This window comes from Calonectris borealis, chromosome 2 (genome assembly GCF_964195595.1).
Source record: "Calonectris borealis chromosome 2, bCalBor7.hap1.2, whole genome shotgun sequence".
In the NCBI taxonomy this organism is placed as follows: Eukaryota; Metazoa; Chordata; class Aves; order Procellariiformes; family Procellariidae; genus Calonectris; species Calonectris borealis.
The window spans coordinates 114,539,895-114,600,792 of record NC_134313.1 but is presented as its reverse complement, the minus strand read 5'-3'; the positions used below and the strand labels follow the sequence as shown (position 1 = coordinate 114,600,792).

Here is a 60,898-nt window from a genome sequence, read left to right as displayed (position 1 = left end):
ATAATTGACAAAAATACTTAATTGTAGGGATGCCTTGAGGAACATACTATTAGCTGACAGTTTTTAAAACTTTTCCTTGAATTAGTGATAATATTTTTAAATTATTGTCATGCCAATTCTTACCAGCATAGGAAACTGCACAGCTTGATACATCAACCTTCTCATTTTCAATAACTAACTACCTTCTTTCACAAAAATAAAGAGGGAATCATGCAGAGGATTCATGAAAAAGTAGATATATGGGAGGAAGAATTCACACAGGCAGGGGTATACACTTTGAGGTTCCGTATCATAATGTATTAAGTTTGCGCGCTTATTTCTATGAAGACATTGCAAAAATTAGAATTTCAAGGAGAAATGTCAACAATTTAAAAGAACTACGAATACTGTTTTACAAGCAGCTTGAAAAAGAGTTTTAAATAATGCAGCAAACTATAACCTTAAAAATCTTTATAAGAAAACCATGCCCATAGTTTCACACAGTTGCTGCCTTCAGACAAAGAAGCTGAAATACTGATATCAAAATGCATTAAAAACACCTGTAACCTGGAAATGTAAGTTCCAGATTCCTACAAAACCAAAGGAGGAATTCCATGAAGCGATCTCTGATGATGAAGTGACAGTTGTACATGCGGGATTCTTCTTTCAGGAAGGAAAAATATAACATTTAGCTGAATTCAGCTGTGTCCCACCCATGATACTGAGGGATAACCACCTCCTTTGTTTGAGGATTATTTTGGGTGACCCTGCATTCTGAGCAAACAGAACCAGGGGAATTTTATGCCATTGTCTGCTTGCACCAAAGGTGTTTCTAGGCATTTCAGTGAAGACTTATGTAGATGAGCTAGGCAGAGTTGCTCAGCAGTTATGTTGGAAGAATATTTGATATTTTGTCCTCACTTATTTGTGCAAAAAACTCTAGGAATAGAACTGGAGTAGATCCTACGAGCACCTTAACCAAGATCTCTATAATTTAATTGATGGTTTCCAGTAAGTTTCCATTTTTTTCTCCAGGGAAACAGATGTTGCTGAAGCATTTATTTTATGGGCTCCAAGAACAAATCATTATGAAATATAATTGAACTATTCACTTGGAGATTAGTCATTTTCGTTGTCATCATTCTGTATCTTCTGTTTAACGTTGTTTTGTACGTGCAGAATCATTTTTTTTCCCTTGTCAATGAATCTGTTTTACTAGTAGCTGGTCAGTAGATGACAGGTCAATGTTATAGCTCAAACACTGCAAGATCCTTTAGGCAACTTGCTCCCTAAAATTTGGCACCCAAGTGCCTTTGAGGATCTTGATTGTGTACACTAATTACTTGTCCTAGTGATTATTTCTAAGCAATCTCTGAAAACAGCTGGTATCTACTCTGTAGAGACACTAATAGGGAAATCAGAGAATTACTACTTGCTCAGAGGGTGGGAGAGAAAGGAATAGAGCAAGAACCCAGTTCCTTCCTGCTCTCCGTTTCACCAGATTTTTTTTCCGGTGTAATACAGTTGATTTTAATTCCACGGTAATGAAATTACTTTTCTACCCATGTCACAGAGCTCAGAGTCCTGCCCTACAAACTGTATGAAACCCGTGTAACCTATGAGGCTCTGTTGTTGAAAACTCAGATATTTGTATTTCTTCTGTTCATGGCTTTAGCTGTTCTGACCAACTGTCACAAAAGTGAAGGTGTGTGTTAGCTGTTACTTTGGTTTTTAAAAAGAAAGAAATTCTCTATGCTTAAAAATGTTAGTATCTAAGTGGTACAAATTACAAGCCTTGCCATTCACACCTTACTGAGGTAATGAAGTGGAACAGGGGTAAGTTGCCATCTGCTGCTGTTTGGCTGTAGACAGTTTTCTGCAAGACTAAGTTAACTGGTCAGCAGCACATCTGTTTCTCTTGTGATCTGTGATGCCTGTAATTGCCCACTGCAAAAATATAAAAGCATTATTTTAAGATGAAAATTGAGAATTTGCAGCAGATTGTTGGAGGCAGCGAAAGCCGGCAGGGTGTCTCTGAGATGGCAATTTCCAGAGCTTTCTCATGTTCCACCTCTGGCTGGTATCTTGGAGGAACTGAGTGTCCGTGTTTCAATATGACATTGTGGTCTCTGCCTTGCAGGCTGGAGAAAGAAAATTTGTAGTGATTCTACAGGTTCACAGTTTTAGTAGATTGCTAACAGTAACTCATTATCATAAAACACTTCCAGAAAGTAGTCAGAAGTATTACTAAGATTTAGAAATCTAAGCAGAGTCAGAAGTAATTTTTCATCTGCTTTTAACGCTTTTTTAAAGAAAATGCTCTACCTTATTAATAAGGCATGTTTTCATGTAATGGTTCAAAAGCCATCCTTGCTGTAGATCTGTCAAAAATCCTGTGGTTATAATAGGGAATCCAATTTGATTTGGGATTGAGTTTGGGGGTGTGTTTGCTTCTGTTTGTTTTGCCAATATGGATCCCGGGGAAAAAAAAAAGATATAAAATGAGATTTTTAAAGTAGTGAATTTGCAGGGTTTTATGAGATCCTCCTGGAGGGGAGGTATTACTTTTCACACTTACGGAGTTTTTGTTCTAAAGATAAGAAATGAGCTTTCTTTTTAAAGACAAAAAATATTTCCAAGAATCTCGGGCAATGGCCTGGTCTGAGCAGCTGAAGCTGAATCCATGAGAAAATTCATCCACATTAACAACACAACTTTGCCCTTGTAATCTACATACGTTATGCATCCACCTTCAGCAACAAAAAAGCTGGACAAAAGCTGAGAATGAATTATTCCAGTATGACTGTGTTCTTAAAGAAAACATCATACAATAAATAAAATACTTGGTCTTAGTCACTGCAAAAGGTATCTGCTATATCATACAGCTGTCTGTGACTAACTTACCCCTCTCAGACAAAGATATAGGAAATATTTGTCTTATTCACTATAACAACTGAGAACCAAGTAAGTTTAAAAACAGAAATAACTATAACCATTCCCCTAGATGTGTTTCTTGTAGGAAAGAAACATGGGTAGCATATAGATTTGACTTTTATATGTATGCATGAAAATTGCTAAGGGAAGTTAAACAGAAGAGATTAAACCATAGTCATTTTTATGTCTACTTTAGAGCAGTTTTCACAGGATAGGTCCAGCTGAGGTGTAAATTTCATCTTTCATACTTATAACTGGTGGAAATCACATGTGACAGATCATTGTCAGTCTGGGAAGCAGTGGATCTGCGAGGCGGCCTTGCTTGGGACACTGGGTTGAATAAGGAGGTAAAGCATGTGCTAAATAACAATTGTCTCAGTCAAATAAATCATTTAAGAAGCTAGTAAAACCCTTTAAAGGGCTTTAAATGAAAATTCCAGTGAAAAGACATTTTTTTAAAAATAGGTTTTCTTTTGGCTTTTTAGAACAATAGCATGACTTTGGAAGGAGGTCATCTGGTCCTGCCACCCTGCACACCCTCAAAGCAGGGACAGCTTCAAACTCTAAGAAGCAAAGTATACAGCTGGTCAGTGAAATTTTTAAAAGTACATACATTTTGGGGAATCATTTTTGTCTGTAATTTATTATTACACTGTCTTGTACTCTTTTTGTCTCCATCCTCCTGACTTCAGTAGTAAAAAAAAAAGAATAAAGTGGAAAAGGAAAATCTCAGGCTGTTCTCATTATGGTAATTGTGAAATGACACTTTTATGATTCTAGCACATATTTTCTATATCATAACCATATCTAGTTTTGTTTGTTTTTCTCTGACTTTCTCTATCCCAATGTTTCCTGGATAACTGAGCTAGTGGTGGTTTCAGCTGTTACAATGCATGGGCTGTGTGTCCAATTATATTGACTATATTGTCACTCCTTGTATTTCCCTCGCCACATTCATTCTCTCACCCCCAAAAATGAAAACAAACAAGTAGTTAAAAATAAATTTCTAACCTTTTGGGAATATAAGCATGCAGTCTGTTAATTGCAGTGAAGTTATTTCAGAACAGAAGGCTGGAAGCTCTCAGAAGTTCTGCTTGTGAATACATCCAGGGAGAGATGAGACCAGTGGCAAAGCCTTCAGGGATACTTGTGACAGATAAGAGAGGGATGTACCAGACAGTGAGGGAGACCTTACAAATATGGTGGAAATAGCTAGAGGAAAATCAAGAGAGGCCAGAAAGGAAACAGATTATGAAAGGGGAGAGACCAGTACTGCCAAAAGCAGCCAGAAGATTAAAGAAGAAAAAATAGACAAGAAGTTCTGGGATTTGCCCAGGAGGAAGACTTCGGTGACCTTTAGTAGCAAGAGCAAACTCCTATCGACTGCTGGGTTCACAATTAAAAAGACATAGATCAGATGGAAAGCAGGAAAAATATCAAGGAGTTAAGTGACTGGCTAAAGAGGAAGGGTTGTCTGAACAAGGCTCGCAAAAGCATTGTATATACTTAGGAAGGTAAAAACATGCATTTCTGAGATAGTTGCTAGCCTAGAGTTGCTAGCTGTCTTATTTTCTAGCTCTAGCTTCTATGGCTCAGTGAAAGTATAGCTAGCAGGACAGGAATTGAATAGGAACCACTAGTTAAAGGCAGATGCTAAATGACAAGGGAACAAAAAACTTCTGAGGATCATTTAAAATATATATGTAGAACATACACTGTATCATACATTTTGCAAATGAGCTTGCATGAATGCCACAGCTGAATTTGTGTTTGGCCATGAAAAGGAGAAATAGCACACCTAATTTCCAAGCAGACACTGGTAGCGTTAGAAGCCATACAGAGTACATCATCTCGTTACAACATAAATCTTTGCCCCCCACCCACTGATGCTCCTTGTTCCAGTAATCATTTGTAGTGAAATTCCGGGGAGAACAACTAATAGAGTCACAGCAGTACACCTGCATTATAACAGGAGGGGACTGTGATTACCAGAGGAGAATTTAAACAACTCAGGATTAAGTGATGCCCTAGCTGTTCTAGTCCACACAAAGACCTCAATGGACTTAGGCAATTCTGGTTTCAAAAACATCTACCGCCCACAGAATTTTTGCTGTGTAGTTCGCTGTGTAGAATAATGCACTATTGGCTTATGAAAAAAAGGTACTGTCTCAATTAGAGGGTCTCGCTGTCAGTTTTGCTATCCACTGATATCCAGTATGACAAGAATACCAACATGACCTGAATTGAACTATCATACCGTATATCTGGGCAGATTAAGCAGTAATAAGCACCATATTGGATAGCATCAGGTAGGGCTTGTTCTGCCTGTGCTTTAGAGTTTTGGAAGGTGGCACCTGTTGAATCAAACCTTGTTGTTTGCAGAATCTGTTGATGGGGAAATTTGCAGCGGTCATTTTTAAGAATTTAATACGTGGGGGTAGAAGGGTCTATGCTTGCTACTCTCAATGCCCTGTTACCTATAGTTAAAGTTGGACTACTATCACTGCATATAAATGGATGTTTCCACCTCTTCTCATGAATGTAAACATAGGCTATCTCAGTTGGCTACAACTAAAAATTCCCTTTTTCACTTCTCACAAAAAAAGACCTCATTGGAATAGAAGATGAATAGACTAATGTACCGACATGAACATAAATATTAATAAGTAACATTCTTACACACTTCTCACAAGATGTTGTAAAATTTTTGTGAAAAACAGAAAAATAGAACTATATTGCAGATATCCTTTTGAACTAAAACCCTATCACTGTTAATGTGAAGTAAAATTGTCATATTTATACTCTTGGCTGATTCTATACTTCACCTTTATCCTTGAGTTCTTGAGTGTATATTCATGGAAAGATCATGACCTAATGCTGATCAATATATATAAAAATTGATTAATGTCTAATGTAACTCTAGTGCAGTTGATGGGCTACGTCCATTTGTGGTGTAACTACAATGACGTCAGTACAGATATTTCCAGGATAAGTCTCGCATTGTTTCAGTACAAAGTCTGGGAGAATGTAGAAGAGTGTTATTAGAAGAATTCATCACTTATCAATGTTTCCTGGGCACATCACAGAAGTTAGCACTTTCACATTTTAATTTCTTTAGACAATCAACAAGTTCAGCTACCATGTAAGTGTTCTAAAACTCAAAGCTGGAGGGCAAAGAGGTTTGTTTTAGGGGTAGCATGCAGAAGTTTAAATTTGTTGTAGATACAGCAGAGTTGTTTGAAAATGCATCAATAAAGCAATGTGGGCAGAACAATGGCAATCAGAGGTAGAATTCAGAACAGTAAGACAATACAAGCATACCTTTATTTTCCTTTTTAATTTGATATTTAAATGAATGTCCAGCATAATATGTAAATTCTCATCCTGTCTAACAAGATATACAGCTGTGTCATGCAAATTTTCTTACCAAGTTCTTATGCGTAAGGCAGAGCTGGATTTCTCATTGCTCATTTGGTAGCTATGAAAGGCCTTGACAGATTCCAGTTCCTTCCGATGCAGTTTTCTATCAGTACAAAGGAAACTGACAAAGAAAAAAAAAAAGGCAACTGATCCTTGGCCAAGCCTGATAATTTGTCCATACATGGAAGAGTTTCCAACTCAATGGCTTTACAGTTTCTACCATGTCAAGAGAAAAGACATATCAGAACTCTGTCTATACCCTGGCAATTTCTTCCTCCCCTGTAGCCTATCAAGAGCTACTGAAAGATCATGAAGCACTTCTGTATCGAGCTAGGAATGAAACACGTATATAGAGGTGCCATGGCTTTCCAAATTCTCCGATCTTTGTGTCAGGCTGTCAGATAAAAGAGGATTTGAAAGCATGCCCATTTAAACCGTTTTCAAAAAATATTTACTATTATTACTGAACTCTTCGAGATTTCCTGTTATTCCCACAACTGAACATTGTAGTTCCTTAAGCAATACTGACTGTCTTCAGCAGAGATTTGGACCCAAAGATGATCAGAAACTAAAATAATACCAATGGTTTTTCCAGGTCAGTCTCCTCCCAGCTGATCAAAGGAAATTATTATGTGGTAAACATAGCAGGCAAGCCACCATGCAAGAAGAGACTATTTGGCAGCTCAAGACTGAACTGTATGTTTATGGTTTAAAATGGAGGTTGACAAAAACCATCCTGGAGCTGGTCCCTAGCCATTTTTCTACCCTTTCTCCTCTACTGTTTCTGTTTATAAAGTTACATGATAGCAATACACATCTTAAATGTGCTTTCGTCTGCCTTCAACACGATGACAACTGTCAAAAAGATGTCAGAGCTGTATTAGAGAGCCTAGATGTTCACTGCAGATGTTCACACAAGTAGACTGAGAGCTCTTCTCTGATTAGCAAGCTGGGTTGAGAGTGCACTCACGTGGCTGCTCCGTGCTGAAAGTCATAATCTCATCTGGCAGGATCTATTTCTGAGCTGCTGCTTACTTCATTTTTCCAAACCCTTATTCTATGTGCATCTTGCAGGTTAGAGGCAATTCTCCCTCCATAATTCTGCATTTCAAGGAAATTTGTACTTTCTCATTTATCTATCAGAGCTATGTTAGTGATACCTTTAGCTTTATTGTGATCTACATGTACATCTCTTCCAGGTATATTACTTCTATCATACTGGATTTAAGTTTTCTTTAGTTTAGTTCTGGTTCTTTCCATAGTTGCTCTGTGCCTCCAGCCATGCTCAGCTAGTGTTTTTTCCCAGATCAAAATGTCATTCTATTAAACCTTCATGCCTTCCATCCCATCAAAATATTGATGAGTTTCCCCATAAAACATCCTGGGAGCTGAATACATGCCAGTTCCACTTGCTCTTTTTGCCAGACTGAAACTTTGAGCTCTGCATCACTTACTGTCTCAGGTGGCTCATAGTGGTTTGGATTTTCTTATGTCTTCAAGTTCAGAGCACTGACCATCCTCCATAGTATTACTGTGGAGTGGTTGATTTTCTTTGCCTGGTGAACTCAAAATGTTTCATGAGGGGTTAATACTGATTTTTTCTGCAGTAGCCCTCAGAATTTTTCAATTCTGCTCACAGACACATCTCCTGCTGGGAACATACCTATCCCTTAAAAATTGCTCTTCAGCCTCAGTTCTGTCACAGACTGTTCTCTGGTTTCACCTTCAGTTTATAAACTGTTTGCAGTTGTGTGGTGCCATACTTTTCAAATTTCCTTATAACAGTCGTAGCGTTACTTTCCTTTTCCTGAGTTACATGGAAATTATCAGGCACATAAAGCACTTTAAAGACAGCTATTCTAGAAATAGGGCAAACTGCTAAACAATTTCCTCTGTTGCTGGCATCCTAATACAGATGCTTGCAAGCACAGCGTGACATGCTATTTAAAACTTCCTGTGAGTTTTCCAAATCTCCAGAGAGTTTTGGCTCCAATGGAGCTTTTAGTTGCTCCATTCTTTCACTCCAGCTCTTTTCCTGTTCCATTTTACAAAGACCAGAAGGTGATCAGCAATCATTCAGAGCTTACCACTCCCACTGGAGTTCTGCTTTATTTGATTGCTTTTGCCACCTGCTTTGTGCAGTCAGAGGGAGAAAAGCAGCAAGGACTCTTGCCATGTGCCAGAAAGGAATGCACAACTGCTGGCATGAAGGAAGAGGTGACAAAAGTCACTGGGAGCTCTGAAAGGAAGCAAGTAGGGAACGGCAGCTCCCGGTGGGTGATGGAGAGTGTAGGTGATCAGCCCCTGGCTCTGCCACATGCCCTCAAATCTTTAAAGCATGCAGCCCTTGGTGCCTGTATTTCATGTACATCAGCTCATTTCTTAGCTGAAGAACACATGCTTTGCAGCTCAAGCTCTTGTCAATCACAAAAGAGCCAGGCATTCAGCTGCTACCATCAGGGCCCTGTGGGCTCTAATAGCCCTGACCAGCCTCACCTGGAGCCTCCCCACACCCTCTGACCATTGGCCCAGGAGCCCTATTTCAGCTCAGCCCAGCACACCTGCTTCTTGCCTAGATTGAGTCACAGGAGTGACTGTCTCCATTCTTGAGTCTGGCCTTGTTTCCTGGATGGAGCTGGGATGTGTGTTGTAGGTAGCTGGTCTCCAGCCCTGCCTCCTGGGTGGACCTGGGACCTGCAGTGCAGTCTTGTTTCCAGCCCTGTTTCTGGCCAGACCCTAGATATGGCTTATTTCCTCACCGTGTCAGAGGCTGTTGATGGACCCTGTTTCAAACCTCCAGCTCTGCTCGCCCAGCTTGGGCCCTGTGGGATGGTACCCTGTCAGTAAGGGGCTGGCCTGCTCTGGGGTCACCTGTGGCTCCTGGCTTGGCCCCTGTCATGGTGCAGCCCTGCTCGCGCTGCTCCCTGACAGCTACAACCTCTTCTCTCCCTGCAGAGAAGAGCAACCTTACACCAATGGCAGCTCCTGATAAAAGACAGACATAAGTTGTACAGGTAAGTCAATGCAAGGAGTTTGATCTCCTGTTATGTGACCTTTACTTACTTTGGATCTATGCAGGGGCCATAAAATACAAATTTTTGTCTGTGCTTTTTCAATGAAAAGATTTATACTTGCCACCTTAGATGACCCAGAGTCAGATTTGCTGGTCTGTACTTTCTTACGCTTATATCAAAGGGGAATATGGCCTAAACATGTTCAGCTCAAGCACTTCCCAGCTGTCATGTGTTGAGCTGAGATATAACAAGATTAAAACTAGCGGAGGGTATAGCCAAGGGAATCAGGAGGGCAGGAGAAGTTCTGTGACAACTTTCTCAAATGCAAAACTTTAGTTTGAGGTCCCTAGGGAAGACTGTCAAATCTCACTCCACAAGCACAGAAAAGAAGGGAAGAAAGCAAGCTGCTGTTCTTAATGTAACAGCACCCAGAGAAGCCATGCTAACAACTGAGAATAGTTGAGAGGAAAGGCACATAACATGCAACAGGTTTTTCTAAATGTGTTTGGGAATGATGTTGCAGTATACAGACTTCACATAAAACACAGTCTGAAATGAGGCTCCTGCTGGGATGGGTGTTTGCCCAGCAGGGAGAAGTCACAAGCAGTTAAACAGCTATCTGAGACAGGAAGAAAATCGTACTTCTCATTTCAAATATTACATCTGAACATTCAGTTACAGAGCTACCAGAAATAACAGCACACATAGTAGCAGTGGAATCCTGCATTTAAACACATAATTTTCTGCTAATAGGGGTCTACAAGTAAGTTTCCTCTGACATGTAATTAAAAGCAGTCAGCCAGATAGGCTGCTATACCACTTAAGAAATTTTTACATGAGGTTTACTTTGAAGCCATGTGAAACACTTCAATGAACGCCAAAGGAATTCATAAATATTTTCCAGTTTGTTTCTAATGTAGGAATGTATTTGACTGATTCTCTATAATATTGTTGCTTCAAAATAGGACACAGGCATTTCCATCTGATGATAAAACCTGTTAATATTTCTCTAAAGCATTTGTTGATTCAGTCTTTCATTATAAGCAATAAAACTTGTGAGGAAAGGGCGATATTGGTAGATTTTATTTGTGGGATTTCCCTGTGTGTCTGTTCTCAAATTGAAAAGTGTATGAAATTCAAACTTTTCTGTTTCCTCTCTAAATTAAGTTTCATCTGGAAGAAATTTTTAATTCTGAGTTTCTAAAATTGACATTTAAATTTCTTGAGTGATTTTGTTTAAGAACAGAATTCTAAACACTTCTGTCCTTGAGCAAAAACAGTGAAAAAGTCACTGTACTTCTCTCTGTGTCCAAAAAGTCTAACGAAACAAAAAAAAAAAACAAATCCCTGTAAATTACTTCTCCTGAAGTCTACAGGTATTAAAATAACTGTCATCTATTAACATTGGGTCTGTGTTTTATAGTTCTGCCCCAGAGGAAAATGAATGGAAAATAAAGCAGTATAACTGTTGAACTAACTGAATGCATGAATATTTATGAGTTATTAAACTTAAACCCAAGTTTTCATGCCTTTCCTTGTCACTTCCTATGTCGAGTTTGCAATAGGATCTATTGGGTACTAATAATCCAAAACAGGAAAACTAAATTGACTTATTTATTATGTTACAATGAAATGGCATTAGCAGATTGGGGCATTCCACCCTGCCCCCCCTTGTCTTTGTAAAGACTCTCATCCTAATGTTTCGAAGGTAAATACAAAATTTTTGGTATATAAAGCTATTTTTATGCATGTCTACATGGCATTAGATCTTTGATAGCAGTTACTGAAACCTGCACTACTTCTTCCTGAGCTTTTTCTACACTGTAGTCCACAGAAACAATCTGTGCAAAAGACACAAGCCTCTTAAAATGTAACACAACATCATTATTCCACCCCATGGAAAGGTTGAGGGCCAGCTTCATTCCATGGGAACTTGGTGAGAAGCTTGGCATAGACTCCTCTGAGGAGCTAGTTAAAACTTGCTTTTTAATGTGGTGGCACAAATTAAAAATCAAACTTTTTCATTGTTTTGTGAAACTGAGTGTAAAACTGTATTTTGTATTACACTGGGGATCAGGTGCCTGAAGGGACAGCAAATAAGCACTGTGCAAGTGTTGAAACTGAAAAATTTTTGATGGTGGATTTGTTATTCTCCTGTCTACCATGGATATAAAAAGAAAGAGAATGTAAGAGTTAGGGCAGGGGAGGTGGAAATCAAAATCCCCATTTATTTTCCACTGGAGTTCAAGGCAAGAATCCTGTACTTCTTGTTCACTTCTTTATCTTTCCATTTCCTGAGCAGAGTTCAGTGATGATTTTTTTTTTTTTTGGCAGGCAAAAAGTCACCCTGAGACTGAAGTTCCTACCAGCCCTAGAATATCTCCCAGATGAAGTTTTAACAGAAGCCCAAAAGCAGGGAACGAAGGGGACTTCTCTCAACTGGGCTGACCCTGTTACAAGATTTTTCCAGGATATTAAGTAGCCACATAAATTACTGGTATAAAAGGACTTAATATTTATTTTTGTTTCTGAGTGCAGCCGTCTTCGTCATGGTATCTGCATAATCTCTAATAATAGACCTCTCTGACACATGTAAGAGGAAAAGCTCAGCATGTTTTCCACACTCTTCAGTGACAACTATAGGGAGCCGGAGTCAGGAGAGTGCTTAATTGCAAGTCTTACAGCACCACCTGCTGTTCACTGCTATACTTTTCTTTAATTTTTAAATATATCTGTACAGGAACTAGTTAAAAATACGTAAATCAAAAAGATAAATTCTGTTTCGGTAGAGGGAGGAAAAAAGTCCATACCCAAGACCTGTGTGAACAGGAGCCTGCATTACTGAGAGGCTGGAGTGCAGAAAGTATTACACTTGTGATAACCCAGGGTTTTGTTCCCTAGGCCAGCCTTCCAGCTATGGCTTTGGAAAGGGTAATGCACTATGTAAACAAAAAATCTTCTCCCCTGAGCTGAAGGAACCGAGGCACCTGCTTAGCTCTCTGCCTCCTCCACTGTGCTATTGCGAGGCAAGTTCAATCTGGGATCTTTCTGTCCATAAAGAAGTATTCAGTGGGACAAGCGCTAGCCTAAGTGAAAGTCTTGAGGTGGGTTCTACTTGCTGTGGCTGACTCTCTTCATGACCTAGTCAAAAATCTTTGTTTCTCTTTGTCTTAATTCTCTCCTCTGTAAAATGTAAACTAGGCAGTGCCCAATGGATGTCGCACTGGGCCAGGACTCGGAAGATCCGCAGTTCCTAGCTCTGTCATTCACTAGCTGGTTAATTTTGGGCACTGACTGGTTCCCCAGTTTCCCCACCTGTAAGACATAACCAACAGTTCCTAGTTTGCTAAGAATAATGCAGCTATGTATTGGTCCTTTGCTAACTCTCTGGAAGATATGAGAATATATGTCAAAAAGACTGGGATGCTCAGGTAGCCAGGTTCTGGAGAAATCTACCTGCATTTGATAGAATAATCTATACAGTTGGACACATTTCAGCTTTGTCACTGCAGAGAGCCCTCCCTATACCCAGGATACATGAAAGGCCTCAGACCCCATTATGTTCAGTGGCCGTCAAGGACAATAAAACCATGAGATGGGTGAGAAAGATCTGACCTAATGAACACGGTTGTATGTCACTATAGAGATTCTGCAAAAAATGTTAAATGTTTTAATAATATAATGAATTCATGTATGTACTTCAGTGAATTTTCTGTTTTTAAAAGAGAAATGCAGGATAGATTTAGACAAATAAGAAATCTTATTCTTCTGCTTACAAATGCTTTCTTTGCACCATGTTATATGAATACTTCTATTTCATTAGCTTTCATTTCTTCATGGCATACCATCAATGAGATCTTCCTATTAGTATCCCCTGCTCAGGGTTTTATATAAAGAAAATATGAGTCTTTGCATTTTCTGCTGCTGTTATGCCACTAACTAACTAGTGGTTAAACTACAAAATGAAATATTCTTGCTGGATCCTGCAAGTTAGTATCAAAAAACCTTAATGTTTTCAGTCTGTAGGTGCTACCTGATGTCAGTAGTCTATAGTCAACAACCTTGAACACTAAATATTTTATACCGAATCAAAGTGATGATGTGATCCATTTTCTTATGATGTCAGCAGCCTCGCTATTAACTGGAGTAAAAGCTGCTGGAAGGATCTTTATGTAAGAAAAACTGTGAGGTCACCGTCAATATACTGCATACTTTCATGCTATGACCATGATGAAGGTCAGGTAAAGGGTGGCAGAGCAATACGCTGCATTACCTATTTGAGGAAGTGGGACCAAGACGCAGTTACCTAAGCAACCAAACATCAGGCTTCTGTGGGGTGTTAGTAGGAGGAAGAGAAACCAAGCATCTTAATCAAGCATCTTAGCTATCTTGGCAATCTTCTGAATTGAATTTCTGAAGAAGTGTTCTGCTTCCCAAGCACTGAAGGAATTGAACAAGACTATATTTCTTTAGTCATGGCTTCTTTAGTCAAAGGGGATTCACCTGAAAAGCTTCCTCACATTGCTTTTTCCGAGGGCCAGCTTACCAGATCCTATTACTGGGTTGTTTTTTTTTTGCTGATGCCTTAAATTCTCACCTTAATACTGCAGTTGCAATGACCCAAATACAGTTATGCAAATCTTTTCTTGGGTCTCTAAGTCTTGTACAGTACACTTGCATTGTCAAATAGCTTAGTTCTCTATCATTTTCACGAGTTCTTGTTTCTTTATCCTTAGCGCATTTGCATTACGTTGTTACAACATAGTGCTGTCATTACTTCAGGTATTTTGAATGGATGGGGAAAAAAGGAAAAACTTTTTTTTTTATTATCTTATGGCTGTTATATTGGGGCTTAGGTCAAATACTCTGTATTGTGGCTGTTCTGCTGCAAAAAGGGACAAGCCCCTTGAACAATGTGGATTCAGGCCACTCTCCTCTGCAAGGCTGATGGACCAGGGATAGCCCCCTGAGGCCAGTGCCCTGGGCAACGTAAAGCTGCAGAGTTGGATGCCCCTCTAGGCTACACAGATGAGCCCCATTTAGATCCTGTGGGGTGGTAGAACTCCTGTCACTTTGGTGACCTGCAGGCAATTAATATTGCTTCAATATTAATCTAAGTCCATTTTAGTGAGATTTAACCTGAACCATAAAAGCACACTTCATTTCTTTCAGCTTCACAGGCTCCTCAGCACGTGTCTATGTACCTATTACTATTTTGTAAGTCATTAAGATGATCTTTGTTTCCTAAATCACAGCAGAAGACTTTTGATTCTCTCTTTCCAACTCTGCACATAAGAGGACACAAAAGAGGCATGATTCTCCTCCTCCACTGAAAATCACTCTCTACAGAGAATCACTCACTCTTCAGTCATTTCCCCACTCTTAATACAGTACTTGTCTTTATACAATTCGGCTCCTGATCCCCAGCAGTACAGGATGCAATTTCATATTCCACACAGCTCTCTTCCACTCTACAAGTACATATGCAGCACATACACATGGCTCACTGATGTTATCACATGAGGAATCTTCTCTCCTTTCAGCAGTAATGGGTCCAACCAAATTCCCAGATCCAAACAACACAAGGTACTCCTTTTCTTTTCATGAATTTCATCTAGTCTGTTGTTGCTTTGAACTTGAATAAACCAGTATGAAAAACAGAGTCATACACAACCATGCTTAAAAAAGGTGTGTCTTTTTGCACCTAAAGCAACAGAACTTTATTAGGAAGCTGTCAGATATAGACAGACAGATTCAGGAGATTACAGCTGCATAGGTCAGCAGGAGAGAGCAGCAGTAATAAAGAAGACAGATGATCTGGGTACTCATGATTGTTGCTGCTATACCAACAGAGGTGCAAGTGCTTCTACCACATCTGAGAGGCTGATACCTTTGTCCTGGAGGTATTGCCTGAACGTGGAGTTACACTGCCCTAGTCAATGCACTGTGGGGTCTAGATGGGGACAAATGTGCCCCCTTAAGTCTCTCTAACACACAGTGCTTCCTCATCCTTTGTGGTGCAGCAGAGACCTTCTTGCTGCTATAACCCTACATGTAAAAAAAGTGTTATAGAAAACATTATGCAGTCACTCACTGCTAAGATTGGCCTCTTTTATGCTCGGTTAGAACATTTTTGCTATCCCAAGAGTTCTGAGAGACGCACTGTAATCAAAGACTATTGCAGGAAACTTCTCCTTTAATGATCATCTTTCTTTTTTTCTGTTCTCCTAACATGAGAAAAGTGACATTTTTCCTTAATAAGAAGGATTGGAAGGGCTGAACCAAACCAGTCCCCAGCACCATAGCATGCTACTCCTGCTGTTTCAGTGGAAGATTTGTCTCATTGACAGTTGCTGTCACTAGCATCAATAATTTAAAACCACAGACTGTGAAGTTGTAAATAATTTAAAAAATATAATTCATGTCCATTCTTATTGCTGCAGTGCAGTCAGGATCCAAAATTTTTTATACCTGTATTTATACTAAGTACACACAACAGCCAGCCTGCAGCAGTTCCTTAAAAACAGCTCTTATTATTTTTATTTAGTTAACATTTCAACATTATGTTCTTGAGAGCAGAGACTTTAGCATACTGTAGCACATTGGAACATCAGGTTCTGAAATTCTTTCTGTTAAAAGGTTCCGTAGAAGAATGGGAGCATCATTAAGTCACAGAAAACCCTTAAATAAATAATAATTTGACAAAAAAAAAGAGTTGTCGCTGCTTGCCAGAATGTATACAAAAATACATTGAATCAAAGTATGATTGAGATGTGCTGCACCTAACAATTCTTCCTCCAAGAAACATTAGAACAAACAAAAACTACAAAAACCCCACCCCTCGTTCTAAAGTTACCTGGGACCTAAAAGAGCTCTACAGGATATTTTTTCCCCCTCTTCATAGAACAAGAAATAACGCTAATTGCAAAGAAACCTTGTAAAGTTTTCCTTAAGGACAACTTTCTGACAAGGATCCTTTCCAATAACCTCAGATTTCTTACCTGATATGAAGCATTCACAAATCAGATGTTCATTTGTTATCTGAGTTTAAAAGCTATGGGGCTAGGCAAGTCTCCCAAGTGACAAGTGCCTTTGAACCACAGACATTCCAGTATTATTGAGATACATTCAGGGATTACTTCTTGTTTTATAAAAGGAAATATCAAGAATCAGTGCAGTTGTTGCTCATGAGCATATTCCTGTCACCAATGTAATTTACATGCATTAATATTTTTTGCCTATACGGGTGAGGTTGCTTTACTGAGTAAGGCTGTTGAACTCGGTTACTGATACGCTGTTTTTTCTGACGAAGATCATGCAAGTCTTCTGATATGGGCCTCATGTATTGTTCAGGAAAGGTTTTTCTTATTTACTTTTTTGTTTATTTTTTTCCTTTTATAAAAGGAAGAAAAAGTTGAGAATTTTTCTAAACATTGATGCTATTGCTTTAATAGGCTATCCTGTGGGGGGAAGAAAACCTTGTCTTTGTCAGGAAGTCTTTGTTGCATCTCTTTTCAGTTGCAACAGTAAGTTTCAGAGCCTGCAAAAGAAAAAGTGGCTTATGTGCTGACTAACTATAAAAAAGGTAAGCTAAAATAGTTGCAAGGGCACAAGAAATCCCTAGACACAGAAAGGAAGGAAAAAAAAAAATTCAAGGCTTCTAAAGAAGATTCAGTCTTTATCTTCTCTAAACTTTTTCCAAACTCTTTTCATTCCACTTGTTCTCCCAGCAGCCTATATAGAAAACTTTCCCTTTTCACCAGTAACACCTTGATCCTAAAGAAGGGTTGGCCTAGGCCCTACCTAGTGGGATCAGATTAGATGATGGGCCATATTTATTCATCTTGATATAATTGATTGGTTTTGTTCATTTTTTAAACAATCCATGTTCTTGGTTGCCCTTACTGCAATTTAATCCATTGTGTGGCCTACTCTAACTAGGCTGTTGTAACTCATGCAGAATTCAGCTATACTTTTAGGTACAGAAATGTCCAATAAGATTCGCATCACCCAACCTTCCAGCTTATTTTTTTATGCATTCAGACTTCCCTGAAGTAACTGGAAGTCTTCCTAGTTATTTCATTGTATGGGATCAGGCTTTTTTGTTTGGTTTATGTGAGCAAATGCAGGTTTACCTCTGAGCTAATAGTCTTGAGCACCTTTAAAGTCAATGGAGGAAAAATGGACACTTCTAGGCACCAATCAGCTGTGTCAAAAATCATGCCTTTAAATTGTCTATTTCTACCCAATAGCTATAAGGGGAGCTATAAGGATGACTTCTTCACATGTGTAAATATCCATATAGAAGGAACAAAGTTGTGTGAAGTGAGTCATATCACGTCCTTGTCATTCTGAAACACATGGAGATCTTCCAAGGGACAGACCAAAAAACATGCTTTGGACTCATCCTTCAAACCTAGGCAGAGCACAGTATGATTCCTAGTGTCACTTACACTTCTAGTTTACCCAGAGCGAAACTGCATGACAAAGTCAAACACACTTCTACAGCAGATGGACAGGCAGGACCTCTTCATTCAGCCAGTACTAGTCTGAGTAATATGAAAAATAAAACTCTCTACAAATCTCAGCTTTCTGTATATGAGAATGGTTGGACAATTTTGTGGGTGCACCTAGAAATGACCCCAGATCTTCAAAACTTAAACTAATTTGCCTTCTATTGGAAATCCTGGATAGTGTCCTTATGTCTTGCCCTTTTAGAATTAAAGAGCTGATTCTGAGCACCTTTACTCCATTTGTCTTCAGCAGCAATTCAGGCATGGTGCCACCTGCAAGACACAGTACATTTCAGGCACCACTTTCATACCAGACTACGCACCAACAGATTGAAATAAGAGACCACAAGGATAACCCTCCCCAGTTTATTCTAATAGCACATAATGTCTGCCAGACATATGCTAATATCTGAGAAGGGTGTGTCTTAGAAAATGGACAAAACTATCATCATCTCCTAGCACATGACACTCTCTGTGTTACACCTGACTAAGGGTTAACAGTCAAAAGTGTTTCACCATGTAATGTGATCAGCAATAAGATATTGTTATAGAGCATGAACTTCAAAGCTCCATTTAGACTACTTTAAGAAGGTTTTAAAATATTTGGATCAGAACAGAAATATCCAGGTATTGAAACTGGATTTTAAAATCTACTGTAAACATCCATTAGGGCTTCCAAATGCAACTTTTAGCTCCTTTAGCTAGGGAAATGCTAAATCCTCTGTTCCAAGTAGTTAGGGGTAAATAATAATGTTGAGATACAGGTGCCATACAGCTCCAAGAACAACTGAGTGATCTCCAGTTGCATCCTAAAATTCTTGCACAAGATTGTATCATTACCTGGAAATACATAAGTAAATTAATATATAGATCCACATGTCACAGAAATGTCAAGGTCTAGGGTCCTCAGTATACATCTGATAGGTCTTTTTATTCAGAATTACTAAAGCCTGGTTTCAAACTGCAATAATTAGAAATCCTTAAATTAGATCTTTCTATAAATGAATGTCTATAGCAATAAGAACGGAAATCTTTTTCTGAGCTATATAGTAAACCAGAAGAGGGGTTCATGGTTCTAACCAAGGATTCCATTTTTACCACCTTAGGTCCTACATCACAAGTCAGATATTTTTCAAATTACATCAAAGAATTGTTTACCATTTCTCCCTGCCTTTGAGGAGAAAAGAAGGCTCAAGACAGGAAGGTACCAATTTTAATTAATCACATTGTTAAATCTTCTTTAAATTATAATCCTTCTTTGTACTGCACATTTACACATAGGATATAGAACTTTCTTTTTCTAGTTCCATTTTTCAGGTAGTTATTAAAGGGAAAGCTTTAAACTGACATTCCCCAAACTGTTCCTAAGTGTTCACTCTTTTACATATCTTACAAATGTCCGAGGCTTCAACACCTCTGTCCTTGATGAACTAGAATTCCCACTGAAACTTCCGCTGGAGGAAATTATGCTCTTTCTACAAATTGTAATAGCTGAGCACTGGCCAAGCAGAATAGCTGTTGTACTCTATTTACAAAGTTGTTTGCATAGCAGTGGTAGATTAAATAAAATTTATGTAAGCAGCCTATCAACATGTTATCAGATCCTAGTATATCTCATCGTTAATGTGAAACTGGCCTAGTTTTACTGCATGTGACTTTGTATATTTACCTTGGATGTCATGTTTGGAGTTCATTGTTAGCTTCCACTGCAGCTGGAGACAACTTGACATCTTATGTAGACCAGTGTTCTCCTGGCGATGCTTGAACATTGCATCAATTATACAGTGTGACAAGGTTTTTAATTTAGGTATTCAGGAAAGGGCTTGAAGTTAGCCTGGGTAAATCTAAGCTTTGGTGTCCTTAACTACTTAGTAGTCAACAGAGTATGAGAATTGGTATTTGATACCACTAGTTCCTTAGATGTTTCCCTAGCATTCACTGCAGCTTCATCCTGTGGCCTTAGCACACCTACAGCCCACCACTCTACTCCCTCAGCGGGCGGCGGAACAGGAAGATGCTGCTCTTTCAATCTTTTCAGTCACTTCTTTGAGTCTTATCTGAGTTAGAGAAATATTAAAAAGAAGCAAGAGTGAGAGGGAGAATGGACAAAGAGTGGGATCAAGACAGGCAAGTTCAGATTTGGAGGTCTCGGGATAAGACTTGAGAAAAATAGTTTTTAGCTGAGAAACCTGAGAAACTTCACCTTTGGAGGTAGAGAATGTGCAATGAAATCCTTCATATTGTATGGTTGCCTATACACTAGAGTAGTTTCTCCACTTCCAAAGCTTCAATAAATAACAATACTTACTTACCAACAGCATCACTTTTCAGAAAGTTATTTCATGTAAGTAGACTAATATTTATCTATTTCATCCATATTCTGACTATGACACCTACAGGCCAGAGGAGAGTTGTGCAAAAGACTGAAGATTATTTTTAGGGGAAAAAAAAAATTTCTTTTCCACTCCACCACAAGAAAAGATATTTATGATGAGGCATATACCACTTGCATTACTGAGCTAATAACAGTACTGAATTCACATGCTTTTCTTTTTTTTCTTTTAATTTAAAGTGGAGCAAACAACTGCTTTCCTAAATCTCCCCAAGGATATCTTTAAAGGCATAGCTGTAGATTAGTGAGGAAGAACTTTACAAAAGGATTGTGTAATTCCTGAAAAGTCTATTCACTCTGAATAGCTACATTGTTCCATATAAGAATGCACAGATATTAAAATATAGGGCTTTTCACCAATGGCTATTGAAAAATTACTGCCTGAAGAGAATTGTGACAGTTTTTATCTTCCTCAAATTGAAAGAGGTCAAGAAAAAAGGAGTGTTTGCAACAGGGCAAGGGATGCTGTAATTTCTGTTTGCCACTGGGTCCCACAAAAACAATGAACTTGAGTTGCCTTGGGCTGGTGAGACATGGTGCCCAACCCAGCTGTGATTACAGCTTCAGTAGTGACTCTACGAAATGAAAACTTGTTCAGGAGAACTTGAACACATGGGGAGGGAGGAAAGGTGTCAATACAGAATCAAGAAATAGAAAATGCATGGTAAAATTTTTATCTGCTGATGGCCAGATATATCTTTTCAGAAATGTCACCAGTCTTTTTTTCCTGTGAGCTCCTTAAATTTGTGTCACATTACTGGGGAAACTACCTGGATAAAACAGTACATGTAAAAGCTAGAATAGAAAAGATCAGCTTGGATTAACGCCAACCACTATCTGCTTTTCAGCTCTTAATAATGTACAGTATAGACATACCACAATCTTAATCAGTCATCAGAGCTGCTGTCCGTATTTCGGATACACCAACACTTTTGCTCTTTTTGTTATTGTTGTGCGTGGCAAAATATCTGGTGTCTGTTTTCGGGGTTTCCAAATCTCCCAATCTTTGCTTGCTTTGTCCCGCCTTCTTCCTTTCATAGAACGGTTTCTGATACTTTCTAAGTACCCCTGAGTATTCCCAATGGGAAGAACCATATCCTGGTGAGAAAATAGGAAGTTTATTTTAACCTACTCTGTGAAAGAAGTGGAGACTCCAGCCAAAGCTCTATTTATTTTAGTGAAAGACTTCTAACCACGATTGCCATTAATATTGCCATTACCACGCGGCTTAAGGAGATTTAGAGGTTTTTGAGTATCTTTAACTACCAATTCCATCTACCATCTCCTCTGGTCGCTCTGGATTTAACTCAGTTTACCTCTCATAGTCTATACCAAGCAATTGGTATCACTGCCTCCTATTTTCACTGTTAAACTTCAACAAAGTGCTGTAATGTAACTAATTCTTGTTTGCATTGTTTCTTTTTGAGACAATGGTCTATGGTTCCAAACCCAACTTATTTCAGCTTTCCTTCAGCATCATGTCTCAAGACTTACTGATTCACAGTTGAAGGAAAATAATTCAGTTAGCTTCATGACAGAAACAGAAGGACTTCTGGAATTAGTATTTTTGCCTCCTGGGTTTATCTAAGCCTATTCTTTGTTTTTATTCTCCCTATATATTTTTATGGAGCTGTATTAATTATATTTTCAGTTGACTTTTCATGAAGACAATATCTGATTATTAGCTGAATTTTGCAAGATTAACAGACCCAGGAGTTTTTCATGCCAGTTTCTACGTCTGTACATGGAAGGATTATCAGGGTATCTTATAGCAAGATATCTTTTTGCTGGAAATTTGTCAAAAGCTTTTCTGGTATCTACTGTGGGAAAACTCTTCCTTGAGGATGAATGACTTAACTCCTGTTCATAAAGCTTCAGCCATTAAAGACTGAAAAGACAATTCTGTTCTCTGAAATGATGAAAGATTTCTCATGGGCTCCAAAATCTTTGTGTGCCTTTCCTATTCCAGGAAGGGATTCAAGAAGGGGGGAGGCAAGATCAATACTGCCCAAACAAACAGTACCATAATGTCACTGTCCCTCCCTGGAAACCAGGGGCCAAGATTTGTTTCTTATACAAGAAGCCAACTAGTAACACTGATCTCTGCAACACTCAGCAGTGAGGGCTGAACCTCAGCCCAGAGGATCTAACACGAACCAGTCTACTATTCTGAGGAGAAGAGATTGAAACAGTTAGGCAGGTATTGCTTCTTTTACTGCTCCTATATTATGCTTATAAAAGGATGTTAGGTACTCTGGGCTTCTCCACTTCAATGTCTCGGGCAATGAGATTTTAATGGTTTGTTTAGAAGAAAAGAAGTCTTGCTACCAAAAAAGTTTTCTTAGAAACTGACCTACTTTGGCTTTTTTCCTAACTTTCAATCCCCAAATTCAAGACTAGGAACACAGCAAGAGAAGCATTTTGGTTGGAGATCTTATCCTTAGAACTAAAACCCAGATCAGATCAGTTCAGGCTTTTCTCTTAAACTATTATCTGTAATCATAATCTGCTTTCTTTACCCTTAGCAATCACTTGTCTTCTGTAATGTTTAATATTGCTCAATTTCTTATTTCACTTATAAGAGCATCTTCATCATGCAGACACTCTGAGATAAAAAAAATTTCCTAAGAAATACTATGACAAATAAAGACCGTCTGGTAGGCATAAACATAAATGAGATGTGAACCAAAAATCTCAATAAACACTGAATCACCATCAATCTAGTATACAAGCAAAGTCCCAAAACAACAGAATTATTTTGCAGTGAGTAATGTCTTGCCAGTGGAGTACTATGCACAGCGTGATTAATTTTCACAGTCTAATGAGTTCCCCCCACCAAAAAAAAGTGAGTCCAAATTTATTTTGCAGTACCACTCTTAAATTTCATTCATTCATTTACTCTAAAGTACATTTGTTGTGATTTTTATCTATGGCACTGTACTGGGAAATGTGTTTCATATGCATACACAAATTCTTGTTATTTTAGCTTCAGAATCTGTAAAGTTCCTTACTGTCTGTTACAGAGGGGGAAAATGTATACAGCAGGAGAACAGTGACATGGTTAACATGGTTAAGGTCAGACCACTACTTCTGATCCAGCAAAGGAGGAGTAACACATCAATTACCCATAAAGATTTGACTGAAGGTTCTTTTTGTCGCAAATGCAAAATGCTGGTGAACAACCCACACCTTATAATTAAACATTGAGGGCTAGCCTGTGCCTTGCACTTGACTGGGGCACATGGGTTGAAATCCTGCCTACTGAGTCAAAGAATTGTTGAATTAATGACAGCAAAGCCAAAGTTTCACCCAAGGCCCACACCTTGCTATCACACTCTGCTGCCCAAAAACAGATCATAAGAGCTACTGAATGGATGACCTGGACTTCTTGCAAATCTGCTCACAGCTAGCTGCAGGGAAAGACATAATATCCAGTTACCTCCTGTGTACTCTCCTCTCAGGAAGAGGATTTAGAAGCCAGCAGCTAATCTGCCAAAGAAAGCATTTATTCTCACTTCAAGAAATCTTTTTTTTTTTCTATTCCTGATAGTAATCTCAAATAAATAATGATTTATCCACTGTTCTTCCATTTTCTCTTAATGCTAATGACTGCAAAGAAAAATTCCAAAATCAAGTGTTTAAACCAAAGAAAGCCCACGAAACTCCCCTTACAAGTGTATACAGAACAAACAGGGCAATGGATATAATTTCAGGAGCATTTCAAATTACATAGTTTTAAATTATTTATTGATATTTAATAAATGAGTGATACATGCTATTACATTATTTAGTAGCAGAGTGCTCTTTTGAAGGGCTTTAGATTCTGTAGATATTTTTACACAGTACCTCTACTTTTTTTTTTTTTTTTTTTTAAGAACTAAATACTCAGGATATGTACACTGAATGGAGTAGAAACAGAGCACTTTTTTGATTGGGTTCAGCTGCTTTGAATCTACTGACTCCTAACCAGGTACCATCATGGAATCTAAGCCCACAGTAGAAATTGAGACTTCCTTCCACTTAGCCAGTTGTAATGTGAAGTGTTAGGACCTTTTCTAAGTTCTCAGCTACAGAAGCCACACTAAACTTGCTCCATCTGACGAATGGCTCTGCTCTCACGAGAAGTCAGTCCCCATGCTGGTATGCTGTATAGCATTGATGTGGCATCTGCTGTGAAATCCCACTGGTGGATGCCCCTAAATTTTACTATGTTTTTGACACTTTTTAGAAATGAGGTGAGCTGTAAGTGCAGAATAAATAAATCGTTTCTTAGTGGTTATCCTAGAGTCCATAATCATCTTATACCACAATACCATCCCTACCACAACTGAGCTCTAAGGCTACGTGGTCCCCACAGGTAACAACTACTGTCATACAAATGTCAGAGATAGCTCTAGAAGATGATTGGTCCCATGAACAGGAGAGAGCTACCAGAAAACCAGGTTTTGGGGGATCTTTTTCCCACACAGTCTGCACTATGCTAAAAAGAGCATTAGGATCATTTTGTGCTCAGTATTAAAAAAAAATCTTCTGTAGCACAGTACTCCCTAATATGTGACCACATCCTTCCCCCAACACTTTTTCCCAAGAAATTGCATTAACGTGGAGGTTATGCTCCGTGTACCGTGCCCCCCCATATCATTCCTCCTGTTCTCTACAGGTAATATTTGTTTTTATTTCCCCAAGTGAGGCAAGATTTTACCAAATCTGCTTTCTCGTTCTCTTTATTTTACACCACACCAGTTGTTCTACCCTAATTTCAAACACTTTTTGGGCCTCGTTCTTGCAGAAGGACTGGTGGGTACCAGTGACCCTTCACCATTCTGAGCAACTCATTTTTTCCTTTCATCGTTGCCTACACATTTGCACACTGCAAGCTACTCATGCACGTGCTCCCCAGTCTCTGATTAGAGCTGGTTGGGTAATTCTTACAAATCACGTGTTACAAGAATTCTCATCCTTTAGTATTAAAATAAATTATTCATGGTCTTTACAAAATGAGCAGTTTTATTGCTGTTGATTAAATAATATGCCTAAAATACATTGTTTGCAATATCTTTTGCCCATCAATCACTTCATGAATTATTCAGAAATATTTGTATGATGCTGCCTCTGGCACTGGTTATTTGGAGTCAGGGAGATAGGTAAATATCCTCTTAACATATTCTCCCTCAACAGAGACTTGGTCTGGGAGATGGAGGTGGTGCTGTGGGTTGCTTGCTGTGGGTGTTGTGGGAAATACCTAAGAGTTAAAAAAAAAAAAAAAAGAAAAAAGAAAAATACTAAGATTAGATGCTTGTGTGACTGCTTTCTTTTCCCTTCCTTTCAGAGAGGGAAGGTGCTGCAGTTCAGTAATGAATTTGCTGTACACTGAATCCAGACTGAATCTCCAGGAGAGGGAGACAATGAATAGGCCAGTAGGAAGGATTAAACGCTGATGACAATTAAACCAAAACCGTTAAATAAATGAGGGGTTTCAGTGGTTGTTCTTCATAGCCACTTCAGTTTGGTATGCAAGAGACTGCTTCCATTTTATTGCAATAGTAAATTTCAGAGCACAGAGAGAGAGAGAATATTGGCATTTCAATCAGGACAACTTCACACACACACACGCGCAGCCCACTCAACTCTGTGTTGAAAGCTTTATGAAAGAAAGCCTGTAGGATATCCAAGAGATTACTTACAAGATTCTAAAGGATGGATTTTTACGAAATCCTTATAACGCAGCCTGGTGCCCTTGTTGAAGTGAATTTGAAATATGCCCCTGAGCTCCTCAGAGTCTGCAGACAATGCTCATAGGTATCAGGGTATACATGCATACCTACATCTATTACAACAAAGAGACATACGCTTGTTTCAAATACAAAGATAATGTGTCAATCTTTGAGATTTTAAAAAATCAATGGTGTTTGTAGGGGCTACTATTAATTTTCATTACCCCATCAGTCATTCAGGAAACACGGTTTGACTGTGTTGCTTTAGCTTCTGAAAAGAGAAAACAGCAATTGCACAGGAATACTGGGGTAGGAGTGACAGACAAAACAAGGTTTTACGTTTTCAAGTAATCACAGACTACACCATCTTATGCCTTAATATATTCTAAGAATTTTCTTGAGAAGCTAATATTGCATGAGGATAAAATGTAGTCCTCAGCACATTAGTAAAATATTTATACACTACTTTCTTGCTAGGAAAAAAGGGGCCTATTCCACACCTGCTAAGATGGTTCTCAGAGGACCTGCAGATTTTCTTTGGTCAAAATATTACATCACAGTCTCTTTAATAAACTGGAAATGCCTTTGCCAAATGTTGTGATAAAGAGTGCTCCTCAATAGAATATGATAGTTCACAAAAAGAAAAAATTTAATTAGTTACATTATTCAGAAAAAGATCCTAAAATGTGAAATTTTTATAAAGTTCTGGGAACAGAACTGGCAGTTAATTTCAGTTTATACCATGTTTATAGATAACAGGAATAGACTCTGATACTAATATTCTACAGACAGGTGATACTCTAAAACCTTACAATATACAATGTGATCAGTCTGCAATTGCTACATAATTGAAATTATAACATAGTTCCCATTTTGAGATGTATTTTTCACCTGAGTTGAACTATCCAAACAAAGCTATTGCTGTGAGATAGGTTTCTCAGAGGAATTGATATCTGTATGGGAGTTAGAAAGAGAAACGAGTGGAATCTGGGTTTAGGAAGAAATAAAATGAAGTAGCCCATTTCTATAGAGAGCTTTTTGCCGTCTCTGTGCACAAATTGCCTCAAATCAGCTTCCCTTACGTTTCATCTCCTGTAACTTTCAGCACCTGTCACATTGCCGTGGAATTTGATTCCCAGCCTTCAGGTGGTGCTGAATTCATTTTGATTTTGCTATGTAATTGCTGCATTACTTGTAAAACTGTTTAGTGACAATTAGTCAGCTGATGCATTGAGTCAGTGGCAAAATACAACTCGTAGCTTTGCTAAAGCTGTGATCTCATTTATTTCACAAAACAGAAGGATAGTTTGTAGTTCTTTTTATCTAGTTCTTTGAAGAACTTTGAAGCTCTTTATTGCAATTTAAAATATGAGCCAAGCTCTACCTGACATATCCCACTGAGTCACTCTACCCATTGCAGGTTTTGAATGAGCAAAGATAGGTGGCTTCGGACTTTCAATGTATCATATGATTACTCTAAAGTCAGGGCCTGAGCCTGTAAGATGACCACTGTTGTTTCAGTTTTCTTAAAGAGCTAGCAACTTTTCTGCTGCTGAAAATATGATGAGAAAGTTCACCTCCTCTGTGATCCTGCATACCGAGAACTGCGTTACCCTGAGCACAAACCCACAGAAATCAATAATTGCCTGAATAGCAATGTGTTTCTCAGCATAAGTCAGGGTGACAGGTACTGACCATAATAATTCAATGAAAAAAAGTACCTAATGTTACTTGTTTGGATGGTGGTTTATTGTCGGGTCAGATGAACTGCATTTCTTGGTTCCTGAGCAAAATACAATGGCAAAGTATAGGCAGGTAACTGCATGTAAATGTATATAGTTAAGTCCTGTGAAATAAATTTAGAGTAACTATGAGTAACCATGCTCAGTCTTTTCCAGACTAGTGAGTAATATTCAAGACATGCCACGTGCAATGGTTGGTCTTGTCTAAATGTCAGATTCCCTGTTCTGTTAGCTGCATGGCACCTGCAGTTGCTATTGAAGATAGCACCTTCCACTGACACTGATGATAATTGTGAAAGATAAGCATATGTCTACTCGCAGGTCTGAGAAAGTAACCCAGGAAAGTGGTAAGATCACATTCAAGGGGAGGCAGGAAATCAATTCCTGAGCATTTAGCTACACGCTATCACCTCCAGGTGGCTGAGCATAACTCAGAGCCAGAGCCATAAGCAAAGTGGTACTTGCTCTTCCAGTGCTGATTAAGAGGATAGGACTAAGAATGGGAGAAAGAGAGGAGCTAGGAGAAGGGAAAGACATCGCCCAACTGCCCTGCCAGGGGCGGTGCAGTAACATCTAACACCCCACCTGGCTGCAGCAGCAGTTGTGAGGTAAAAATGGGCAAAAGGGGCATAAACATTTTGCGGTGCCCAGCAATATGCTGTCCTGGGCAACTGCTTTGTCTCACCTAGCAGGGCCCTCCTCGGAGAGCTCTGGTTGCAGTTTACAGGTGACAATGGCTCTGCAGGGGGCCGTAGCTCCCTGTGGGAGGGAGCCAGCCCCAGTACGTAGCTGGGTCCCGAGAGACCCAGCGATGCCAGCTCACTTTCTTCCACAGCTGAGGATATGAATTGCCCAGCAGCCTTTGTGCTAGCACAGCCAAACAACCAATTATACGCTGCAGATATGGCATACATGCTGTACTGGAATTGTTCACAATCCACATGCAATTCAAACGCCACCATTTAGCCACCCTTGTCATAACCTCAACCTTTCAGAAACTGTGCATTGTCACTGAAACTATTGTTTTCTCATGGTTTCAGGTGCCAAATAAATCAGTGCACTCCACAAGTTTTATGCCTTCTAGCAGTTCTATTCACTTCAGACAATTGGATCAGCATTGTAGAGCTGCTATTCCTGCAGTTTTTCATCATTTGCCTGAGTTTATACAAGGGATAAAACAGAGAGGGCAACTCGTCTCTTAGCCAAAGGAAAAGAGCTGGCATTTCTCTCCTGTTGAAGCAATGCAAGTGTGACAAAAAGTCTGTGTGATTTGAATACAGATGCAATTCACTGTGGAAATTCATAAGTAGAATACAGTATTTTCCTTTTACCAATTACATTTACAGTAATTATTTGCATGTTATGATCAATCTTATACAAACAAAAAAGGCAGCTCTGCACCAAAAAATGTAACCAATAAGGTAGAAAAATCTTATTGAAGGATATCTGAGTCACAGAGCTACGGGGTCCTGATTTATTGATGATACAAAACCAGTCAGACTCATCACTGATATTACAATTTCCGTAGACACATGATTCAGCTACACAACTAAAATATAGAATTTATTACATTTTCTTGTCCTTATTGACATAACCTTTTTCTGTTCATGTGGAATTTCACACTGTAAAAAGCTCACTGTCAACAGATTGAAGACAATTAGGAATATTCCTTGCTTCTCTGTTGTATATTCTAAAAAGAGTAGTGTAGTCCCATATTACACTCTGTTCTGTCGGCATTAATCTTGAGCTGGAATGTGTATATAGCTCATTTTGATCTCAGCCATACCATCTTTTTTGCAATGTTAGAGTTGTTATTGAAGTTCCAGAATGAAAATACGGATTACATCTGGGGACAACAAATTTCACTCATTTGAGGAGCAAACCAAGGAAAATGACAGACGGAGGGGACCTGCGTTGGTGTTAATAAACTGTACCTGCTGCTCTGTTTAGAACGCAACAGTTCAGAGTACAGTTTTTCAGACTGCCTGGCTTCCCTGGGGACATTCAAAGCAAGCCTGAGGAAAGCAGGGGAAAAAAATTATTCCTTTGCTTAACTACTTCCACTTATAATTCAGTTCAAGCCAAACTGCCGGCAGTCCATGGAATATTCAGGAAAGATTTCTTTTTTTGCTAGGATCTGAAATGGTAATGATTCTGCAAGTAGGAAAACTGCCCTGTTGTAACATTTAACTATCAAAGTTCTGTGCTTTGGTAATACAGGGGAAGGAAGAGGCAGAAAACTATCCTCTTCCTTGAAAACACTTGTGTGAGAAGTAATGGCAAAATGGTTATTAAGATTCCTGTGGTGTTTTGAAGTGAATGTTAGACATTTACCCTTGATATATTCATAAATTTCTAGCTCTTTTCCATATTCTTCCATTTTCTTCTGACATTAAATGAGTCATTTTGACCCAAAGTGTTGTGTAATATTATCATATGTTATTAAAGAAGAGAGAAATGATTTCACAAAAACAGGAAAGTGATTCCTATGTATTACTTACCTTCATCACAAGAGGGTTACAGGGCTTTACTAGTAAATTGCCTTAATATCCTGAATGAGAGATGTTATAGGAAAACACAGAAATGTATGTTTATTACCATGCCCTGCTAATAATCATCGATCCTAGGTGTTTATTTTAACCCTCTTGTTTAATTTAGGGTCATTACTGTCTCCTGTGCTGTGAGCTGCAATATTTAAAACCTCATTAAGCCTATGACCTTGTAGTTAACCTGTTAGCTCACTGTTTCCTTCTCCGTGGTAGGTCTGGAAGCAAAGGATTTAAGCACTGGAGGTCACTATATTATTATTGCAACATCCAGCCAGCAGTACACCACCCCACCACCCCTTGCATGAAGGAAAAATGCACAGAGAGCCAAGATCAGGACAGAGATGTAGACTGCATGTGAGCATGAGTATTTCTTTCCTGTTGCTCTTGTAGGCAGTCCTACCAATGCCCTGTTATTCACCATATTCAAGGAAAACAGCCCAGAATCTGACCAGTCAGTAGACCCAGATACCTGGAAAAGACTACAGACCTGACCATAGGCAGAATACGCATTTTGGGAGGGACTTATGGTTTAACGCTCTTCAGAAACTTTGTGCAATGTTTGGTGACAATGCATATACCATCTTTATTAAATATTGATAGTTTTCATTCTCCTCACATTTCAATAGCTTACTCTTTCCTATTATGTTTTAGACTTGTTTACTACAGACAACAAGTGAACAGTGATTTAAGTGTTCTTGAAATTTATCCAAATACCATTTAAGAGCTGTGATTTCTTAAAAGGATTATATTACTCCCAAAATTAGAGCCAATGAAACATGGTTCTGTTGGTCCATGACAATAAGCATTGTATGATTGGAGAATAACTTAGCTCAACTCTGCCAGAGACAGCAGTACACAGCAATAGAAATTGCTCTAGTGAGCATGTGATCATCCTGCCCCACAGAGTAGCCCATACACAGCACAAGTCCTGGCTATGGTAATCAACCACCCTTCAAAAATCTTGAAATCTTGAGGGGTCTTTGTGCATTATGATGAAATCCATTGGCTGCTCCTGTCAGTTTGGGTTTGAGGCACTGATGACTGAAAGACGAGCGTGTGTAATAATGATTGGGAGCAATGCTTTATCTGAAGTATTACGTACAATAATAAAGGTGTAAAGGAGCAGCCCATGCCACTATGTTCATATATTTTACTTTCGGTGATCACTGGTGGCTGATTGCTTAATGGCAAACCTCAGCTAAGATGAAGTTGACAGAAATCCTTTGCAATGATCTCCTGCAACCCCTTGGTAGTCCTAAGCTCTGCATGACTGTGTAGTGGCCCCTCTGGAACCTCTCCTCAGTATTCCAGATGTGCAGGGAGTACTGGAGTACTCCACTGTTGAGCCAAGCATGTTCATGCCTCCGAGGTACCTGAGCTACATAGGTACCATACACAGACACCATAACTTTTCTTTATTCTGCAAAAATGCCAGAACTCTTTTGTAGCCTGTGAAATATTGTTCTCATGTTTTGATCCTTTGGCATGTGTCATTACAAAATGTCACCATAATATGCAGACACTGTTTGATTTAGAACACACATAGGTGTGGAAAACATCCACACCCTGAGGCACTATACCTCACCCTCAAGCCCTGCCAGCAGCCCTGTCAAGGTCATCAGCGTACAATCAACTTGTCTTCAAGTTGCAACTGCACTTCATAACCCAACAATGCTGCTTTACGTATACAATATGATTCACCAAATTATCCACCCACAACTACTGAGAGAAAGGGGTGGGAATATGAGCTTTCTTCATTGTTTCTGACGGTTATAAGGATTTATCTTACACAAACATCTGCGTGGAATGATCAATTTTGGTAAATGTAAGACATTTAAACAGAGACAGTTTGAATTTGGGAAACTCACAGTGACCCTGAGCCATGATCTCTGTATCTTTTCCAGAAGAGCAAGAGGCTGAGGGGACAGAGTGCAAGATGATAAGCAAAGGGTTAAGCCAGGTTTAGTAGTGCCATTATGACCGGTCATGAGGGGGTCGTGAGCTTTTCTGTGACTGTGCAGGCTATATTCAGCATTGTTGCCTATTTAAAAAAATGGCAGAGCTAGCTAAATAAGCCTCTACCAGACAGGAGGTGGAAGTGATAGAACTGAGCTAGGAAATCAGCAGTCACAGACATGTATAGTAGCTGCTGAGGAACAGCTATGCACAGTTCCAGCCATCCAGAGGCACCAGTGTAATTTCAACCCCTGACATACCAGTTTCTAGATGGATTTGTGTTACTTGGCCACTCATACCTCAGCACAAAACCAGCAGCGAGCATCTGAGAGGGGCCGTGAGCAGGAGGGCAGACTGTCTCTGCAAAACAAAAGGGACAAGAGGAACGAGAGTGCTGTGGCTGTGTGAGTCACAGCACGCTATTGCTCATCTCTTAGAACCTGCAGTGTGAGGACAGGCTCTACTGTCATCTGCAGCGGTGTCCCTAGCCCTGCTGTAATGAATCTCACCAGCCATCCATGGAACAGGAGGTGGGATACCTGGCAGTCGCCGCAGAGTGAGTGTGGCACCATGGCCAGCCCGGTAAACAGGGAATCAGCCTCTCCAGATGAGGAGCAAACGTACTCCCTCTCAGGGACCCTCAGAAGCACTCAGTACATGTGGGCATTTACTGTAACAGGAGTTGGCAATTTGGAGAAACATACAACTTGAATTCAAGGTTGATGTATAGTATGTTGTCCTGGTTCCGGCTGGGACAGAGTTAACTTTCTTCCCAGTAGCTTGTGCTGTGTTTTGGGTTTGGTATGAGAGGAGCATTGATGGCCCACTGATGCTTTGGTTGTTGCTGGGTGGTGCTTGCACCGGGGAGACTTTGGTTTCTCTTTTCGGCCTCCCATGCCCTGCCACGTGCAGGGGAAGCTCGGGATGGGGTGGGGGACCCTAGCCGGGGTGGTTGACCCAGCTGGCCAGTGGGGTATTCTATACCATGTGACATCACGCTCAGTATAAAAACCAGGGGGGGGGAGCTCACCCCCCGTTCGTGGCACGCGGTCGGCGGTTGGTGAGCAGTTGCATTGTGCATCGCCTGCTTTGTATATTCTGTTATGTTATTGTTCTCATTTTATCACTACTGTTCTACTTCATTTTATTTCAATTATTAAACTGTTTTTATCTCAACCCGCGAGTTTTCCTCCTTGTGCCCTCCCGATTCTCTCCCCCATCCTACCGGACGGGGGGTGAGGGGGTAAGTGAGTGCTGCGTGGGGTTTATTTGCTGGCTGGGGTTAAACCACGACATATGTTTATGAAGATTAACCAACTTTAAACTTGTGCTTATATGCTAAATGCAGTATGCACCAAGAAAAATACATTATTCTGTTGTATTTGTCAAAAGGATGTTTTTGTTTTCTCTAATAGAAACAATGAAACACTTGACTCCTGCTGGTGCCCTTCATATTAAAAAGGATTTATTATTGTGATGCCTAAACCTTGTAGAGGACAGCTTAAGGGCACACTTGACACAAAAGACCTTGAGGATTCAGAAGCCAACATGACTTTCTGATTTTCTGATTTTTTTAAAAATTCCACAATGTATGATGAAAAGAGGATGAAACCTCCGTGCCCCGAGGAACACACTGCCCCCGGACTTGGTCTGAGGGCACTGTGGAAGGCCTGGGGCAGCCACGCGCCCCTCGCTCTGGAGAGGGGTTCACAGTAACGGCTTTTTGCCCCGCCAACGCCCGGCCTCCTCCACCGACTCGCAGCCCTTGGCGGGCAGGAAGGCCCAGCGGCCCAGCCACCCCACCCCGCCTCCTTGAGGAGGATGCGAGGCTGCGCCCGCACTCAAGATGGCCGCCCTCCTCCAGTGTCTAAGACGGGCTTTGAAGCCACGGGGCTGCTGGCTAAGATGGCGGCTGTTTACCTGTGGCCTCCGTAGAGCTTGCCCTCGGCCAATATGGCTGCCGCTCCCCTATTGCTTCTGACGGCAGTGAAGCCAGTTTGCCCTCAGCCAAGATGGCGGCTCCCAGAGAGCGGTGGAGCGCCGTGGCGCGGCGGCTGTGGTGAGGGAACGGAACGCAGGGCTGAGCGAGCAGCCGGGAGAGGTGAGGCCAGGCGAAGTGAGGCGAGGCTGCGCCTGCCGCCAGGTGGGGGAGAAGGAAGGCTCCCGGCAGCGCGGCGGCTTGTGGGGAGCTGGGTGCCTACCGGGCTGAGCGGCCGGCTGTGAAATGGCGGGTCGCGGCCTGGCCGCAGCCCGTGCGGTGGCGGGGGGCCTGTGGGCCCGGCCGAGGTTTGGGCAGGGCGGCGCTGGCGCGTTGAGGCATGGATTTGCGATCTGCAAAAGTGTGGGGACGGCGGGGTGCCCCTCTGGCCCGCCGCAGGGAGGGAGCCTGCAGACTGCGAGGCTCCAGCCAGTTGTGTCCCAGGAAAAGCAGCGTGGCCGGGCACGGGGTGGCTCTTATGACCCTCGGTTCCCTAAAAGCCGCTGGTGCCTCTGCAAGAAACAGCATTTGTGGGTTGTAAGAATTTCCTCCGGTGCAGTGAATCAGTTGTGAGTGGCCTCTTAAGGTTTTCTTTAGTGGAAAAGATGAAATAATCCAATGATGTCGTCTTCCCTCTGCAGTAGAACTAGCAAATTTTTTATTCAAAATATAAAGGAGTATTTCTACTCAAGACTTATAAGATGGTTAAGTTTTTGGTGTAACCAGGAAACTGAAAATCAAAGGTGAAAGTCCTTGCCAGTTATTAGCTCTGCAGGCAATTACCTACGTGTATAACTTAATGCACTGCATGGAAGCTATATGGGGCTATTCGTCAGCTGCTATCAGAATCAAGTCATAAAGTTGTTTCTGTCTGCTGCTGTGTACTAGCAACATTTAGAAATGCTCATTTAACATGCATATGCGTGACACTGCCATAAGAAGGGAAGAAACTACTGTCTCAAGTTGTCCTCATAAATTACAGAAGTCGCTTTACCAGTAATGATCTGACTGTCTTCTCTTGACAGATGCACTCTGATGGTAAACAGCATCCGTTTTCCATGTGGAAACAAATGTACAGGTCGAATAATCAGCTCCGTACATGACTTCTCTTCAGAACTCACATTTTTTGCCTATACTTCTAATCTGATACTTAGCCAGAGGGACTTTTGAGAGTTTCTCAGTACTTTTTTTACCACATAAACAGAGGTCATAGTCATCACTGCTGTTATGTCCTGGGTACAAGTTGCAGTCAGCCGATCCAGTGAGGATATATTTGATGAAGATGCAGATGAGATGTATCTACTACAGAAAGAATGGAACAGCACCATGAAAAAAAGATTGAAGGTATTTCTGTAACAATGATGTAATAGTCTTTTTAACCATTTTAGATTTACTGATACATACTTTGATATACATATGGCTGATTTAAAGGGAGAACTAAGAGTGGCTGCTTAAAAGTTATTGTGGTTTAGTTTCTTCTGAATGTCAGGAAAATTTAGCAGGGATTTACAGAAACTCTATCGTAGTAGTCTATCAGAGCAAAGTCTTGTTTTACCAAAAGACATTGGCTCCCTCTGTACAACCATGTAAAAGGTAGTGCTAAATTCTGATGCAAGCTATTTGCTTCATACTTGTAGGTATACCACTAGTAAGCGTAGGGCAATACAGCTAAACAGTGCTAATAAAGAAGTATGAGATGTTTGGGTTTTTAAGTAGAGTTCTTCATCAGTCAGATTTAAGATGTGTGACTCCATGTGCAACCACAATTGGATGTTGCGGTCTGGGTAGTTCTGTGGCTTATTTATTCTCCTAGTGAAAAATACATTTTATGAAAGCAAGTTTCCACAGCCCGTCCTTCCCTGGAATTCCACAGGGAACAAGACAACTACATAAACCCAGGATACTTCAACAGATACATTATCATTCAGAGTGGGGCCAGTAGGGCTCGTCTGGTCATGGGTGAACAGCATTTGGCTGAAGAACATGAATGGAAGCTGTTGTGTAGGCTGTTGATGAGGAAGGGTATTACAACAGAGCTGTTGTATTATTCTCCAAGGAAAAGTTTCCTGCATCTGAGTCCCTTGAAAAGACTGGTTTTCTTAAGGGGCTGTTTAGTGTTCTTACACAAATCCCTCTGGTATTTTATGAGTAGATACTGCAAAATTGTAAAATGTTATTGAAGTTGGAGATGTATGTTGGGCAAAATAAAGAAACATTCTTGTTCCGGGCTATTTTTCTAGCAAGGCCACCAGTTTTCTTCTCTCATGAGCAAATAGAAGTTTTCACTCTTACAACTTGCAATTTTGATGTGAAAAAAGTTAAGAATTATTCTACGTTACATGGTAATGTGATTAGAATATGAAGAAATTAATTTGCATTACAATCATTAGCTGTTTCTTACAGAAAGCAGTCACAATGTTATGTGTATTTATATGTGACTCGCTCCATCATCATTTTTTTTCCGGTGTAACTCTTGAATTGAGTAACATCTGGCAAATAGAGAAGCAAGGCTCAATAATTAGTTTTGTGAAAACAGCTAGATGAATTATAGACAGGAGAGTACCTCTGCTAAAGGGGAGGCTTTGCAGCCTATGTATTTTTAGATGTCTAGAAATCTATATGTGGTATTCTTTAAGGAATTTTTCATAAAGGAGTTGGTCATCATGAAAGCAGGCATGCTTTCCTGCAGATTTGTCTTATTTTTTGATGTTTCTAAAAATACTTTCCTTATTTTCTGACCTTCTGGGGATCCTTTTGGAAAAGAACTGGATCTTACAGATCAGTAAATCATAACGCACTGCAAAAAGCATGTTTTGGTTTGGCAGTGGGGGTATAGCTGGGAGCAATGTTCAGATCTAGAAGCTGTAATTTAAGAGACTGAATACTTGTTTAAACTTTTTTTTATTGTTATGAAATTGTCATAGGTCCAATTTTTCATCTTGTGAACAACCTGTTTCACTACTCTTATTATAGGAAGGCTATAGGGATGGAATTGAGGCTGGGAAAGAACTTGCACTCCAGGAAGGCTTTAATCAAGGTTACAGACACGGTGCTGAGCTGATGGTTACATGTGGCCAGTTCAGAGGAACCCTGAAGTAGGTTACAAACTCCATAAGGTTGTGTGTGTGTGGAGTGTGTGTACATGTGCATGCAGTTTTTTGTTTGTTTTAATTTAAAAAAAGAAAAGTGCATTGTAAATCTGTCCAAATTGAGCAACCTGAGAATTCTCAGGTCTTGAATACAGGGAATTGCCTACCTGGCGGTAGAGTGATCATTCTTAAAAATCCTCCTTCAGTTGCTCTTCCAAAATTATCTGAATCTACATTTTTAAGCTTAATATTCAGTTCTACTGCTTGATTTTCCCAGAAAATGTGAATGAAACATATATACATTTATATAGTATAGATATCATGTCACATTGCTATCTCCCTTCAACAACTGGAGGTCTGTGTGGGTACATGTAATTACTTTTTTTTGTTGTTGTTCTTCACTTTTCAGTGCTCTCTTATCCTGGTGTCAATTTAAAGGACATGATTCTGCTTTAAGTAAGATAAATAATCTTCTTGATGTGGTTGGAAAGCATGAAGAAGATGTGCTTAAGTATCTGAATTCTATTGAACAACAGCCACATCTCGGACACATTTTAGATTCTGTTCAGGACATGGACCTTAATCATACAGCTCCAGCTGGGACAGAATATAATGAAGCTAAAGCTGGAAAGCACGAAGACGTTGGCAGCTCTGGTGAAAACATTTGTAGAAATAATGGTGAGGTTGGTTCCTTGCAGTCTGAGTGCAGCAAGGCAAACCTCTGCACAGATCCTGAAAGGTCAACCCTTGCTTGGGTTAAAAAGCAGACTATTTGGCTAGTAGAGCAACTGGGCTTATCACTGGATATACTCCATCACGTCCAGCAACTGGAACATTAGTTTTTCTGTCTCATGGTATTTAAAATTACCTCAGCTGGATTTCATTCTCCATTTGTGGAACATGTACAGGCTGATGCACCACTTCGTTTTAGAGAAATCTGATTTTGATACTTCCCAGTAGAGGTAATTTCTGTAAATCTTCACCATGTTTTGGCTCCTGGCAAAAAAAACCCTTGCTTTCACTCTTAAACATAACTTTTACAGAAATGGGAAATTACTTTTAAAGCTCTACAAAGGTTTAGTAAACATGTTTCTGTTCTGTGTCAGAAGCTATCATTTCACTCTCACTTTCTCTTTTGCCAGCAGTTTGGAAATGGAGCAGGTCCCTTAAATAGTCTCTCTAAATAGGTTTCCTCTAATATTTAAAAAAATAGATGCCCAGTGCTATGGACAAGCTATTCTTGCAGAATAAGCTGCTCTTGGTGATATGCTAACTCTATGCAAAATAGAACAGGATTTGCTGCTGATTTCTAGAGTGCTGTGACTCTCTCTAGTCACTATATAAAATATAGGAATTTTTCACCTTTTGTCCAATTCTTCTTATCTTTTGTAACCACTATGCAGAGCACTTTCACAGTTAAAAACTATTTTTTCTTCTTCATACAGTTCTATTTATTTCACTTTTGCTGAAAATACACCATTCTCTTCAAATGCAGAATTACTGACAATTCCATTGTTTTACTTTTAGACCATCTACTTTTACCCTGTTAGAGCACACTGAACACATTACCAGTCTAATGAACTTCCTTGTGTTATTTTTGTATTTATTTTGCCAGTCCTTCTAGCCTGAACTCTCTTTCCCTTATTCCCATACTATTTTTCCCAAACTCTTCAAGGAAGCCAGGTTTATTCACCTTCTCTTAGAAACATGTCAGCCACAAATGCATATTTCTGACAACTTTGTATTTCTGTGCCAACATTCTATATTTACCTCCTTTTCCTGTTGCTTGCCTTAACTGTAGCTGCAAATTGCTCTGGTCAGGAAGTCTTTTCTTTGTGAATGCCTATCTCTGTTTTACACTAACTAAACTGATTTACAGCAAGTTAAGAGTTTACAAAGCAGGTCTAGACAGAGACAAACTGAAATTTTGAACAGCCGACTTAACTATACTTTTAAAAAAAAATTTAAATCACAAAACAGTTTTATACTTTGAGGCTGGAAAAAAGCTAAGGTAAAAATTACTTGATTTTCAGAGATGGAGTTTACAACTTTCTTACTAAAGACTCTATTATCCTGCCACAGAGTTGGTAGACTCAGTGCCACTTCTGAAATAGGGGAAAACAGAACTGCAATTAAGAGTCTCTTACTGAACCTGTTTTTGAAATAGTGCACAAAAATAGGGCTGTCTGCATTAATTACGTATGTACAAAATTGTTCAAACAACTTTCTTTTTCTCAATTTATTTAGCATAATGCTGACATGGATAAGCATTACTTTTCTACAAATGCATGTGTGTTGTTCCAGCCTGTATCACATATGTTAGACAGAAATTTCTTCTATACTGTGGTAGAATATGGTGCAGACAAAAATAAAGGTTACTAGAGCAGTGTTAAACTTCCAAATTTGGAAAGTCTAAAAAGGCAAATTCAAGAGTATTACTTCTATGTGTTTAATAGTGTGCAAAGAGGAAACTCCATTCACAAATTACTAAGTAGACAGTGAGCTTGCCAAGTTCTCTGCAACGACTTCTGCAAAAGCAATCTATGCCAAGGAAAATATTTCTTTCTTGTTTGATTATCAAACAGTAGATTGTGTGTTTTACTCATCTATCATAACAGCTTCTGTACTAGCTGTGGAATTACTTTCCTCCACTGTGCACAAAGTTTCTGTGCTTACTGTGGGGTTACTTTTTTCTGTGTTATCACCCAGACTTTCCAGTTTGGCTGTGGAGAGATTTTCTTTTGGGCTGTCTGTAATACTTGGCTTATCTGTCACTACCAAATCTTGCTGACCAGCCACAGGAAGACTTTCTTCAAGACTATTAGAATCCGTAATTTGCTCACATGGTGGTTCAGGTTTTTGTTTCGTGTCTACTTCCATGTCTTGTGTTTCACTAGCAGCTTTCACCTTGGCAGCGTTCCTGAAAATAGCTCTCATGACAACTGGGACTGACATGCAACTGAAGGAAGAAATGAAACATTAGTCACTACTACAGACTTCATCCGTTCTTCAACGTACTTCTTTTTTTAAACTGTGGCTGACACCTGAATGATAGGTGTGGTGAAAAACAGCACTACCTCCTTGCATCTTTTTGCCTTGTACAACCTAATAGGCATTACATTGTAACTAGAATGTAACTACATGTGCTATACTGGAAACATATGTTGGCACAATGAAATCAGGTGCTGGAACTTCAAGCTTACCGTGCAAAGAAGCTTTGATAGAAATAGTGGGAGGGTTTGGTCAAAAAAAAAAAATCATAAGGTGCTTTTAATGAAAACCTAATAATATTGAAATATATTCATTCTTGCTTAATTTTATAATTGTAACTTTAATGTTTTGTATAGGACAGGTACAGAGCATATCTTCTCTAAAACACTATCTACACTTAGAGGAGTTTTTTTTCCACTCTAACAATAGAGTTACCTGGTTCCGGGAATAGTATCTAGTATTCTGTGACTTAAGAAAGGGCAGGCTAATTAAACAGGTTCAAAATCCAGCCTGCATTGATCTTGCTGACATCAAATAGATAATAGTTGTATACTAGCTTATGCCAAATGAATTCGTGCTCTCAGTCCTTTCTCTAGCGTATGTTCATATATCACAGCAACTTGCCTCTCTTGGAATTTGTTTCAGAAAACAAGCCAGAGACAGCGTTGTAGACACGCCATATACACGTCACCTTCTGAAAAGCAGTACTGATTGGTATTAGGTATATGTGGAAAAAGTCCTTTCCATGCTATTCTAAGTTATACCAGTCATGAGACTGTCATCAGCCAGAGTCTTCAGAAAAGCATGTTTACAAAAGAAAAAAGCATCTTTATAAAAGGTGAAACTCTCTTCATTCAAAAGTGTTTCCCTGCCCCGCATGCTTTCTACTAGAAAGAAACACTTTCCATCACTATTAATGTTCAAAATTTTTGAAAGAGATACTTAAGACACTGAAGTAACTTATTCTCACTATTACAACTTTTTACTAGAGTGAAGTTTTCTGGTTGCTGCATTTATGGCATTGTGAGCACATGTATTTCTATTAAATGGACATCTGAGGTTCATTCCATCTGTTATGAAATAAAATAAAACTACTTACCGCTTCACAGCTCTTGCTATAAAGTCATCACTAGAATTTAGAGTTGGATCTTGAGGATTTAAATGAAGGCGACATTGGACTTCTCTGGAGGTTATAACATCAATTATCACTAATAAAGAACAGAATATAAGTATTTTGAAATAAACATTGAAAACCATCCTTTCATTCTGATGCTTCAAGAGAGGTAAGACTGAAGTCAATGGGAAGGGGCTTGCAGCAATGCAATAGACTTGCATAAGACTTGCCTTTTCCTAGTATACTTAAATCAGAAATAGTAGAATTTATTACAATTTATTAATTAACTGCAGGCCAAGACAGAATAGGACTTGAATATTTGCATTTACTTTCTGGTTTATGTTGAATACAGAACACTTTTTAGTAAGCAATTTATACACAAGTGCTACTTTGTGTTTTTCATGCGTTGCACACCATTGAGAGTAGCCCTTAGAATGTATTTGTAACCGAGAAGCATAGTGCAAGAGCCTAGGTAGAACCAAGTCCCTTGTCAGCCCAATAAAGAGGACAGTATCAATTATTCCACACATACCACAGGCTAAATTCTCTTTCACAGGATGAAGGAAAAAGACAGAAAAGCTGGTGTTCTTGTGTGGTACCACTTCAAAGTAAAGCAGTTCTGAATCATCTAGAAATAAAATTACTATTTAGTGATATCCACCCATTGAACCTGGACTCTTTTTGGCTGAATCACATGCCAGAATTTAAAAAATACTGATACAATAGAATCTAATTATTCATTACTTTGGCAACTTAGTTTATGCTTATAGAAGTGTCAGGCCTAGGAGTTTTTTAAAAAAAATTATTCAACAGAGTGTAATACTAGAATTAAGGATTTTTTATCATTTAAATTACTCCACAAGTAATGACAGCTTTGGCAAGGGAGCAGTAAATCTGTTAACACCCAGCTTAGAAGCTAGTTTCTCTCTAATACTCTGCCATTACTTCCAACCACACAATTTACCTTCATTTATATGCTTCTCGGAGACACAGCTGCTAATAAGACTGTTATATGCCACTTGATGTCGAAGAATCTCTATTACACCAGGCACACACTTCGGATGGCTAAATGGGATTTTACTGACCAAGGTTCCTGCTAAATCTGATTTTTCTGAGCCCTTGTTTATGAAGTAACAGTGCTTTGGGCAATCTGGAAGAGACTGAACAACAACTATGGTGATATTTCAAGCACTGAAAACAAGAAAGTAAAGCTTGATGTTGTCAGGCAACTGCACAATCTGACAGCACAGACATTTTTGGAAGACACACTTCTAGCATGTCCATCATGTCTTTCTGCATTTCAGTAGAAATATAATCCTTAGAGGAAGCTAAATGAGATCTACTCTCCCTCCCAAATGCATCCAAATTAGGCGAATATACCCAAAGCCAAGCGGTCAGGAGTTCAAGTGCCACCAGTTCTTCCAACTACTTTAAGAAATGTTAACAACCAAGATCTTCTCTCAGAAGAATATCTTAGTAGTGCTGCGTGACAGTTGTACAAATAGGATAGCAGTTTTGCCTGAAATCTCTTTAGGGCATCATATGTTGTTCCTCCCTCCATCACTACTGCTTTCTTTGGAGAAGCATGTTTGGCTAGAGTATCTCCCGATGATTCATTTGAAGAGGAGATAGTAATAAAAAATTGCCACCTGTCCATGTTGACAGTAATTCTATGACAAAATTAAAAGTGCAATATTGTGGTATCTACTTCAGGATACCAAATGGGAAATGTCACCTTAAGAACAAGGCAGTTAATTAGCAGGGTCTACATTAAGAAAAGTTGAAGAGCAGAATAAAAGAGCTTTTCCTCGTGTGTTCATGGAGCAAAAGGGTTTCCCCTACATTGCTTTCAAGGTCAGAATTCAATTTAATAATTTATTTCTAGACATAAAATCTTTAAACTCAGAAGCAAAACAATCTCCCAGCTAGTACTAATATTTTAGGGAATTGCTGAAGAGTTACAGAGCCTTTTGTGTGTATCTAATGAAATGAAAAATTCATCCCATATTATGGGTTTTAGAGAGAGAGCTTTGCTAAACCTTATTTTAGCATGGTGTAAACTTACTACTACCTTCTGTACCACCACCTCAAATTCCAAGAACCATGTAGGCAATGGTTCTGCTAACACTAATAGAAGAGAAAGAAGTGCCCTCTTCTTTTGTTGCCGTGAATTGCAAAATTTATGTTTCCTAGCAAAAAAAAGTAGATCTTTGAAGCTTGTCTTGTAGTTGCCCTGTACATAAGTCTGGCAGAAAGCATCTTAGCCACCATTTTCTATTCTAAAACTTTTCCTTTACATCTAATACAGCCTAAATTAAATATTTTTTAATAAAACAGTTATTAAAAGGGAAGCCATCAACAGTTAAACAACCATGGCTCTAGATAGTAATTTACATCACTGTCATAACACTTTACACTTTTCTTCCTGCCAGTCTCTTTAAAAGGGATCAGTTTTCTCAGTGTTGTTTAAGAAACCATTTTTCTTAAAACAGCGTGATATGCAGCGTGACATGCAGCATGATAAAGACCTTCAAAAATCTAGGTAAGTGCCATCTTGGGACTTGCTCCTCACACCAGCTAATAAGTTTCCTTCTTTTTAAGGCATTAATGATAAAGTTCTGAGCAATTTTTAGACGAGTAAATATTTGGGTTACACACAGACAAATTAGTACGACTTCAGCAGCCATGCACACAGTGTTTCATTAATGAGGATGAGAAGATCACTTACTTGAAAGGGTCTAATATTGTTTCATAAATAACTTGAACTATTTCCTAAAGAGCATTTAAATACTGTTGGGGTTCTGGGAAGTCTGCATTGCTTGCTTATGGGGAAATAGAATTCAGTATATATCTTGCACAAGGGCAGAGTGTGTGTCAAATGCACATTATACTCACCACAAAGAAACAGGATTTGTGTGTAGACAAGTCTTCACTGCATTTTTCTTTAAGGGTAGACTGAACAATCAGCTCATATAGAGGAGCTAGTTTCAAGCCAGCAATCTGAATTCCTGAAACCAGGTGATTTTTTTATTAGCATTTAGGTTATGACTGTACATGAAAGCTAATATTAAAAACAAAACCAATGTTTTGAAAAGACAAAAACATTAATCTCCTTTCTTACTCCCTTTTTTGCTGATGGGAATTTGAGGTAGAGTGTTTAACAGCTTTGCCTGTAATTGTCGTATCTTTCTTTGAACTTTTGTGTTTTGCACTGGTTGCTAAGATGTTACACTTGGGCTCATAGAACAGAACACGTTCGGCCCCAGAAACCAGTTTTTCCTCTTACAACATTAACACAAGGAAATAAAAAGCAAATAAGCAATGCATAGTCACAGAAGTACTTAGTCTTAAAAACAATTACAACATGCCTGTGAGCCTCTGTATCTCTTCAATAATGGATGAGGACATAGGAATAGGCTGGTGAAACTTCAACACAAAAAAAGCTGGCAAATCTGTGCTGAGTTCATCAGTCAGTGGCAAAAAAGCAGGGTTGCTGGGAAAAAAACCAAAGAAGTCAGAATGAAAGCTTGTTACAGAAATTGACATAACAAGGACTCTTAGTGCAAGGCCACTATCAGGTCCTGAGCAGTTTACTACGTTCCATACTTCTTCTGTCTTGAGAAAAGTTTTGCTTGATAAATGCAACTATAGCCTTTAATGTTTTAAAACAAGGTTAATGTAAACATTGGCAGAAAGGAAAAGTGAGCTACCAGAAAATGAGGAACAGTACACAAGGATGTTTGCTATAAATCATTCTATAGTGATTTATTTTGGAGAATGACTTCAGACTTTCTCTCCAGCCTAGCACTGAAGTAGAGAGAGATGAGGTGTCAGTATCCACAGTGGGATGACAAACTATTTTGTATAGTTAAGGTGTAATATCCCTCAATATATGCTTTATTTGTTCTGAAACTACGCAGGAGTTGCTTGTTGAATACTAGGAAGTTAAGTAATACTGTTCTAGTGGCTCCTTCTGGCTTCAAATCTGTGAATAAATCTATAGTTCAATGCAATTGACACAGTTAAATATGAACACAATAACTTGAAAGTCCATTTGGGAAAACTGTAAAAGCCACAGGTTATAGAGGGTGTAGCTATGGAGCATAATGCTATCAATAAAACAGAGCTTCCTGTTTTAGCAGAGGCTAAATGTAAGTTATGCTGAGGTTAGTGCCAATGATTTGTAAATCCATTTCTGTATTGAGAAGTGTCTAGAGCCTCACCCGTCCTCTCCAGCTTGAGAACCTACAAGCAGTGGAGAAAGAGGAAGTTTGTGGAGTGTATCTGTGCCTTCAACAGTTACAACTGTTTTTGTTCCACATACCTGAGAACCTGAGGTAGAAAGAGAAGTGCGTTATTTCCCTTGTGTCAGTGTAGATTAATCCTATGCGTACAAAACACGCAATGGTAAGGTCTTTTAAAGGTCAGATCGAACTGACAGCCACAATGGCTTGGGCAGCAAGGAGAAGCCTGCACAGACCACACCCAAAATGCCAAAGCTGCCCAATGGTGATAGCAGCAGTAGCTGCTTTTGGGACATGCCATGAAACAGATCAAGCAACCCCCAGTCATTGTCACGCTGGCTAGGCAGTTATTTTGTTTGATACCACTCTCACTTCAATTTGGGTTAACAGCCAAGAAACGGGGAAGTAGTTTCCAGATGTACGTTATAATTGTGCTAAAGTGCATCACACAAATCATTCTGCTAAACTAGAATTTTAAATCTTATTTGTGTTTCATTAATGAACTTTGCTTAATGAAACAGGCAGTGCTGAAAAAGTTATCACATTAGTTATTTCTGCTTTTCTGGCTTTACCAGGATTTAGTTCTGCTTCCAAAACTTGATAGGGAGATATGTAAAATTCAATATTCATAGGAGTTCCTGAGGAATAAAAAAAAATGGTTACTACACATGTCAATAGAGGAAATATGTTAGGCATATTGACACAAAGGGGAAAAAAACAAGAGCAGTGTAGGTGGGCAGGAGAGGATTCCTCATAAGGGTGTATCTCTAATTACAGTATATGTTCAAATCACAGCATTTTCTTAGTCAGCATTTAACAGCTAAACCCTCAGTGTATAAAGTCATCAGACATCTTTGAAAAGATTAGATTAAGTTTCTATATCTCTTGCACAATAACTTGTTCAGCCTTAAAAATACTAGCTGAACTGCTGGCTTTCAGTGACTAGTCTGAAATAGAAGGGAACGTTCTAATACTTGCATAAGGGACACTCACATCAAGCTGTGCAACAGGATAGCAGTAGCATGTATTAGAAGTACTTTTTTGAACTGTAACACATTAACAGTTAATGTTCACTTCTGACAGCATAGATGAGCCAAAAAACTTATCAACTGACTGTATTTGCCTTTTAGGCAACATGAGTATTATCTCAGCTACTACAGCTGTCATCTTGCAGTTACTCCCAAACTGTGGTTTCCCACATAACCTCAGAATATTGCTGGTTTTGCTTTTAGGCTGCTGCAAAGTCGATGTTGCAGTAGCTGATAAACCACCTGGTCTCTTTGTATTTTCTCCTTCTGTATGTCTGTACACTATCTGAGAATACAGACACAGTAAGTCCCTACAGCATGTTTTATTTATAGAAGAGGATCTTTACTGTAAACAAAGATCAACTCAGTAGGGGTTTTTATTACAATTTTTGGAATCCATGAAGAAAGAAAAGAAAAAAAAAAATCACCTCCAGTTCTTGGCACCAGGTGTCCTACTTTTCCATGAAGTACTTCAGTAACTCTGTTTACATCCTGTGTTCTAGTTCAAAACACATCTTGATTAGTGTTTCCTGAGTTGCAGTGCTAGCTAGGCTAATGTAAAGGATAATTTGCACCCTTAATCAAAGGGAGACAATGCTTTCTTGGAAGTAGGTTGTGTCTCCATTTGTTATGACAGCTTCCAAAACACAATCATTCCACTCATGCATTACTCCTAGGACTTGGGCTTCCAGTTTCAACCCTGTATCTGAGCTGTTTCATGTTGCAATGTGATGTGCTATTTACCAGAAATGCAGGGGGACAAAAATATTGGAGTGGCAGGTTGAGCAAAGAGTGAGGAAATAACTTGGATAATCTAACTTAAACAGAACCAATCTCTAACCTCAAATGTGATGGTACAGCTGAATACATACAGCCATACAATTAAATAGCTATGCATTAAAACTCTGCAGTCTATTAACTTATATCATAGATGGGACGAATACTCTATTTAACTCATAAATAATATTTACTGAGATATCAGTGATCAGCAAGGATATGGTTCATTTGTTCATGGAGTTAGTATGGTTCATAAGGGAATACTGTACAAAAATAAGCCAAAAGTGTGTTTCAAGTTACAGAAGGCCATGCTTGCCAAGAGTACTTAATAGGCAAGATATCAAAAAAGATGCTTCAAAAATCCAGAAGGAAAGCACTGCCCTCAACTCTGATTTTCTGAAAAGAATGAAAATCATTGTACAATTACGGAGGGTTTAGGAAAATCTGTTCCCCATCTATCTGTAATCCTACTCTTTGAAAGGAGAAATGAGAAAAGGAAGGATAGGAGGAAAGCTAGCATCCACTACTCCTGATCTAAAACCTGAGCACAAAATGAGATACCCAAACAGCAGGACCCCAAAAGGTATATTTTACTTCTGCCACAGGGAGATCTAAACATGACTGCTGACTTTCAGATGCGCTGTTTGCTCCTCGTGGGTGGTCACATGCACACACACCCAAGCTCTGCAAGCAACCACTTTCCCAGCAAGTCTCTGAGATAAAGCACAGGAGTTCAGTAGATCGTCTTGTTTGGCTTGCCTGGGGTTGGCAAACTGCAGAAAGGCTTCAAGCTTTCCAGTGGGAGAAAACTCATTAGCCTTCCACATCCTGCTCTATAATTAGATCAGTTAACTTGTTTTTAGTGAAATGAAGGGGTGGGGGTGGAGGGAAAAGGAGAAAGAGGTAGGCTTCAAGTTACCTGCCTAGAAGAGACATTGAATAAAGATCTTTTTCAAGGGCCTGCAAAGCAAGGTATCCCTTAGCTTTCATTTCGCTGAGAGAGAGAGAAGACAAATTATTATTTTTGTAAGTAAACAGAAACTAGGCTATGGATTTTAAATGTTTTTCAAGCAAAAACTAGTTGCAACCTGTTTCCTGAAATTTGATACAGATTTGACAGGTCTTCTAGAATCTTTCCAAAGGCATCATAGTTCTTCATCCTACCAAAAAGAAACAATTGCTATTGTTTCTAAATGAGATGGATAATAAGTCTTTTATATCTAACTTGCTAGAAAAAGCACCGTTTCAGAGTGACATAGGCCCCCTCCTTATCAGATCTGGCAAGTAGCAGTACTGCTTTTAATTTTCTTAGAAGATACCAGGAAATGTGAATCCTTTGCTGTGTTGCAAAAAGCAATGTAATTATAGCTGACACTGGTTAAATATGCACTACTTGAAAGCAATAGGTGTGCACGATATACAAATTCGACAGCTCATCAGCTGCAAAGCACTTTTCCTGATGTTCCAATAAAGCTAGTCATGTAGTAACGCTTCCCTAATACAATGCACTTGTACATTGTTCTTTTCATCAAAGTATCAAGGATTGTATTAATATTGCACTTCACAGCACCCTGTGAGAGAGACAGATCTTAAATACAATTGACAGATACATCAATCAAAAAAAGAACAGGGGACAAGTGGCTTGCATAAGTTTGTGAAGGAATGGTTCAGACTGCTCAAAACCCAGAATTCCTGCAGATTCTGACTAGCTGTGATAGCCTGGAGCTCTGCTTGGACTAACCCACCAGGTGTTTACTCACCTGCTTAAGTGGATTTTAAGTGGACTTGACAAGCCTTACTAAACTCTCTAGTGCTGCAGTCACACAGAGAGCTGTACTCGAGAAGACATACCTTCCCTTTCCGTGCAGATGTGGCTGCAATGTGGATCAGCAGAGAGACCAAGTAAGCCTGCCTGGACTTTCACATTGGGACAAATCCTTTCCAAACAGAAACTAAACAAGTCACTCAGCTTTTCCATGACCCTTTCCAATTGGACTAGTGGGGAAGCAAGGAAAAGGGAGGGAAGCTGGCATGCAGGTACAGGCACAGACATAGCACCAGACTATGCATTAGCTGGCTGGTTCATCATGATTTTATAGTTACTTTGAGACCCACAGGAAACATTACACGTATGACAAAGTTACGACCAAATAAAATACTACACCAAGAGGTGTAGAAGGGATACTTGCACTTCATGCCAAATCCTAACAAAAACAGGAAGGCAGACAAGTAGTACCCACAGTGCCAAAGGAAACTATATGCCATCACTCAGAGCCAAACTGCTGGCAGTTAACATCACTGGGAGTCAAAAAACTAGGAAAATGCAAGTTAAAGCTTTAAGACATAGCTGTTTACACCCATAAAGCTAATATAACTTCATTTCTGAGGAAAGAGAGGGCTGGAAAAACTGATGATGCATTACAGGTCCACATAGAAGAGAGATGAAATATGCAAAGTCAATGATTATTCTTTCTCTCTTTACCTTCCCTTTCGACTGTTCTGCCAAGGTATTTAAATAAGAATCCAATTTCTTAAATATACTCATTATTAGTGAAACCTGGAACCTTGATCATATTGGCTGGAGAACTTCTAAATGCACTTCTAAGGTGGTGGCCTGACCTAGAACAGCAACTATTCAGACAGAACAAAATGTGGTAATAAAAAACCATATATATATATATATATAGTGTCCTACTGCTACATGGGAAAATTAAAGTAACATCTCCTCCTACACATTTGCAAAGGCCATGTGATATCACCTTGCTTTCATTGCTATGACAGAAGCCTGAAGGACATATAGTTAGGACATTTGCATAAGGACAATACAAAGACTATTTAGTATTTGATGGAAGGAGCAGGAGAAAAGTACTATCTGGTTTGGATCTGTAAATCTGCCAGTTCTGAATTGTGCTCATCAGTCCATTTCCAAAATTATGGGTCCAAGTAGTTCTATAATTCTTGCAATCAACACAAATGCCAGTATTCAAAGGCTGTGTTCAACTGGCAGCTAGAGCCAACGTATTGGGGATTAGTCTTTCCCCTCACTCCATTGAGGGCAGATGCAATTTAGCTGTTTTCTATGGAATGTCTTGAGAAATAAGTAATGCCTGGAATATCTTTTCAAAATTATATTTGCTGCAGTTTCAGCCTTGAATTTACAAATTGGAAGTAGGTAATAACAGTTACAACAAACCAACCTCCAATATGGAGCACTGGAACCAACTTCCCACATAAAATAACATTCAAAAAGGTGTCAGTTCTTCTGTTGTTTTCTGGATTCCTATTATTGTTCCCTGATTCTTGCTTTCCCCCCGCCCCCCCTTTGGTTCTTATACTGAAACCATTCTAGCCTTGACTTCTCCACAACATTCAGAGAAATACAAGACTCAGGAATTCCTTTCCATTCAACAAAAGACTCTGCACATGATTCTTTACCTTAGATGCTGCACCAAGTCATCACAAATCTACAGGAATGAGAGAGAGGAGTTTCATATTTCTTACCATCCTTTGTGAAACATCTCTTAAAAACATTTCATTGGTAATGATAAGATTGTTCCCCATTACTTTTAATTAGCTGAATGGTTAGCTTAAAAAAAAAAAACCCAACCAACAAAAACTAGACTAACATTACAATAGTTAAAACATAATATAAATATAATAATTAAAAGAACAAAGGCTCTATGGAAGAGGATAAAATCAACAGAAATAGTTTGTTGATAAATTCTTTCTAGAAAAAAAATGGCATCTTTGCCAGTTTTTCTTTTATTGGCAGTTACTGTGCTAAAGTTTTCTGGATATGCATTTCCATCCTAATAATATTGTCCAGCACTCACTGATCAACAGCCCTGTGCTGATTAAATAGAACAACTTGAAATTCCTGGGCTGACTGCAACTGAAAAAAAGGGACTAAATTAACTCCAAATTAATGTAACAATTTGGATATTTACTGATAAAAATCAGTTTATGCTCCCTGCCTCCCCCCAACAGCTTGTTGTTATATCTTTGATCTGAAGGATTGTCTGTAACACTGAACAACTACAAAACATGGTATGTGAACTGCAGAGTGATATTTTGCCAATATTTTAATGAGAAATTTTGCAAGAAAAACATCCCCATTAGTAGGAATGCACATACTCCTAAAGAAGGCAGAAGGAAAAACAGAATCTCTGGTAACAGCTCCAAGACATCCATTGGGAATATATATTCCACTACACCTTGGCAGGAAAATATTTTAAGACCCTGTTATTTACTGTATATTGATAACATCAAAGTATGAGAATACAAATACTTATGCAGGGTACTACAAAATTCTTGGAAGGTGGGCATGTCAACTGAGTTTTACCTTAATATTTAGCGCTACAGTACTTAATATCTGTAACCAAGTTGTAAGTTTAGGTGAGAAATTCAGATGCCTAAAGAGGTAGCTAGTGTCATGCACAGGCTGGCAGGTGTGACAAGACCAAAAGGAAGCCAAAGACTTTCTGACATGGCAGCTGGAGGCCAGGTGGGAGACTACAGAGAGGCGAGAGAAAAGTAACTTTACCACAGGAGCTTCTCCAAGGTGAGCCAACTTTACATCCATCACCTTTCCATCCTTCTCCAGCTGAACTTCTATATAAAACATGTCTGATGTTATGTAGCAGGCAGTCCCACTGGGGCTAACATGAGCGTTAAGCCTGAGGAGAGGGGAAAGAGAAAAAGAAAAAAAAAAAAAGGCTTGTATATCTAAAACTTCTGTCACATGAAGAAAGGAAATGAGTATAATTTACTTGGTCGTGGGAAGAGACGCCAGGGATGCTTCAAAAATAACTCTTTCTTGGCTCAGCTTCTGAAAGCTATCCAACCGGGCAATATATTTGTGCTCTGCTCTTTGCATTATCATGTTGGTTTGCTGAAAACTATTTACCTCAGTCTGTAGCCTTGGGACCTAGGCATGCATGTCCTCTCTTCACCCAACAACCTCCTCCACAAAGGGCTAATCAAAATAGGCAGTTATGCCCCTTCCAAGTAATACACTCCATTAGAACACCGAGCTAAAAAAAAAATCTTGTTGACAAGCCATCCAGATGGTATTCCTCACTGGACTTGGGGGCATGCTTGCTCATTTGCATTTATTCATAAACAAACTTACCCTTTTTTTTTGGATAAAGATTCCAATCTGTTCATCACAGAAAACAATGATTTAGCTGCAAAAAAAAAAAAAAAAAAAAGTTATTTAATCAAGCTGCAAGGATCAAGAAGTAGAACCAGTATTATCCTGCTTTAAAGGGTATGATTTAGGTAATGAGAAAATAGTATCTCTTGCATGACTTCTTGTTGTTAATGACAACTATTACCCTATGATTAACGACTGCTGTGCTGGGTAGAGCTTATTCTCAGACTTTGAGAATAGCTGTAGCCTGAAGGCTTAGCCCAAAGATGAGTCACAAGTCTCTTGTGTCATATCCACCTCTGTGTTTGTACATTTGACCCCTTTGTGCAGAACATACCAATAGAGAAGGATGGGTAGTGTCCATAGAATATTAAAAAATACACTTTGAGTTATCTGACAGCTTGTTACCATTTAACGTCCTCTGTATCTTCTCCATGCAAGAGAGCAATGGACCATCTGGAGCATTACTGACAGGCCTTTGAAGTGGCTTATCCTAGCACATTTGTGAAAACAAGAGACAGAGAAAGACTCCTTAAATTACTAGCCAAAGAGGAACATCGCTGCATGCAAGACACAGAACACTGATGCCCAGTACAACAAAACAGTACTTATTTCTTTTTGTCAAACATAGAAGCGACCTATGATTGTAGCAATCTCTAAAGTGGCAGCACCGAATGGATTCGTGAAGACCCTATTGTGCAGTAATTATACATAGGAGGCCTTTGGAGCAGGGAGGGGCTTTCCATTCCCTTTTCTTTTGACCTGTACACAAGCTATGTCAGCTAATTTCACCGTGATACTAGAGATCAACTAAGAAAATACTTAGATTTTTATTTTAGGAGGAATCTGCCCGAGTGAAAAGGAGAGATCAGTAAATGCCACAGGTGTACTTGGTTAGACTCAGGGTGCAAGTTCCAGCTGGAGGTATTAACTTAAGTAGCAAGCAAACTCTCCCAGTTTCTCTTCTAGCTCTTGTCTGAAAACTTCTCATACTTCACACTTCAATTCACAAAGAACATTCACTGCTGAGAAGTTTTCACTATGTTCAAACTCAGGACATTGTTTTCAGAGTAAAGCTTTAGTTAAGCATTAATAAAAAGAAACATGGAAACAAATGGGAATTTTTATACTAAGCTCAGAGCAGTTGTGCTAATCTGCTTTTTACAAAGATGATTCTTAAGTATAATTAGCTACTGGAAGGGTGAGAAGCATGGAATGACTTAAGGTATATCACCGCAGGAGAGAGTCTAGAGAGCATGTTTCAGGCCAGTTTCTGAAAAACAGTCTTTTCTCCCAGTCCCATGGGCAAAAAACTGTCTTTACATACTATGAATGTCCTAATGATAATGAATGGAAAATAACCTAAAGTATTAGATAATCAGCGCGAACTCCTGAAGAGTTAAAATAATGCAAGAAACAATTTCTAAAGTGTTAAAATAATGCAGGAAACTTTTTTAATCCACTGTTGTAAGAAAAATCAGGAGCCAGGCTATAATATGCACCAGTTTTTTGGAGGTTTTTTGGGTTTTTTAAAGTCAAGCAGTTTTTGAACCATCTTGGCAACCTGCTCTTACACCACATACACCTAATCTGCAAATCTTACCATGCAAAAATGGACAAGTTTCAGAGTTTCAGTCCATGGTTTTTGCTGGTATTTTAAATGCAACTTTTCCATTAAAGCATTTGTAGAAATAGCTGTCACAGCACCTGAAAAACATGTCAAAAAGTTCTAAATATAATGGCATGTATTTACATTGGCAATGAGAAAAGTTGGAGGAGGGAAAATATAAAAACTTGCTAAGGTCATAGGTGTGTGATGATTCAAAAGAGGATGCAGGAAAAAAATTGTTTTAGTTGAATTTTGCATACAAATATCTAATTTTTGTAAGACTGCTGACAGAAAAAGCGTGGGGGGAGATTTTGTATAGGCAAGTATTCTCAATATTAAATACAGAGATGCAGCCCGATCTTCAGCTTGTTAAACAACTAGGCTTTCTTTCTTTACCTATGCACAATCTCCTATGTGTATTCTTAATAAATACCAAGGCCTTGCCATGGGTTTCAGGCATCCAGATTTCTACACCCACCTAGAGCTCATTAGAGCTAATTTTGATTAGAGATAAAAAATTAGAGATAATTTTTTACGATGAGGGTGGTGAAACACTGGAACAGGTTGCCCAGAGAGGTAGTAGATGCCCCATCCCTGGAAGTATTCAAGGTCAGGTTGGACCGGGCTCTGTGCAACCTGATCTAGTAGATGTCCCTGCTTGCCCCCCTATTGCAGGGGGGTTGGACTAGATGACCTTTAAAGGTCCCTTCCAACCCAAACTATTCTATGATTTTGCAGAGGATAATCTCAATGCAGAGTTGCGACTTTTTGTTTTTCTCATTGGGATGGCAAGGGAGGAGAATGGGGCCAGGAGAAGGAACATCATCAGCCTATTATCAGTCTCCTTACAAATATTCTTTCTGGCCTTACACAGAATCCAGAGGCTCAAAGAAAGTTTTTTGCTGAGACATCGTGCATCCATAACCACTAATTCCATCAGGAATAAACCTGGAGTGAACTTCCTAATACATCAGCCTAAGACAGGCAGGAAGACTCCAGACTGATTAATAAGAGGAAATTAAGTCCCTGCAATATGCCACCCACTCTGCTCTGTCCCTTAGCACCAGAAGAAACATTGCAAAGAACTTCTTTGACCTAGAAGGCACAACAGCCACAGAGAATTGTCCCCTTTGAGCTAGCAGCACTGCAGGGGGGGAGGGAGACAGACCAGGAGAGGGACCTCTATACCCTTTGCATACACCAAGGGGGATGGTGGGTGGGGGCTGGCAGCTTCTTCCTCCTGCTGGGAGGATGAGAGAGCAGAAACCACAGTCCTCTATAAATCAGGCCACCTCAGCCAGCTGGAGAAAGGGACCCCAACCAGCTCTTGCAAGCACCCCTGCTGGGGAACATGCCCCCACTAATGTTCCCACTCACCCATGCCTTGATGCCTACAGGAGGGCTGCAGCCCACCCTGTACCTCTATCTCCATTCACACCACAAGAAACCAGGGCTCCTACTTGTAGCAGCCACACCACAGCACCCACAGGTGCTGTGCAAGGCAGAAGGCTTGCTCCCTCACAAAACTGGTCCCCAGGGGTTAGTGTTTGAACTTGAGAAGCTTGATAAGCACAGCAACATCACCTCTCAACTCTGCTAATTTTTAGAAGGGGTAAGGTCTCCTGTCAGTCATGTTCTTCCACATCTAAGTCCTAAGGAGAAGGCATAATGTCTGTCCCCATCTTTTCAGAAAGTGTAGCGCTCTCAGGAAAAGACTGAATTTAACTCGGGGAGAAAGGCAGGGGAGGTATGACAGCAACAATCACTCAGCAAAACAGGGAAGCACTCTGTAAGGGAGCTTTTAGTCTAGCTCAGGGGTGGAAGGGGGAGGTGGGGGGAGAGGCTATAATGTTTGCATTGTATTTGTGCATCCTTTTGTGGCCACCTCCTGTTGCTAATCTGTATGCTAGGAATCAGTGCACAATGGCAGTGTGAGGTTCCAGGTTTAATCCTGGACCTTTGTATAGGCACTAGCTTGAAACTTGGTCACTGGGGAATGCCAGGTCTACAGCAAGAGGAGCATGTCTCCTACATAAACCCTGTGTGGCTGCGTTTCAAGATGTTTTACAGCATACTTTCTGTTTTCAGCTGTCATCAGTCATGCTGCAGTGCCTGAAATAGTCTCATAACACGTAAAGGAGATGATCTTGCACTTGTATGTAGGTACCTGAGTGGAAAGTAAATAGTCCAGTGGCCTCACTAAGATTACAGACGAAACTATGTATGGACCTAGGAATCCCAGGAGAAGTATAAGGTATGCGCCAAAACGTGGTATTTGTCTCCAAACAAACAGGTGTCAAGCATATTATTTAGGGAAAGTCAATGCAGCTGAAAGAGTTAAGTATGTTTGCATTTCAGCTTTTACAAAGGAGGTGAAAGGTGATCAAGTAAATTGATGATGTGATTCCACACTTGTGGTAGATCACACTTCCCTAAAATTATTAGCTTGGCTTATGCTATTAAATATTCATTTATTTTTAAAACTGACATTAGAAGTGACTATAGGTATAATCATGAGCTTTACCTGTGACTTGGTGCACTCATTTAAAAACACGTTTTCAGCATTTCTAGAGAGGCATCTTAGCTTAGGTTTGCTTGAACAATGTATTGAAATGTTTTCTGCTGGGCAAGAACGTGTACTACGGCCCATGTAAAGTAAGTAGGCTGTCTCAGTCCAGATCATGTGAATGGGCATGTGCCTATATGATGTACCAAAACTTGGTAGTGTTTAATATTTTTGTGGTAATTTTTATGTTTGCCCTGATCCAGAGCTCATTGGAGTCTGTATGATCTTGATACTGACTCCAGTGGTTTGGTCCTGTCCTGAATAAGCAGCAAAGTAAATTATTTGCTGACTCTCTTGAAGAGAACACTTCCAAAATAATGGAGGGAAACATACCACTGCTTACCTTGTTTGCACAACAGCTGTTCTGCAAATAAACAGAGGACTTGAAGTTTAAGTAGTCACAGTCCAGCATAGTTGATAAGCCTAAAATTCACTTTAATTTTTAAACACAAAATAACCTTTTCCATTGTGCTCAAATGTATGTATTTAGGTAGATGAATTTGCATCATTTTTCCAGGACAGGGATAGTGCCAGATTTTCATAACAAGACAAATATTTCAAGACAAGTAGTAGCCTTCATACCTACATAAAATTGTAACATTGACTAAGATCATACATGAGAAACAGCAGCTTAAGCATTGTCAAAAAGCTCCTCGGATCAAAGTGTTGTTCCAGTATTCAGAACTGTCGTATCAAATTACCACACTCAAGAGAAGAGTTAAGAAGGTTGAATAATTAAAAATGTTCTACTTATAGCATTTCAGGCATATTAGATACACAAATGTTTAACTGGGTCAGTTCATGAAAAAAAAAAAAAAGCAACTGGCCAAGCATTATCATCAGTATAAAAGATAATAGGAATTACAGCGTGAATCCTGCATGCCCACCTGCTCTAGATTACTCTCTGTGTGTTCAGCAAAAACTGCTGCTGAAAGAAACTTTCATGTGCACAGTTACAAAATAAGTTGTCCCCAGAGAAAATCTTCTCTTACTTTCAAGTAATTGGAGGTTATCTTATCCCCTTTTAAAGGGTTAAAGCTGGTATGCTTCTTTAGGGACCTTTTGAGAAATTCATTATTATTACTATTTTGTTTATTTTTGTCATGGTTTTCTGCATCTTGCTAAATTCCTGACTCCGTAATATGCTTCACAATGCATGCCCTGGGAACATTGTGATTCATATGAAAATAACATTTTTGTATTTTCATACCAATTAATTTCATTCAATTTCATAATTTCATACACCATTTCTGATGATTTTTCCATTTCATTGAATGGTACTTTGTTTTTCTGAGAAAGAACCAATGTATTTTTGATTCATATTCTTGCATGAATTCAAGTAAACTATTTGTTTCAGTGAAGATACTCTAGACTTAATAGAACAAGGGAAAACTTTGCATACTGTTGATACATTTTAATGAGAGCAGTTTGGAAGAGATTCCAGGAATTCCATATTCAGTGCAACATTGGTATCTTTTTTTGTTTCTGGTTTCTTTTGGGGGGCTGGGGGTTGCTGTTTTTCTATTAATCTTACATCCAGTCTTGATTTTTTTTTCATCTAAAGAATAAAAATCAAAATAAATCACCAGCAATATCTTCACTGGCCTGCTTCCAGCACTTTCTTGGAATTGCATCTTTCCAGAAGCCCTCAGCTGAACTGTTGATCAGAGAAAACAGCAGCTACGTAACAACCCACAGTAAGTCTAAAAACAGAATTGGGGCCTGGGGCGCTCAGTGAAAACCTGTGGTTCCAGTTAGAACTGCAGGATGTGTAAGAGGTGTTGCTGTGATTACCTGAATTGATACCTGGTCAGGAGATCAGAGGTAATATTGGTTCTTTCACAAAGTGCCATGGGATTTTAGAGTGATACAGGTATAAAATGGGCATGTAACTGGAACGTGAATCAATGTTTATCAAAAATGGTGAGCATTCAAACAATTCCTTTATCTATCCTAGCTGCTCTTCCATCTAAGGTAGGCTAAGCCCAGTGCTGCTTAGCTTTTTTGAACCATAGCCTGGTCTGATACGGTCTGCAGTTTATGGCTTTACAACACATAAATATTACAATAAGTTTTGTCATCTTCCCTTCACTCTCTACATCATCTCCACAGTTACGGAGTGTAAATATTTTGTCCCTGAGAGTAACATCAGAATGTTGGTGTCTGCATTTTATTTCACTACAGCCATATAGACTGAACAGGTTTTACTTCACAACTTACTGAATAGCACTTCTGGCACTGTAGTCTGAGGCACTTAACACTGGCAGGCTTTGACTGTTTCCTACTGCCTTCACTGAAAGTCATTAAGATCCTCCAATGCCAAAGGCTGTATAGACAGACATCAAAAAAATAAGTTCGTAGCAAATGGTCATGGATGTAGAATGCATTGACACTGACAGGGCATATCTTTTCCTCGGAACATAGTCAAGATATGGCTAACATTTGATTTCTGCTTGACGTTAGCATTATAATCTCCAGGTACTTATTGTCTGAGTCTTTTTCCAAAGGTACTAGGGACAAGCGACCATGATTTTAAATAACTTCATGAATGAATGTGGGAGGGCTGACTTCACATGTGCACATTTTCCCTTTACAAGTTTTCATAGGACACCATAACTGGTGTTCATAACTGAACATTTGTTGTTTATCCCATATCTCTCATCTTTCTAAGACTCTTCTGATCATTTTTATAACTAAAATCAGGTGTTGCACCATCATTCATGTTCGTTACAGACATCAGTCAGCTGAAATCAATGGAACCCATCACTTAAGAGCTGCAACAGCTCTCCTTCAAGATAGAGACAAAGTGAATGCAGTGGCCACATAATCTGGCCATATTGTAAGTAATAAGGGGGGCGGGGAGAAGAATGGGAGCTAAGAGTTAGTTGAGGAGCTGAAAATCATAATGAGCATTGAGGAGGTAACTGAGGTAAAGAAGAGGTGAAATAGAAAAAGAGAACGATTGTGCTTAAAGGAGCTTTCCACCAGTATGTCTCAAAGCTAACCACACAGCAGGCCAGCTTAATTATCTTGTTTTTCCAAATTGGGAAACAGAGGGATGGGGAGAGGAAGTGATTCCTGAAGCTGGCTAGAGCTGCAGGACTAGAAACCAAACTGCAGTTTACCTGACTCCACTATAGCGTATTCCCATCAGAAGTAAGAAGGAAACCTTCAAAGAAAGAAGGAAAGAGATGGGGAAAGTTACTAGAGAAACACAAGACGAAAGGCTGTAAAGACATGTAAAAACCATGAAGTAAGTATGAAACCATATAAAATACAAAAAAACAGGAACAATAGAAAAGGAAGGATATGGAAAGCAGAAAAGATATAAAAAGGAAAAGATGAAAGAAATACTTATATAGACAACTCTAAAGTTAGAAAAAAAATTTACAATATATTTTGTGTTATTTTCGTGACAGAAAAGTGAAATGACTTTAGGTCTACTTTGAACTATTTTAAACTAATATTGGTTTGGAGATTATTGTTAGGCTTAAGTGTTCTGATTGAATATATATCAGGATATGGGTTATATAACATGCAGACTGAAAAAGAAACTGCACTCAGTGGCAAATACTGATTTCAGTAAAATAGTATGTGGGAAGGACACATTTTTCAGGAAAGACACTACCATAAAGGAGCTCAATCCCAACAAATGCCAGTTAAAGATGTTACACTAGTGCCATGTAGACAGGTACCCCATATAAGCTACATATTTTACATCGTTCTATATTGGTTAAGCAATTTGATACTGCTTTTCATATCTTATGTTTTAAAACCAAAACTAATTAAACTATGAAGACTTATTAAAAATACATGCGCTAAACATTGTATTATACATTTTAGTGCCTGTATATTTTAGACATTTGGTAATTCCTTAATAATGTTTTTGTCTATTCTAATATCTCATAAACCAACTGTGCTGTAACCCTCAAATCTCGGATTTCCAGATTCCTAGTCACCTACTAGAATGCTGCAATTTCTCCTATCTCTGTTGAATGATAAAATGAATGACTGCAAACTCATCATTACTCTTGGATTCATTATTATTAAAGTCACTTCACTGCACTTTCTTTATAGGCAGAACATTTGGGGATGGATTATCTTTTCAAAATAGTAAGAAAGCTATGAGTGCTAAGC

At 39.2% G+C, this 60,898-nt stretch overlaps 2 protein-coding genes and 2 long non-coding RNA genes across 10 annotated transcripts; 2 read left to right on the top strand and 2 right to left on the bottom strand.

The window, feature by feature from the left end:
* Positions 1–23,626: 23,626 nt before the first annotated feature.
* Positions 23,627–34,212, bottom strand: LOC142079210 (uncharacterized). 2 transcript variants are annotated; one of them, XR_012672573.1, is made up of 4 exons: positions 34,134–34,212; positions 32,513–32,573; positions 25,937–26,073; positions 23,627–25,494 (listed from the first exon to the last, which is right to left on the bottom strand). It is a non-coding gene; the product is annotated as an uncharacterized LOC142079210 (long non-coding RNA). The 2 variants fall into 2 exon arrangements; XR_012672574.1 differs by lacking the exon at positions 25,937–26,073 and having other exon boundaries at positions 32,474–32,573.
* On the top strand, positions 33,863–40,240 carry YAE1 (YAE1 maturation factor of ABCE1). Of its 6 annotated transcripts, none has more exons than XR_012672570.1 (5): positions 34,194–34,272; positions 35,217–35,535; positions 37,165–37,286; positions 37,690–38,242; positions 40,196–40,240. XR_012672570.1 is itself a non-coding variant. In XM_075142985.1 (4 exons), exons 1-4 carry the CDS (start codon positions 34,167–34,169, stop codon positions 38,117–38,119), a joined length of 882 nt encoding a protein of 293 aa, XP_074999086.1. In that variant the 5' UTR covers positions 33,863–34,166; the 3' UTR covers positions 38,120–38,777. The 6 variants fall into 6 exon arrangements, 4 of the variants coding, with proteins under 4 accessions (XP_074999086.1, XP_074999083.1, XP_074999082.1 ...); XR_012672569.1 differs by having other exon boundaries at positions 40,181–40,240; XM_075142985.1 differs by lacking the exon at positions 40,196–40,240 and having other exon boundaries at positions 33,863–34,356; positions 35,396–35,535; positions 37,690–38,777.
* Positions 39,879–55,576, bottom strand: LOC142078382 (mediator of RNA polymerase II transcription subunit 1-like). The gene is made up of 17 exons (XM_075140845.1): positions 55,573–55,576; positions 54,190–54,293; positions 52,995–53,079; positions 52,566–52,620; positions 51,978–52,110; positions 50,870–50,898; positions 48,523–48,594; positions 48,354–48,428; positions 47,086–47,156; positions 46,202–46,267; positions 45,609–45,717; positions 44,754–44,878; positions 44,281–44,393; positions 42,350–42,545; positions 41,918–42,013; positions 41,371–41,479; positions 39,879–40,239 (listed from the first exon to the last, which is right to left on the bottom strand). The coding sequence occupies exons 1-17, from the start codon at positions 55,574–55,576 to the stop codon at positions 39,879–39,881; spliced, it is 1,803 nt and encodes a 600-aa protein (XP_074996946.1).
* A 392-nt stretch (positions 55,577–55,968) lies between these two features.
* LOC142079211 (uncharacterized) lies at positions 55,969–59,893 on the top strand. Its single transcript, XR_012672575.1, has 3 exons — positions 55,969–56,449; positions 58,326–58,458; positions 59,495–59,893. It is a non-coding gene; the product is annotated as an uncharacterized LOC142079211 (long non-coding RNA).
* Positions 59,894–60,898: the final 1,005 nt, after the last annotated feature.

Excerpts from the sequence above, each read along its gene's own strand:
- YAE1 (XM_075142985.1), top strand. The coding sequence starts at position 34,167 with ATGGCTGCCGCTCCCCTATTGCTTCTGACGGCAGTGAAGCCAGTTTGC. Across the intron at positions 34,357-35,395 it reads GAGGCTGCGCCTGCCGCCAG|AGGTCATAGTCATCACTGCT; the intron begins GTGGGGGAGAAG and ends CCACATAAACAG. Across the intron at positions 35,536-37,164 it reads CCATGAAAAAAAGATTGAAG|GAAGGCTATAGGGATGGAAT; the intron begins GTATTTCTGTAA and ends CTCTTATTATAG.
- LOC142078382 (XM_075140845.1), bottom strand. Across the intron at positions 44,394-44,753 it reads AGAGATACAGAGGCTCACAG|GAATTCAGATTGCTGGCTTG; the intron begins GCATGTTGTAAT and ends ACCTGGTTTCAG. Across the intron at positions 40,240-41,370 it reads ATAGCAAGAGCTGTGAAGCG|TTGCATGTCAGTCCCAGTTG; the intron begins GTAAGTAGTTTT and ends TTCTTCCTTCAG.